The sequence below is a fragment of the Globicephala melas genome, chromosome 18, assembly GCF_963455315.2.
Source record: "Globicephala melas chromosome 18, mGloMel1.2, whole genome shotgun sequence".
Lineage (NCBI taxonomy): Eukaryota > Metazoa > Chordata > Mammalia > Artiodactyla > Delphinidae > Globicephala > Globicephala melas.
In genome coordinates this window covers 19,037,114-19,109,202 of record NC_083331.1, presented here as the reverse complement: position 1 = coordinate 19,109,202, position 72,089 = coordinate 19,037,114, and the positions used below count along the sequence as shown (strand labels likewise).

The following is a 72,089-nucleotide window of genomic DNA, read 5'->3' as shown; positions in this document are numbered from 1 at the left end:
AGTAAATCATCACTCAAACCAGTATTTCCATTTCTTCCTTATCTGCCCGCACAGGCTTATACATCTGGTGTCAAATATTACAGCTTATTTTTCCTCTAGTAGAATCTGAATCATCAGAAAGAGGAAAGTTAAATTTTTCACAAATAAACAGTGATGACTTTGATAGCTAAATGACTGAAGGGGAAACTCCTTCGCCTGTGATAACTTGTGCCATGGTTTCAACATTCTCCAACCGCAAGTAAAAGTTAAATAAAGAGGGTGTCTGTAAATGCTAGTTTCATGTACACCCAAGAACACACAGGAAGTTGGTATATAATAAAGATGGTATTCTAAAATTGGTGGGAAATGGATGAAAGAGTAAACAAATTGTGTTTGTGAAGTTGGCCAGCCATTTAGGGGGAATAAATATATGCATTCATAATTCAAGTTCAGACCATATGCCAAAATAAATTAAGCCTTTCAAAATATGTCACCAGAAACCAGAAACCACAAAGACTGTACCTTTGATTATATTAAAAAATTACATATGAGAAAAATACTATATGATTCCACTTATATGAGGTATCTAAAATAGTCAAACTCACAGAAACAGAGTAGAATGGTGGTTTTCCAGGGGCCGGGGAAGGGGGAAATGAGGAGCTGCTATTCAATGGGTATAAAGCTTCAGTTATACAAGATGCACAAGTTCTAGAGATCTGCTGAACAGCACTGTGCCTACAGCTAACAATACTGTAGGTGCACTTAAAAATTTGTTGAGAGGGTAGATTTCCCGTTAAGTGCTCTCACCACGATAAAAAACTACAAATGATAAAACATATGTAGTATAACAAATGGTTAATCTCAAATACGCAAAAAGTTCTTAAATATCAAAGAATAAACGGTCATTGGGAAAATAGTCAAAGAGCGTGGAATGGAAGTCATACACATACACTCCTCCACAAAGGACTAGTAAACAGATGAAAGCCCAGTCAACATTCAACAGGAAGAACATGGTTTTTGCCCATTTGGAATTAGTGACGCGCTGTTGCCAAAGGTTTGGAAAAACCATTATGCACTGCAAATGGGAGAGTAACCAGTACAGATTTTCTGCAAAGCAGCTCAGCAACTGCCATGAAAATATTACATACAGTTATGATTCTACACAGCTATTCCACCTACAGGTTTTTATCTGAAGGAGAAATTAACCACGTGATAAACATAGGCACCAGGGCATTCACCTCTGTTATTTATAATGCTAAAAATGTAGAAACTAAATGTCAATAATGCAAGACTGGGTTGTGTAAGATGATAGTACATGCATTCTCTTGTGTGTGTGTGGCCATTGAAAAAGATGCAGACCTATATCGGACACCATGGAAAGTTACCTAAGTGTTTACTGAAGAAAAGCAAATTGTAAAACATTATATATAATTTGATCCCATTTGTGTAAAAGTATATTCGTATGTCTGTGCACATATGTTCATATGTAGAGAAGACCAGAAGTATGTTTACCAAACTGTTAACAAGTTATCTCTGGGATCTGGCATTGCAGTTGATTTTTACTTGTCTTGCACTTTCTGTATTGTTGGGGGGTTTTGTTTTTACAATGAGTGTATATCATTCTCACTAAAACAAAGGTCTCTTTTTGTAAGACGATGCTAGTTTCATCAAACACATATATCAAAACCAGAATAAAAATATGCTTTCTGTATTTGGAACTCATCAGAGGAATAATCACGCACTATTCAAGGTTTGTCTCTAGTTTCCTTCTTATGAAATGTCCATCCCATTACCCTGGAACATGTTGCCTGAACATGCAAGATCTCAACTGGTGGTCAGATAACTCCTACCAAAGACATTGATAATGTTAGTATTCAGTTAGCATCATACAAACCAGACATGAAACTCAGGCCACCCCTGGCTTTCACTGCATCTCCCTCTAATTCACTAAACTGATCGATTTCTATATCAGAGTCAAGTAGACTCTAGAGCACACAGAAGTCACGTGGCTTTTTTGATGAATGGTAATTTCTTCAGAGATTTACAAAGCTGCAAGTACCATAATGTTCACTAGAGACTATTCAATGGTGAGCCTCTCAACCCTAGATGTTCGTTTACATCCTACTTCCAATTCGTGTGTTTACATCCTCACAAATCGGTGTGACAGAGTCTTCCTTGGTCCTACTCCAAATGTGATATGTGTAAACTGATGCTGATCCACGGACAGTTCGCAAATCTCGAAGACATAAGAAGATATTTAAGAGTAATTAGAAACTCTCATAGCAGTTTGAAAGAGCAATTTTATGCTGTTGAATCCAAACTAAATAAAAGAATCAGGGCTTATCATTTGTATGCTTTTTAAATTTTTATTTCTTTAGGAGTAGTTTTTATTGTGTGTTATAAAAGAATCAGTCCATGACAGATGAGAAATGTTTAAATTGCTAACTTTTAAAGAAAGCCCCTTCACCTCAGTTTCAGGGGTGAAACTAATTTCCAGCAGTATGGATATGTTAGCATATTAAGTTTCCCATTGCTGTCGTAACAAGTTACCACCAATTTTAGCATCTTAAAACAACACAAATTTATTATCTCCCGCTTCTGTGGGTCAGAAGTCCCGGTGGGCTTGTCTGGTTTCTCTGCTCAGTCTCACAAAACCAAAATCAAGGTGTCAGCCAGCTACACTTTCATCAGGAGGCTCTGGGAAGAATCCACTACTGAATGCATTCCAACTGTTAGCAAAATCCAATTCCTTTCAGCTGTGGGACTGAGGTCACCCTTCCCTTGCTGACTGTCAGCTGAGGGCCATCTTCAGCTAAAGGCCTCTCTCTGGTCCTTGCACGTGGATCCTCCTTGTCAGAAGCAGCAATGATGCACTGAATTCTCATGCTTGGAATCGCTCAACTTCCCCTTCAGCAGCATCGCTCTTGCTTCCAGCTGGCGACTGTATTCTGCTTGTAAGGGCTCGTGTGATTTAGATTGGGCCTTGCTACAGACTATCTGTGTCCCCCAAAATTCATGTTGAAACTTAACGCCCAGTGTGATAGTATTAGGAAGTGGGGCCTTTGGGAGGTGCTCAGATTATGAGTGGGGAGCCCCCATGAACGGAATTAGTGCTCTTATAAAAGGGACCCCAGAGAGCTCCCTCACCCTTTCTACCACGTGAGGACACAGTGAGAAGGCGTCATCTATGAACCAGGAAGCGGGCTCTCGCCAGACAATGAATCTACCAATATCTTGATCTTAGACTTCCCAGCCTCCAGAGCTGTGAGAAACACACTTCTGTTGTTTATAAACCACCCAGTCTATGGTATTTTGTTATAGAAGCCCAAACAGACTAAAAATTGGCCTACAGGGATAATCCAGGATAACCTTCCTATTTTAAGGGCCACAGCCTTAATCACACCTACAAAGTCCTTTGCCACGTAATGTAACATAGGCACAGGTTGCAGGGATAGGAACCACAGGGTGTGGACATCTGTGAAGGGGGCATTATTCTGCCAACCACAGACAGGGCAAGGTGAAGTCCAGGAGTCCTCACATACTTGTTCTTCCGGTGGGGAACCTAAAGGCTAAATGAAAGGAATGAACAATAATGATGGAATGACAAACAGTGGAAGTGACCGTGGAGGACACATCCAACTCCCACAGGAAGCTGACCGACCTGACCCTGGCAAGGCAGGCCCTTCCAGTCTCATTTTTCCAGGATGGCTGCTTACTGAGTAGAGTTCGCTGCTGACTGCACCATCAGTGGGATTGCCAAGGGAAGGAAGACAAGTGGCGGTGGCTCCCCCTGACTAAAGCTGAAGGGGAGGCAATACACAGGAAAACAGCAAAGTACACACACAATTGAAGGAAACGAGAAATGGAAAGAAGCTGGTTATGTGTGAAGAAACAAAACGTTGTCCACGATCTTACCTCCTTATGAGGCAAAGTTATGAATAACAAAGCCCTTCAATTTCTTCAGAGCAGAAAAAGATGCTGACAAAGCCGGCTTTTTGAAAAGAACAAAGACTGCCAAAGCCTCGATCCGAGAACATTCAGACAGTAGGTCAAATCCTGGCACTCAAGGACAGTCAGCTCTATCTCCAGTCTCTTCTGCATCATCACAGACAGGCCTTCATTGCTCAGTTTTCTCCTCACCAGGCTGTCGCTTAGACACCAACTTTCACATCATTATTATTTTATCCCTTCACCGCTTCATTTTAAATCAAACTGTAAACAAAAATTGATTTACCGACCTCTTATCTTTCATTTTAGATTGCAAACCTCTAAATCTCATTTCAGGTTATCACCACACGATAAATTACATAAATCTGAAAATTGATTTTTCCACAGGTTTTTCTCACCCTTTACATTTCAACATGACCAAAGAGCATGATTCTAATTACAGCCCTGCACACCTGACCCACAGCCTGCTAACATTTACACCCATGATCTTTTAACTTCTCTAAGTAGAAATCTTTGCCAGGCAGAAACAACTCACTAAAATGTAAATAGCTTCAATGTCCTGCTGGGGTTGTGAGTGTCGTTTCTCTTTTTCGGTTTTTGCTTGTTTTCTCCCTTAACATGTGTCGGTTTTTTAATCCCATCTGCTACAAAGCACCAGTATCTATTGGGCTTACTGTCCTAGGTTCTGTAGCTATAAAGTTGATATAATAGTCAAAGTTGGTTATATTCTATGTAGAAACTGGAGACGTTTATATGGATCTACTCAACTGTAACTTAGAGAATTTAAGTGTTGAAGTAGGTTTCTCCCCATGAAGCAGGTAGAGCTGTAGGGAAGGAAGCATCAAGACGGTATAAAGAATATTCATGGGTATACAAGCACACTGCGTTTTACTACACTTGACTTTATTGTGCTTCACAGATGCTGTTTTTTACAAGTTGAAAGTTTGTGGCATCCCTGCCTACCGGTGCCATTTTTCCAACTGCATTTGCTAACTTAGTGTCTCTGTGTCACATTTTGGAATTCTTGCAATATTTCAAACTTCTTCATTTTTATTTGATTTGTTATGGTGATCTGTTGTGATCAGTGATCTCTGATGTCACTAATATGACTCACTGAAGGCTCAGAAGATGGTTTGCATTTTTTAGCAATAAAGACATGTTAACGAAGGTATGTATGCTGTTTTTTTAGATACAATGCCATTGCACACTTAATAGACGACAGTATAGGATGAGCATAACTTTTATACGCACTGGGAAACCAAAACGTTTGTGCCTCCCTTTATTGGATATTTGCTTTACTGCAGTCTTCTAGAACCAAACCCACGATATGGCTGAGGTGTGTCTCTATGCGTGCTTGGGGGGATGAGGTAGAAGGGTGTATAAGTAGCCACCAGCCGTTGTTTCAACTCTCCCTTCTCCACAGAACGGACTTCCTCCCCCACCATTACATTATAATCATTCTTACCAAGATTAGTTGTAGCCTGTTTCAATTCCACTAGATAGTTTTTGTCCTGTTACCTGACTTCTCAGCAGTAATTGATACTACCAATCGCTCCGGGTCCACCAGTTAAAGCAGGGTTTGAACATCAGCAGCCACGGCCCTCTCCCTCTCAGTGGTCTGAGCATCAGAACTCTTCCAAGCTCCTAGATTCTCATTACTACCTCAGTCCTAGCAGCTACTAATCTCTGAGTGAACTCATCATGCACTGTTTGCTTTCAGCACCCAGCAGGAGTTGTGATCGTTCTAAAATATGTCAATAAACGCCCTGATACTTCCCCCTTCAAGAATGGAGCTGGGAGGAGCTTCAAGATGGCAGAAGAATAAGACGTGGAGATCACGTTCCTCCCCATAAATACATCAGAAATACATCCACATGTGGAACAACCCCTACAGAACACCTACTGAACGCTGGCAGAAGACCTCAGACCTCCCAAAAGGCAAGAAACTCCCCACGTACCTGGGTAGGGCAAAAGAAAAAAGAAAATACAGAGACAAAAGAATAGGGACGGTACGTGCACCAGTGGGAGGGAGCTGTGGAGGAGGAAAGGTTCCCACACACTAGGAAGCCCCTTCGAGGGCGGAGACTGCGGGTGGCGGAGGGGGAAGCTTCGGAGCCGCGGAGGAGAGCGTAGCAACAGGGGTGCGGAGGGCAAAGCGGCGAGATTCCCACACAGAGGATCGGTGCCAACCAGCACTCACCAGCCCGAGAGGCTTGTCTGCTCACCGGCCGGGGCGGGCGGGGCTGGGAGCTGAGGCTCGGGCTTCGGTCGGAGCGCGGCGAGAGGACTGGGGTTGGCGACGTGAACACAGCCTTAAGGGGGCTAGTGCGCCACGGCTAGCCGGGAGGGAGTCCGGGAAAAGGTCGAGCTGCCGAAGAGGCAAGATACTTTTTCTTCCCTCTTTGTTTCCTGGTGCGTGAGGAGAGGGGATTAAAAGCGCCGCTTAAAGGAGCTCCAGAGACGGGCGCGAGCCGCGGCTATCAGCGCGGACCCCAGAGACGGACATGAGACGCTAAGGCTGCTGCTGCAGCCACCAAGAAGCCTGTGTGCGAGCACAGGTCACTCACTGTCCACACCTCCCCTCCCGGGAGCCTGTGCACCCGCCACTGACACGGTCCCATGATCCAGGGACAACTTACCCGGGAGAACACACGGCACACCTCAGGCTGGTGCAACGTCACACCGCCTCTGCCGCCTCAGGCTCGCCCCGCATCCGTACCCCTCCCTCCCCCCAGGCCTAAGTGAGCCAGAGCCCCCGAATCAGCTGCTCCTTTAACCCCGTCCTGTCTGAGCGAAGAACAGATGCCCTCCGGCGACCTACATGCAGAGGCGGGGCCAAATCCAAAGCTGAACCCCAGGAGCTGTGGGAACAGAGAAAGGGAAATCCCTCCCACCAGCCTCAGAAGCAGCGGATTAAAGCTCCACAATCAACTGGATGTACCTGCATCTGTGGAATACACGAATAGACAATGAGTCATCCCAAATTGAGGAGGTGGACTTTAGGAGCAACGATATATATATATTTTTTCCTTTTTCTCTTTTTGCGTGTATGTGTATGCTTCTGTGTGGGGTTTGTCTGTATAGCTTTGCTTTTACCATTTTCCTAGGGTTCTATTTTTTTTCTTTTAGTATACTTTTTAGTGCTTGTTATCATTGGTGGATTTGTTTTTAGGTGTGGTTGCCCTCTTCTTTTTTTTATTACTTAAAAATTTTTTTTATTCTTAATAATAATTATTTATTATTTTATTTTATTTTTTCTCCCTTTTATTCTGAGCCGTGTGGATGACAAGGTCTTGGTGCTCCGGCCAGGCATCAGGCCTGTGCCTCTGAGGTGGGAGAGCTGAGTTCAGGACATTGGTCCACCAGAGAGCTCGCAGCTCCACGTAGTATCAAACAGCAAAACTCTCCCAGAGATCTCCATCTCAACGCCAAGACCCAGCTCCACTCAACAAGCACCAAGCTACAGTGCTGGATGCCCTATGCCAAACTAGCAAGACAGGAACACAACCCCACCCATTGGCAGAGAGGCTGCCTAAAATCATAATAAGTCCACAGACACCCCAAAACACACCACCAGACGCGGTCCTGCCCACCAGAAAGACAAGATCCAGCTTCATCCGCCAGAACAAAGGCACTAGTCCCCTCCACCAGGAAGCCTACACAACCCACTGAACCAATCTTAGCCACTGGGGGCAGACACCAGACACTACGAACCTGCAGCCTGCGCAAAGCAGACCCCAAACACAGTAAGTTAAGCAAAATGAGAAGACAGAGAAACACACAACAGATGAAGGAGCAAGGTAAACATCCACAAGATCAAACAAATGAAGAGGAAATACGCAGTCTACCTGAAAAAGAATTCAGAATAATGATAGTAAAGATGATCAAAAATCTTGGAAACAGAACAGAGAAAATACAAGAAATGTTTAACAAGGACTTAGAAGAACTAAAGAGAAAACAATGATAAACAACACAATAAATGAAATGAAAAATTCTCTAGGAGGAATCAATAGCAGAATAACTGAGGCAGAGGAATGGAGAAGTGACCTGGAAGTTAAAGTAGTGGAAATATCTACCACAGAGCAGAATAAAGAAACAACAATGAAAAGACTTGACAGTCTCAGAGACCACTGGGACAACATTAAATGCACCAACATTTGAATTATAGGGGTCCCAGATGAAGAAGAGGCAAAGACAGGGACTGAGAAAATACTTGAAGAGATTATAGTTGAAAACTTCCCTAATATGGGAAAGGAAATAGTCAATCACCTCCAGGAAGCGCAGAGTCCCATATGGGATAAATCCAAGGAGAAACACGCCAAGACACATATTAATCAAACTATCAAAAATTAAATACAGAGAAAAAATATTACAAGCATCAAGGAAAAAAACAACAAATAACATACAAGGGAATCCCCATAAGGTAAACAGCTGATTTTTCAGCAGAAACTCTGCAAGCCAGAAGTGAGTGGCAGGACATATTTAAAGTGATGAAACGGAAAAACCTACAACCAAGATTACTCTACCTGGGCTTCCCTGGTGGCGCAGTGGTTGAGAGTCTGCCTGCCGATGCAGGGGACACGGGTTCGTGCCCTGGTCCGGGAAGATCCCACATGTCGCGGAGCGGCTGGGCCCGTGAGACATGGCCGCTGAGCCTGCACGTCTGGAGCCTGTGCTCCGCAACGGGAGAGACCACAACAGTGAGAGGCCCGCATACCGCAAAAAAAAAAAAAAAAAAGATTACTCTACCCAGCAATGATCTCATTCAGATTCGATGGAGAAATTAAAACCTTTACAGACAAGCAAAAGCTAAGAGAATTCAGCACCACCAAACCAGCTTTACAACAAATGCTAAAGGAACTCCTCTAGCAGGAAACACAAGAGAAGGGAAACACCTACAATAACAAACCCAAAACAATTAAGAAAATGGTAACAGGAACATCCATATCGATAATTACCTTAAATATAAATGTATTAAATACTCCAACCAAAAGACACAGACTGGCTGAATGGATACAAAAAAATGACCCGTACATATGCTGTCTACAAGAGACCCACTTGAGACATAGGGACACATACAGACTGAAAGTGAGGGGACAGAAGAAGATATTCCATGCAAATGGAAATCAAAAGAAAGCTGGAGTAGCAATTCTCGTATCAGACAAAACAGACTTTAAAACAAAGACTATTACAAGAGACAAAGAAGGACACTACATAATGATCAAGGGATCAATCCAACAGGAAGATATAACAATTGTAAATATTTATGCACCCAACATAAGAGCACCTCAATACATAAGGCAAATGCTAACAGCCATAAAGGGGGAAATCGACAGTAACACAATAATAGTAGGGGACTTTAACACCCCACTTTCACCAATGGACAGATCATGCAAAATGAAAATAGATAAGGAAACACAAGCTTTAAATGATATATTAAACAAGATTGACTTAATTGATATTTATAGGACAGTCCATCCAAAACCAGCAGAATACACTTTCTTCTCAAGTGCTCATGGAACATTCTCCAGGATAGATCATATCTTGGGTCACAAATCAAGCCTTGATACATTTAAAAAAACTGAAATCGTATCAAGTATCTTTTCCAACCACAGCGCTATGAGACTAGACTTCAATTACAGGAAAACGTCTGTAAAAACTACAAACACATGGAAGCTAAACAATACACTACTTAATAACCAAGAGATCACTGGAGAAATCAAAGACGAAATCAAAAAATACCTAGAAACAAATAACAATGAAAACACGATGACCAAAAACCTATGGGGGGGGGTGGGGAGGGGGAAGGGTGAGCTGTGACAGGGCGAGAGAGAGTCATGGGCATATACACACTAACAAACGTAGTAAGGTAGATAGCTAGTGGGAAGAAGCCGCATGGCACAGGGATATTGGCTCGGTGCTTTGTGACAGCCTGGAGGGGTGGGATAGGGAGGGTGGGAGGGAGGGAGACGCAAGAGGGAAGACATATGGGAACATATGTTTATGTATGACTGATTCACTTTGTTATAAAGCAGAAACTAACACACCATTGTAAAGCAATTATACCCCAATAAAGATGTTAAAAAAAAAAAAACCTATGGGATGCAGCAAGTGCAGTTCTAAGAGGGAAGTTTACAGCAATACAATCCTACCTTAAGAAACAAGAAACATCTCAAATAAACAACCTAACCTTACACCTAAAGCAATTAGAGAAAGAAGAACAAAAAAACCCCAAAGTTAGCAGAAGGAAAGAAATCATAAAGATCAGATCAGAAATAAATAAGAAAGAAATGAAGGAAACAATTGCAAAGATCAATAAAACTAAAAGCTGGTTCGTTGAGAAGATAAACTAAATTGATAAACCATTAGCCAGACTCATCAAGAAAAAAAGGGAGAAGACTTAAATCAAGAGAACTAGAAATGAAAAAGGAGAAGTAACAACTGACACTGCAGGAATACAAAGGATCATGAGAGATTACTACAAGCAACCATATGCCAATAAAATGGACAACCTGGAAGAAATGGACACATTGTTAGAAAAGTACAACCTTCCAAAACTGAACCAGGAAGAAACAAAATATAAACAGACCAATCACAAGCACTGAAATTGAAACTGTGATTTAAAAACTTCCAACAAACAAAAGCCCAGGACCAGATGGATTCACAGGTGAATTCTATCAAACATTTAGAGAAGAGCTAACACCTATCCTTCTCAAACTCTTCCAAAATATAGCAGAGGGAGGAACACTCCCAAACTCATTCTACGAGGCCACCGTCACCCTGATGCCAAAACCAGACTAAGATGTCACAAAGAAAGAAAACGACAGGCCAATATCACTGATGAACATAGATGCAAAAATCCTCAACAAAATACTAGCAAACAGAATCCAACAGCACATTAAAAGGATCATACACCATGATCAAGTGGGGTTTATCCCAGGAATGCAAGGATTCTTCAATATACGCAAATCAATCAATGTGATACACCATACTAACAAACTGAAGAATAAAAACCATATGATCTCAATAGATGCAGAAAAAGCTTTCGACAAAATTCAACACCCATTTATGATAAAAACCCTCCAGAAAGTAGGCATAGAGGGAACTTATCTCAACATAATAAAGGCCATATACAACAAACCCACAGCCAACATCATCCTCAATGGTGAAAAACTGAAACCACTTCCTCTAAGATCAGGAACAAGACAAGGTTGCCCACTCTCACCACTATTATTAAACACTGTTTTGGAAGTTTTAGCCACAGCGATCAGAGAAGAAAAAGAAATAAAAGGAATCCAAATCGGAAAAGAAGTAGTAAAGCTGTCACTGTTTGTAGATGACATGATACTATACATAGAGAATCCTAAAGATGCTACCAGAAAACTACTAGAGCTAAACGATGAATTTGGTAAAGTAGCAGAATACAACATTAATGCACAGAAATCTCTTGCATTCCTATATACTAATGATGAATAATGTGAAAGTGAAATTAAGGAAACCCTTCCATTTACCACTGCAAGAAAAAGAATAAAATACCTAGGAATAAACCTACCTAAGGATACAAAAGACCTGTATGCAGAGAACTATAAGACACTGATGAAAGAAATTAAAGGTGATACAAATAGATGGAGAGATACACCATGTTCTTGGATTAGAAGAATCAACATTGTGAAAATGACTATACTACCCAAGCAATCTACAGATTCAATGCAATCTCTATCAAATTACCAATGGCATTTTTCACAGAACTAAAACAAAAAATTTTACAATTTGTATGGAAACACAGAAGACCCCGAATAGCCAAAGCAATCTTGAGAAAGAAAAGTGGAGCTGGAGGAATCAGGCTCCCTGACTTCAGCCTATACTACAAAGCTACAGTAATCAAGACAGTATGGTACTGGCACAGAAAAAGAAATATTGATCAATGGAACAGGATAGAAAGCCCAGAGATAAACACACAGACACACACACACACACACACACACACACGGTCACCTTATCTTTGATAAAGGAGGCAAGAATATACAATGGAGAAAAGACAGCCTCTTTAATAAATGTTGCTGGGAAAACTGGACAGCTACATTTAAAAGAATGAAATTAGAACACTCCCTAATAACATACACAGAAATAAACTTGAAATGGATTAAAGATCTAAATGTAAGGCCAAACACTATAAAACGCTTAGAGGAAAACATAGGCAGAACAGTCCATGACATAAATCACAGCAAGATCGTTTTTGACCCACCTCCTACAGCAATGGAAATAAAAACAAAAATAAACGAATGGGACTTAATGAAACTTAAAAGTTTTTGCACAGCAAAGGAAAACATAAACAAGATGAAAAGACAACCCTCAGAATGGGAGATAATATTTTCAAATGAAGCAACTGACAAAGGATTAATCTCCAAAAGTTACAAGCAGCTCGTGCAGCTCAATATCAAAAAAAACAAACAACCCAATCCAAAAATGGGCAGAAGACCTAAAGAGACATTTCTCCAAAGAAGATATAGATTGCCAACACACACATGAAAGGATGCTCAACATCACTGTCATTAGAGAAATGCAAATCAAATCTACAATATCACCTCACACTATTCAGAATGGCCATCATCAAAAAATCTACAAATAATAAATGCTGGAGAGGGTGTAAAGAAAAGGGAACCCTCTTGCACTGTTGCTGGGAATGTAAATTGATACAGCCACTATGGAGAACAGTATGGAGGTTGCTTAAAAATATATACTGGGCATATACCCTGAGAAAACCATAATTCAGAAAGAGTCACGTATCGCAATGTTCACTGCAGCTCTATTTACAATAGCTAGGACATGGAAGCAACCTAAGTGTCCATCGACAGATGAATGGATAAAGAAGATGTGGCCCGTGTATACAGTGGAATATTACACAGCCATAAAAAGAAACGTAATTGAGTTATTTGTAGTGAGGTGGATGGACCTAGAGTCTGTCATACAGAGTAAGTCAGAAAAACAAATACCGTATGCTAACACATATATATGGAATCTAAAAAAAAAGAAAAATGGTCATGAAGAACCTAGAGACAGGATGGGAAAAAAGACACGGATCTACTAGAGAATGGACTTGAGGACACGGGGAGGGGGACGGGTAAGCTGGGACAAAGTGAGAGAGTGGCATGGACATATATACACTACCAAATGTAAAAGCGATAGCTAGCGGGAAGCATCCGCATAGCACAGGGAGATCAGCTTGGTGCTTTGTGACCACCTAGAGGGGTGTGATAGGGAGGGTGGATGGGAGGGAGACCCATGAGGGAAGACATATGGGGATATATGTATATCTATAGCTGATTCACCCTGTTATAAAGCAGAAACTAACACACCATTGTAAAGCAATTATATTCCAATAAAGATATTAAAAAAAAAAAGAATGGAGCTGAACTCCCCTCTTCTTGGGGCCTGGACTTAGTGATTCATTTCTAATAGAGTTTGGCAGAAATGAGAACGAGAGGAGAACACAAGTATCTGAGATTAGAACACAGAAGGAATTGTAGCTTCCTTCTTGTTCCCTTGGATCACTTGCTCTGGAGGGAGCCAACTGCCCTATCACAAGGACACTCAATCAGCCCCGAGGACAGGCGGGCACAAGGAGAAACTGAGGTTAACAGCCACGTGTGGGGGCCATCTTGGGAGTAGTACTCAAACTTGTAAATAACTGCATCACCAGAACTACCACCCAGCTGAACTGCTTCCATTTTTCTGACACATAGAAATGATGAGATTAAAATTTTGTTGTTTGAAAATCACTAAATTTGGGGATAATGTATTATGCAAGAATAGATAACTAGAACACTGGCATTACATCCTCTCTGAAATACCAAGCATTGTCTTTAATTCCTGACTAGACCCAACCAATACAAATGCCAATATCTTCTGAGCTAATCATTGGCTGGCATTCTTTAGAATGATTTTTTTTTAATTAAAAGGTAAAGACTTGGACTTTTAATTATAACTTTATCACAATTTTAAATGGTTTAATGGCTCTTAGTCTTTTAATGTATAGGCAGGGAAGACAGACCAATATATAAACATATGATATACATATAGTTGGTTTCAATATATATATATTTCATGTGTTCTCTATATAATTTCCCTCCCTCTCTCTGCCTCTGTCTCCCTCTCCCCTCTAAATAATTCTAGTGAAGATGAGAAAGGAGCTTGACGAAACTGAGGTACAGTGAAATTTAGAAACTTGCCCAACTTATATAGCTAGTAAGTAGTGGAGCCAAGATTCAAACCAGATTCACTTTCAAATTCTGCGCTCATAATCAATTATGCTATGCGGCCTCTCACTCTGTGTGTGTGTGTGTGTGTGTGTGTGCGTGTGTGTGTGTGTGTGAGAGAGAGAGAGAGAGAGAGAGAGAGAGAGAGAGAGGGAGAGAGAGAGAGATCACGTTTTAAGAAATAGGTGTAAGTTCTCAAATTCACCAGTATGTTTACATACATAGTCTACTGCTTGGCTGGTATTTCCTTCCATGGTACTTACACTGTTATTATCACATGGTCTGAACATTGTTAATAGTTAAATATCAACTGTTCTATGCAATGAAGAAAAGATGGGCATGCACATATATACATACACACACACACACATACACAAATTGGGACACAAAAGACAATGTGGACTTTTTCGAGAAGGTACCAGATGGCACACACATAAACAGTAGAATTCAACTGAAATATCTGTAGATCGCTTTATAATATGTAATATCATGCCCCAGTACATGATTTACAAATCAGTTCCTGAGAGGTGTTTAGTGCAATGATAAACACATCACCTTCACTGTGTTTACTTAAGAAAGAAAAAAAAACATTAATGCAAATCACATTGGGAGATTTTTTATTAATTTAAATTGACATTGTTAATTTTGTCTGCCAAGGTCCTTAGTAAATATATCCTTACATGATACAAACCTACAGGTTCTTCTCAATACCACAAGATCATGAGGACTTGCAGATATCAATGTTCTGTAATGATTAAAACAATGCTCAAATAATTCACAAGTTACTTTCCTGAAATACTTAAAAGAATATTCTGAGGAGTGTTTGAAAGGTCTGTTTATAAATAGTGACTGATATATTTAGTTAGGTATTTGGTGTTGAAGATAAACACTTCTTATATAAACATTGTTTTAATACACTGCTCTACTAATGAAACTAGTTATTAGATATAATACATTTCTGACACTAAAGAATAAAGCTTTGTCTTCATATTTATTTCATTCATAAGACTCTTATCAATGAAGAATGCTGTACCCAACAATAAACTGGCATATTGCAAGTGACATTCTGTAAAACTGAGAAAGAAAGCTACAACAAAACAAACTAGATAACTGCATTACACATACTTTATACAAACAGCCCATTCTGTACAGAATTAAACGCAGATCAAATGCTTTTAAAAGTTTTTGTGCCTAGACGGTAATTACAATCTTCACACACTAAAGAGAAAAGGAACAATAATAATACAGAACTCAGTATTTTTAACAATTATAACACATTTAACATCTTCAGCCAACCACTGGGTTCTCAAATCAGATTGGCAACTGAAATTTCACATCCACCTGGGCTTGCTTGGCTAAGGTCACTATCTCAGAGAGCTTTACAACCTGAAAGGAAAAAAACAAGCTTTGTCTCTATTTTCATAAAAACACAGAATCAGAACGATTGGTCAATGTAAAATTAATTGCATGTTCAGTCTTTTTCATTTAAAATATCTGGGCTATTCTGACATTGTTATAAATCACTTCACAGTCTTACAAGCATTTGCCACTCTTGAAGGATAGTCAAATCTAACACTGTTCACAACCCACACCATAACCCACACTGGATTTTATTCATATATATAATATCAGAAGGTATTAAATAAATACATATCTGATATATGTATATATCTCTTCATCATTGCCTAAATTTTATCCATATTTTTTTCCTTTTTTTAAAATTATAGTTGATTTACAAGTTGTGTTAGTTTCAGGTGTACAGCAAAGTGATTCTGTATCCCTTATAGATATTGAATATAGTTCCCTGTGCTATACAGTAGGTCCTTGTTGGTTATTTTTTTATATATAGTAGTTTGTATCTGTTAATCCCAAACTCCTAATTTATCCCTCCCCAACTCCCTTTCCCCTTTGGTAACCCTAAGTTTGTTTTCTATGTCTGTGAGTCTGTTTCTGTTTTGTAAATAAGTTCATTTGTGTCATATTTTAGATTCCACATATAAGTGATATCATATGGTATTTGTCTTTCTCTTTCTGACTTACTTCACTTAGAATGATGATCTCTAGGTCCATCCATGTTGTTGCAAATGGCATTATTTCATTCTTTTTTATGGCTCAGTAGTATTCAATTGCATATATATACTACATCTTCTTTATCCACTCTTGATGGACATTTAGGCTGCTTTCATGTCTTGGCTATTGTAAATAACGCTGCTATGACCATAGGGGTGCATGTATCTTTTCCAATTACGGTTTTCTCCGGATATGTGCCCAGGAGTGGGATTGCTGGATCATATGGTAGTTCTGTTTTTAGTTTTTTGAGGAACCTCCATACTGTTCTCCATAGTGGCTGCACCAATTTACATTCCCACCAACAGTGTAGGAGGGTTCCCTTCTCTCCACACCCTCTCCAGCATTTGTTATTTGTAGACTAAAATACAGACTGGCCATTCTGTCCAGTGTGAGGTGATAACTCACTGTAGTTTTTATTTGCATTTCTCTAATAATTAGTGATGTTGAGCATTTTTTCATGTGCCTGTTGGCCATCTGTATGTCTTCTTTGGAGAAATGTCTATTTAGATCTTCTGCCTTTATCTTTAAAGATAGAAACAGTGACTGTCTTAGCTGGATACTACAGAACGCAAAGCACATCTAAATAAAAGCGATTCTCTAGTGGTCCAGTGGTTAGGACTCGGCGCTTTCACTGCCGGGCCCCAGTTTAACCTCTAGTCGGGGAGCTAAAATCCCGCAAGCCTCGCAGTGCGGCCATAAATAAATATATAAATCTTTTAAGAAATGTAAATAATCTTAACTTACAATGTTGCGATAGGAGCTTGGGTTTAGGAGTTAGTATTTTACTTTCTGTCAGTAAGTTAACAATTATCAAGCTGAATTCCAATGCTCTCTCTATAATCTGTCTGGGAATATCCAGCTGGTACCATACAACATATACAAATTATACATATCTAAAACCAAACAACAGATTTAGCTTCTCTCCTCCCCAGCAGCGTAGTTAAGAGAAGGTTTTAAAGTTAGACACCTTGAGTTCAGATCCCACTCTGATGCTTATGATACATGATCCTGAATAAGTTAATTTATCTAGCCTCTGTTTCTTCATCTATAAAAATGGAGATTATTTCACCAACTTGTATTAAATAAGATAATACGTGAAGAAAAAAAAAGGCTTAGCATTGCATGCACAATAAATTATAAATGGTAGCAGTTGCTAATATTCATATTATTAACATTGTCATGACTTCCATAACCTCCTACTCAGTAGAGAAGGACTACAGACACAACGAAAATCAACTGTTCACTTTTATTTTTCATGGTCTAATTGATCAAGCTCCTATTGATTCTTCTCCTTTCTCTCCATGTCCACAAAGCTTTTCTTAATTTAGGCTCTCATTGCAAACAAGCATATTTTCAGAGAAAAGTTCTAACCTATCCATTACCTTCACCTCACATCTATTTATTACACTAGCCAGATTCCTACTGTCCCTCACTCTTCCCTTCAACAATTGACTCCACATCTCAAAGTCAAAACAGGCTTTCTGAAACACTTTCTCATTCCCTTGCTCAAAATCTTAATTTAAACTCAGGACTGAGTGTAAATTCCTCTGTCTCTAAACTGCAGTTGAATTTTATTTACTAGCTAAGTTTTTTCCCAAATTATGTCCTAAAGAAGGAAATAAGACCTTTATTATTCTTATGAAAAGTTATCACATTAACAAAGCAAATCTCAAAAGCCTAGTTACTGATTAAACCACATAGCCCCAAAGAGTATTCTGTGAAATGTCTATAAGCACAGGCGGGAAAGAATCAGAAGTTCTCATTTAAAAACATCTCTGTATCTACTAGGGAGTGTGCACCAAGATATAGTGTTAAGTAAAAGAAATGAGGTAAAATACATGTTACCATCATATAATATGGGAAAGTGGAGACATATATGTATACATACATCTATATGTATACACATACATTATTTGCTTGTTTTTTAAAAAGTGAAAAGACGAACAAAAAAATCCTAAGAAAACAAAAAAACTGGTTACCTATGGGGAAGGAACAAACAAGAGTAGGTATAAAGGCTAGATTCTCTAAGTACACCTTGTTTTACAGTTTGAATTTGGAAATATTATAACAAAAAAATTTTTAAGCAATTCCTTTAAAATAAATAAATGAAGCTAACCGTGCATCAAAGGTGGGATAAAACAGAGAACCGTTTCATGTGAATTTTAAAATCCAGTAAATTATGGGAAATACTTCAAAGGACAAAAAGAACTGCACATACAAGTCTTGAACTACTTTCAGTAGTCATATTGTTGGTATTATTATTCTAAAACTGTCATGTCTGTATTGAGGGACAAAGCAAAGGAATATTTATGTTACTACAGAATGGGAAAAAAGAGAAACAGATATCAGATAAGAAAAAAAAACTGTACCTTGGATTTGCATTGGAAATATTGGAAGTTATGTACTCATGTATTTATCTCTTTAAAAAATACATATTTTCCTAGATTTGCCACTTAAAAATATCTAGAAACAATGAACAACCCAATAGTTGTAAGCACCCTTAAAGCTTAAATTGTGCTGTCTAAACACCATCTGGCTGATTCCAGGTCTGCAGCAAGAAATGTAAAGATGAGCCTGAAAAATCTCATCATATCAGAAAGCATATCACAGGGCATGTAGGAAGGACTCAGGAGTCAACCTGAAGAGGTTCCCACTGACCAAAGATGAGATAATCTACGCATCAATAAAAATAACTAAAATGGACTGAACCACATCAAATATATTTAAATCCATGAGTTCAAAATAGCATGTGCATACATGCGTGCATGCAACACACACACCTAAAAACAAAAACTAAGAAACAAAAAAGCCTGGGTCACTTTAGTAGGCCATAATGGAACAAACCCATTATTTTGAAAACTGATCAATAAAACCAAAGAATTAAGTAAGTATCCTGCTTTTTCTATGAAAAATGTACTTCATGCCAACAAACAGTTGATACAAGAAAGTTTCGCTTCTTATAAGTATGCCATATAATAAATAATCACAGAGTTACAAAATCACCACTTTGCATAAATAAAATATTGGATCTAAGTTATGAATGTCAATGACTGCTAGTATTACAAAAAGAGAAGTTATCTGACATTTATATACCTCCTTATGGAATTACACAAAATTAACCATAAAATATTCTTGCTCCCCACTCCTCAAAATCAAATACATATATGATCAAACCTATTGATTGAACTACCAGTTTACAGGAAATACAGGAGCAGAGGAACATGTTAAATGACACCCCATGAATACAATAATTAAAATCCAGACTACAGGAAACACTACAAGACCATCAGCCTGGTTTTTTCAACAAATAAAGTTAAGAATAAAAAAAGAGGCAAGGGAGAATCTATAAAAAGAAATTTAGTGATATATTAACCAACTGCAAGCATAGACTTTTGATCCTAATTCTAACAAAGAACCTAGGCAAAAAATATTTAAGAGAATCAGGGAAATTTCAACACTGACTCAATTCTTTCTTTTATAAAACATAATACCACTATCCCATCTGAAACAAGTAATAATAATCCCTTTATATCATCAATACCTTTATCTTTTACAGATAAATGATGAGAAGTATGAAATAATATAATGTCTGGGATTTGCTTCAAAATAATCATGGGCAAGGAAGGAAGTAGGTAAGAATAAGATGAGACACGACTGAGCATGAACTGGTAATTGTTTAAGATGGGTGATAGGTATATGGGGTTCAATACTCCTAGTGTTTAGCTGAAACACTCATTATTAGCAATATTAGCTGGTTCATTTTAGAATCTAAATGTTTATAAATCTTTCATACACTGCAAATTTATCCTCAGATCAACATAACCTGTTTACCATTTTAGCAGCTTCATCCAAGTCATCACAAGCAAGAATTTTAAGTCCACTGTCCGCTATCAGTGCCTTAGCATCATCAACTCGTGTACCTGGAAATGATTTATGCAAATATAGACATTTTAAATACCTACACAAAACCATTTAAAATGTTTGTCACAATATACATTTACAAATATGAAATTTCAACTAACTTTGGTCATTTAATACAAATGCTTCTAAACCAAATACTATAAAAACCTGGAGTTGCCTTGTGAAATACTTTGCCGTACCACATTAATGGTAATTCAGACAAGTCAAAATTCAAGATACGTACAATAAATAAATAATGTATCAACTTATAGTAAGCAAAACTATGAACAATTTTGCTCCAATGTTAGAATTTTTTAACCCACGTTTTAAAAACTCCCTACTATACTCTCATTTTAAAAATACAGCTATTGGGACAAAGTGAGAGGGTGGCATGGACATATATACATTACCAAATGTATAAAAGATAGCTAGTGGGAAGCAGCCACATAGCACAGGGAGATCAGCTCGGTGCTTTGTGACCACCTAGAGGGGTGGGATAGGGAGGGTGGGAGGGAGATGCAAGAAGGAGGGGATATGGGGATATATGTATTCGTATAGATGATTCACTTCGTGACAGAGCAGAAACTAACACACCACTGTAAAGCAGTTATACTCCAATAAAGATGTTAAAAAAATATACAGCTATTTAAAACTAAATTTAAAACTAAATGAACCAAACCCCTTGGAATTATGAACTTTTAAGCAATTAGAGTTCACAGAACAACTGCAAGATCCTTTTACACTTACCTTGTAACCGTACCACAATAGGTATTTTAATTTCCAAATCCTTTACTGCCATGACTATACCCTGTGCAATAACATCACACCGCATGATTCCTCCGAAGATGTTGACCAGAATAGACAGTACCTGCCAATAAAATGTTTTAGATTAAAATTTTAAAGGAATGACTGTTTTTCCTTCCTTCCCAAGAAAACACTAGTATCTGTGCCTTATGATAAAAGTTAACTTCATGGAAACATTTTCAGACCAAACAGCCATACTCTCTGCATGCAGCTCTCATCACTGAAGTGTGTGCAGTCCACCACCTAGCAAAACTTATTTCCCCTCCTTGGGTAATTTCAACACCTGGCTCACAGTCTCTTCTCTCCTGTCACATATTAACAAGACCTCTTGATTCCATTTTCTTGTTTCCTATTAAGCATAGTCATTACCAACATTACTAACCCAGACCATGTTGTAAGACAACATCATATGCAAGAGCTCCAATTTAGTCCTCATTAACTATCATCTCTTCATTTTTCCCCATCAACTCTACTAACTCTTCACACAAACCAGGCCCTCAAAATTACTCAACATCTGTATGGATGGACACTCCTGGCTACACATCACATCCAAACCTCAGGGCCTATTTGGGTTGGCATTCTTTCATCATCACGCCAGTAGTCTGAATCGCTGTTCTTCTATCCTTTAGAAAAAAACCTTATTTGTTTTTTAAAAAGAGGCTTAGTTTATTCAGCTACACTAGAACTTCTCAACCAGTGAGATAGAAATGGGTTATAGACACACCAAGATATTGTTCCCCTCACCCCTTAGAGCAGGGGTCCCCAAGCCCTGGGCCACGGACCGGTAGTGGTCCATGGCCTCTTAGGAACTGGGCCACACAGCAAGAGGTGAGCAGTGGGTGAGGGAGCGAAGCTTCATCTGCCGCTCCCCATTGCTCCCCATTGCTCCCCACCGCTCCCCACCGCTCCCCACCACTCCCCATCGCTTCCCACCACTCCCCATCGCTCGCATTACCGCCTGAACCATCCCCCACCCCCACCCCATCCGTGGAAGAACTGTCTTCCACGAAACCGGTCCCTGGTGCCAAAAAGATTGGGGACCGCTGCCTTAGAGCAATTAGGAAGGTTCTGGGACAGCTGGCACCTTAAGCCAGTGGCCTCTGACAACAAGCAACCTTCCCCATGTACCTCCCATGCCCCACTGAAATGTTACTTTCTGTGAATGCCATGACAGGAAAAAAGTTGAGACACACTGAGTTATACTAAGCATTCCTTATCTTTACCACTATTATTTCTATACTTCAAGAAATAAAGGTCTAGAATTCATAATGGAACAGAATTCACAGTGGACTCTGGCACCCTCCCATCTCACCCCCTCCTGCCGCATGTGGGATAGCTACAGTACGCACCACAGGCATCATCTAGCACTTGAGCCTCAAGTGACTGGAGCTCTACCATGTCACTTTTACCTCCAGTCCATATCAACTGATTACTACCAAGGACAAATCCTTGACCTGGCCAGAATGAATGTCTCTACAATATCAAATGTCTAAATCCCACTCTTGCTCAACCTCCTCTCCTTTCACTTAACGCCTTTCATCTCTAACTCTAACAAATCCAATCTTTTAAAGTCTCTAGTCCCTCAACCCCTTCCTAATCAACCAGTCTATCAGCTCTCCCCCAATCTGGCGTGCTTCACTATAGAGCCTAGAAGCCACAGCTGAGCAAACCAATGACACTGTCGTGGGCACACTCAGCTTCCTCATAGCCACTCCTCTCTCATACCCAGTCTACCTGCGTCCCCATTCAAATAATACATGATTCCAGCCTATTAGTTTATCCGTTCCAACTTCAAGAAAAGTAAAAGAGTGGGAAAAAACAAAACCAAACACCAAACCTGTGAAACACGAGCATAACCTGAAGAGCAGTATAATAATGATTCATCAGCAATAGTCTGACTCATACCTTTCAACCTTCTTCATGAGCCTCCTATCCCACTTCAAACTCTCTAACTTCTAGCATATGATCTTCCTTTTCCAGTAATACCTTAAGGAGTAACCTCCTCTCCAAAACTAACCTCATCACTAATTACTGTACTGTGTCTCCTCCAGGTCTCCATTCCTTTAGCTATATTCACTCTCTTCTTTATCTTCAAATCTCTTCTCCAGCTAGAAACAACCCATCTTCTTGGTCTTCTACACAAACACGCATACACTGCACAGCTCTTCTCAAGCCGACCTCCACTCAACTGCGAGCACTACGTCCTCCTGTGCCTCCTCAGACCCCACCACCGAAAGAGTAACTCTCCTGTATGACTCCACACCCTCAATTCCCAATCACAACTCAACCCACTGCAGCCTGGCCTCTGTCCCCCTCTCCTCTCTTTCAGCATCTAACACTACTGCCCATTCCCTTACTTCCCAGAACTCTTCACCCTGGCCTTTGATGTCACCACTCTCTCCTGATCTGCAACCATCTCTGTCAGTTTGTTCTCTCCCTCTTTTATTGGGTCTTCCTTCTTTATTCAGTCCTTCAGCACTGGGTGGGAGGAGCCAGGTTCCATTCTTGGTTTCCTCAAATCACTTGCATGAGTCATATCACCAACGCCTAACACTTCAACTTTTCTCAATATACTGAGGACTCTCAAATACACATCTGACCATTATAGGAAGAATATCTTTACAACTATCTACCAGGTATAATCACCACAGGGCAAACTTAACACATTCATTCAAAAATACCAAATTTCTTTACTTTGCTTCTGACAGCACAAAAGATATCACCAATGATTCTCTGCAGCCAGAAGTCCTAACCAATCCCTCCCCATGCCACGCCCAAAAAGGAAAAAAATGAACTTAAGGATTCTATCTCAGCAGTGTAGGTTTCATTGCTTTATTCTTACTGACACTGCCTTTGTTATGGACCTCTTCATCCTTCCCAACAAGCAGGTATAATAACCAAATTGATATCTTCTGCCAGTGTCTCCCTATTCCCCATTTCACACTTTACTAGCAGAATTAACTTCTTTTTTAAAAATAAAAAAACAAAAAGGTAAGGAGTTGATATATATATTTGTAAATGTGCTGGGGTAGAAGTATTAAATTCAAAACTCCTTAGCTATAGATACAGGGATCTTCACAACTTGGATCTCAATTTGCCAACATTACTCCTTATCATTCATCCCAATAATGCTATATCTTTATGCATAAGCATCTTACCAATCCATGAACACAGTGGCCCTCTCTGGACCCCATGCCTCTGCACATTTCCTTCCCCTTGCCCAACTCATTCAATTCTCAACACAGTTCAAGGTATCTTGATCCCTACCAATGACAAATTCTCAGTCTAAATTCAGTAAGACTAGTTACATGAAGGCCATTATCTTATTTCCATAAGCCTTAAAAAAACCCACATTGGGGCTTCCCTGGTGGTGCAGTGGTTGAGGGTCCGCCTGCCGATGCAGGGGACGCAGGTTCACGTCCCGGTCCGGGAGGATCCCACATGCCGTGGAGTGGCTGGGCCCGTGAGCCGTGGCTACTGGGCCTGCGCGTCCGGAGCCTGTGCTCCGCGGCGGGAGGGGCCCCAGCGGTGAGAGGCCCGCGTATCGCAAAAAAGAAAAACAAACAAAAACCCACATTGGTCACACAGTAGATATATTCCTTAAAAAAATATCTGATGAATGATAATATGTCTGTTTCTTGGATCACAATGCTTCACATCTCTTGTATTCTGATAATTATTTATAAATTCGTAACTATAAATTATGGCATATCTATATATAACAGATTATGCAAACATTACAATGAGTGTTTTAGAATAATACTTTACACAAAAAGTGCTCAAGATATGTTAGCAAAAAAAGACTCAAAATGTGTGTATTGAAAGATATATATATGAATGGGTGAAATATATGGCATGTGAATTATATCTTTTTTTTTTTTTGGAAGCCAGGTTTTTGGGGGTTTTTTTGGTTTATTTTTATTTATTTTAGGCTGCACTGGGTCTTCGTTGCTGCGTGTGGGCTTTCTCTAGTTGCGGTGAGCGGGGGCTACTCTTCCTTGTGGTGCACAGCCTTCTCCTTGCAGTGGCTTCTCTTGTTGCAAAGCATGGGCTCTAGGTGCACAGGCTTCAGTAGTTGTGGCACACGGGCTCAGTAGTTGTGGTGTGCGGGCTCTAGAGTGCAGGCTCAGTAGTTGTGGCACACAGGCTTGGTTGCTCCGCAGCATGTGGGATCTTCCCGGATAAGGGCTTGAACCCGTGTCCCCTGCATTGGCAGGCAGATCCTTAACCACTGCGCCACCAGGGAAGCCCCATGAATTATATCTTAATAAAGCTGTTTCTAGAATGATACATATGCAATGTGTATGAGTGTATGTGTGAAATATATAAGCATTAACAAGTCTTAAAGAAAATAAATCAAATCAATAGTAACAAAAGCTATGCCTGGATAGAATTAAAGATGATTTTTATTTTCTTTTTAGCTTTACAGACTTTCCAGATTTCTGGCTTTTTTAGTCAACTAACAGCTCCAAAATTTTTTCTATAGTAATGGGTTCTCATGCCAAATCACTACCGTTTATAGTATTATCTAATACCATCCAGTATTTCTTCACCTTGTTTTCTAAATCACAATGGGAAAGTTTATCTTTCTTTCTTGCTAACTTTTATTTTATTGATTTCAGCAAACTTTTCCAAACTATTGAGGACTTTTGAACTTTAACACTCAACTACTATAACGACCACATTTACTAATTAATCAAGTTACTTCTCTCCATTCAAATTCTAAAACATAAGTTCTGCCCCTACCTTTTTATCTGAAGTGATAAGTTTAAATGCTTCTGTTACTTGATGGACTGTGGCACCACCACCAACATCAAGAAAGTTGGCTGGAGTCCCTCCATGAAGCTTTATTATATCCATTGTGGCCATTGCCAAACCAGCACCATTTACTATCAAGAAGGGAAAATGATTTGTATAAGCAACAAACAAAGAAAATAAATTAAGCTTAGCCAATCCAACTCGTAACATAAAAACAGGTGGTACCTAGACAGCCTATATTTCCATCTAGGCCAATGTAGTTGAGATCTGCCTTAGCTGCATCTTTGTCCCTTTCATCTTCCTGGGTCCAGTCCTGTAGGTCAAAGATTTTCTTCTGGCGATAAGCTGAATTAGAATCAAAATTGATCTTTGCATCCATACATAGCACTTTGAAGGAAAAAAATAAAGTGATGTTAATTTCAAGATAGACACAATAAACTATACAGTAATCAAATATTTTTGACTTCAGAAGAAAAACACATTTTGTTACTTACTAAAGTATTTCAATTTATCTTCACAATTAATTCAAACTGTTTCTTGAAAAAGAATATGTGAAAATTAAAACTGCCCCATCAAAGTTACTGGTTCTACACCTATCCTAAGCAACAGATAAAGAAGGGAAAAAAAAACCCTCAAAAGCATTTAATTTTCTTTTTAATTACCAAGAATTAACCGTCCATGCTCCTAGCTAACTCCTTTGCTTGGGCCCAGGGTCTCAACTCAAGGGGATTGTTCCGCTAATTCTGTCTTTCTTGCACTGTAAATTCCACCCCACTCCACTTTTCTATTGGCTAAATCAAACTGACTTGTAAAAATGCTGTTCTTTCCCCCACCTCAATAAAAAGAAAGAAAAAACTCTTTACTCACTACCTCCCCCCACCCCCTTACTCTCCTCTTTCTATACAACATAACTCACGGAAAGAGCTGTCTCTTTAAACCTGGGGTCAGCAAACTATGGCCTATGGGCCAGATTCAGCCTGTGCTGGTTTTTTTATGGCCTGTGAGCCTACAAAGGGTTTTATATTTTTAATATGTTATGAAGAAGAAAGAAGAAAGAAAGGGTAAAGGAAGAAGGAGAAGAACAAGTAGAGAAATAGCAGTAACTGAGACTACATCTGCCAAGCCCTGCTTAAAAAACTCCCTATACCAGTACAAGTTTTTCTCCTGCCATTCTCTCTTAAATCCACTCTAATCAGGCTTTTACCTCCAGCACTCTACCAAAATGGCCCTTATGAAGGTTAATTCTCTGACTTTAGCTTTCAATATGTATTCTATCCCTTCCTTGCTCCAATGTAACTACAACTTTCTCCTTATTCCTGAACAGATAGAGGCTAAAAGAACTGAGCAGTTTCAGCTGTTGCACAAAACAAGAGACAAAGTTTAGAGTCAGCCAAATTAACTATTAACAACAAAAACCAACATTCTTTCAGAGGAAGCTGACAGAATTCAGTCTCCCAAAATGTCTAGTATACAACTAGAAATTATTAGATCTGTGAAGAAACAGGAAAATGTAACCAAAAATAAAGAGACAAAGCAGTCAAAAGAAACCAAACTCAAGATGACTCAAATTTTAAAGTATCAGAGGACTGTGAAATAGTTATTTTAAACATGTTTAATGATTTAAGGGAAAATATGGTCATAATAAAGCACCACATAAGTAATCTCAGCAGAAAATAAAACTATGAAAGGAACCATATTGAAAATTTGGAACTAAAAAGTACAATATCTGAAATCACTGGTGAATGATAATATGTATGTTTCTTGGATTGTGATCCTTCAGATCCCTTGTATTTTGATAATCATTTATAAATTTATAGTTATAAATTGTGGCATATCTATATATGACAAATTTTACAAATATTAAAATAAGTGTTTTAGAAGAATGCTTTAGTAAATGCAAAAAGTGCTCAAGATATGTTAGCAAAAAAATCTGCATATAACTTTACAGTTGGCCCTCCATACCTGCAGTTTTGCATCCAAAGATTCAACCAACCACAGATTATGTAGTACTGTAGTACATACTTATTGAAAAAAAAATCTGCTTATAAGTGGACCCTCATGGTTCAAATTAGTGTTGTTCAAGAGTCAACCATATATCTATTAAATTAATAAAATTAACATGCCATTCAAAAAACAATGAGGAACACATAGTAAAGGCATTAATCCTTAGTAGGCCTCTAAAGTATATAGACTCAAGAAGATAAAGACAGGTTCACTCAGGTGATGGTGATTCTCCAATAAAAACATACTTGGGGTGAAATACCTAGGAAGCGTATTTCCTAGACCTGAGCCCTGCAACAGTCAGTAGAACCAGCCACTGACAATTCTGCTAACAGCAAGGGTATGTGTAATATCAGTAAACAGAGCCCATACTCAATTCCTAGTGTTCAAAAGAGGAAAAACTTTTAAGAAATGTACATTTTGGGTTTCTTCCCCCCAGAAGTCACAAATGCACCAGGCCAAAATTAATTCCTTACTTGGAGATTTCTCTCAACTGATTTCAGGTCCATAGGTAAGATAATCAAGACAACTGGCATCCTGGGGAGTCTAATATCAGTCCATTCTCTTTCATTCAGCTTTCACTGAGTTTCTGCCATGATCTTTGATAAAACGAAGTACATGGTTCTGAGAATATTATTGTGCCTGGCAGTGGGATCACTGTCCTGGCAGTGGGAATGGCTTGAGTTTGGGGGGAGGGGTTTCTCCAAATTTGGTAATTGAGGGTCAAAGCTGTGATAAACTTATATGTATTATTAACCTTTTGTACACTTTTAGAATTCAGGCACATAAGAGATCTGAAATTCAAATAATATAACTTCTGAAATCACAAAGAAACTCTACCCATTCCTGTGACAGACAGTCCAAACTGCCATAGCTAAAAGAATTTTAAAACTATCTAGAATTCATAACCTCTCATTCAATCAAAATATTTACAAAATTAGAAAGAACATTAATTTCTTTGAACTTCTAACTCAGATAAGAGAATGTGACTTGGGACTTCAGTTCTCTAGGTCCTCTGGACTTTTATCACATTTGGACTTTAAATCCAGCTGTGTCTTTATGTAATCTACTATTAGAGTATTTCAGAGTATTTTAATGCCATAATCTAATCTCACTGATAAACTTTTGAAATTCCGATAGACAACCTGACTGGACATAATGTGGTGTCAGAAACAGAAAAGAATAAATTTTCAGAATTGAGCATAACACTTTCTTAAAGCTGATACTGGTGTACTATTTTGACCCATTTTAGAAATTTCTGGGGGTAAAAATCCAAACTACCTATAGATGCTCCCATATAATAGCCAGAGGAACAATGGCTGGGATTGGAAAGGCAGCCTCAAAGTCAGAACAAGATTACCCAAACAGACAGCTAACCTCTCCTCCCTCAAGAGCTCCACATCCACCCTGATAGATCACAGGCTTGATGGTTGAGCTCAGTGGGTAAAGAAAATACTAAGGAATGTTTGGGGGGGAGGCGGCGGGATCAAATCTTCCCCACTCCTGATGCTTCCTTTCACATTCACTTAGTATAAGATCTGTCTCTCACTGTCTCTACTTAATTCTTCCCAGAGGAAAGGACACAAATTATCTGTCTAGTTAATCTAGATATTATAAAACTAGGCATGCATAATTCTGCTCAATCCTTCTTCCTCTTGGGAGTAAGCTTCCCACAGCGAGCAACCATTTCCAACTGCTATTCCCAAGGCACAGTCTATCCCTGACAGGCCTGCCCTGTTAAAGCCTCATATTTGAATAGATTTATTAAGTCTGTCTAATGGTGTAATTTAGTTGTCAGATCCATTTTAGTTAGAACTCTGTCAGGGAAGATCAGTAATCACTGGAAGATCTCTCAGAAACCCCAATGATGGCAATGGTATGATAAGCTATTTAAGCAATTGTATTCAAATATATACATATATATATATATTATATTACCCTATGTTTTCAGAGCATTACTAGGAAAATAAGTCTAGAGTCTATATGCTTTCCTCTTACAATTATTCAAACAAGTAAATCGGTACAAATTAAGAGGTATACTTCATTCTATGCAGCATATATGTTCCAAAAAAACTGTGCACAAAGGAAATAACTCCAAATTTAGTCATTCAAAATATCCTTAAACTACTATTTTAAGGAATACTATGATAATTTTCCCAAATGTATATTCTATCTTGTCATATGGTAACTTGGTACCAAAAGGAGACAAATATCTATATTTTCTATTTTTAAAAATATTACTTTTGAAACTCAATATGAACCTTATAAATAAAACGTATCAATCTGCATATGTTTATAACTACATAGTCTGCATTGGTCTAAAGTCTCCATTCAAAATATATAAAGAAAGTACTGTGAGAAATGTAGATCTGCTAACAGAGCCTGAGCTTGAACTCATCTGTAAAATAAAGCCTTCTCCTTTCCATTCCCACTGCCTTTGTTACCTCCTGCTTGGACTACTGCTACAGCTTCCTAACCTAAAAGATATACCTTATTGCTAATCTCTTCCTACTCCAATAATGCTGATATACTACTCTCTACCCAAAATATCCCTGTCATACAACTGTGTCATATGTAAGAGCACAAATTCTGCAGCTGACTGTTTAGATTCACCGCCCAGTTCTACCACTAGCCATGTGTCCCTGGGCAAGTCACTTAACCTCTTGGTAACTCAGTTTCCTAACCTATAAAATAAGGATAGTAATAGTATCCACCTCACAGAACTGCTATAAACATTTAATGAACTATAGGGGTCCATATCTGAAAAGTTCTTACAATAGTGCCTAGCATATGGTATTTGCTATGTTTTCGTTAAATAGAGGAAACCTACTATTTCCTACTATAGGAAACCAAAGTATACTTAGAATACTTAGAAAACAAATACAACAATAGAATTAAAATCTTCAAATGAAGAACAAAATCAACAGTCTCTGTATACCGCAATAAACGGTAAGAAAATACAATGGCAGAAAAGATCCCAATCAAAATAGCAACAAAAAAATACTTCTACAAATAAATCTAAAAAGAAATATAATACCTACCCAAAGAAAACAAGTCTTACTTAAAAAAGTATAAATCAAGACTTACATAAATGGAAAAATAGGTATTTCTAGTTGGAAAAACTGATTACTAGGAAGATGTTAATTTTTCCCCAACAATTTATAGGATGAATACAATTCCAATAAAATTCCAGTATGGGGCTTCCCTGGTGGCGCAGTGGTTGAGAGTCCACCTGCTGATGCAGGGGACACGGGTTCATGCCCTGGTCTGGGAAGATCCCACATGCTGCGGAGAGGCTGGGCCCGTGAGCCATGGCCGCTGAGCCTGCGCGTCCGGAGCCTGTGCTCCGCAGGGGGAGAGGCCACAACAGTGAGAGGCCCGCGTACAGCAAAAAAAAAAAAAAAAAAATTCCAGAATGATCGGTTTTGAAACCTGACAAAAGGATTCTAAAGGTTGCCTAGCAATAGGAGTTAGTAATTGGACATCCAAGTACCAAATGCAGGACCAAAGGCTTCAAGGAGTTTGAGAACCCCTAAACTGCATGAAAAACAGTGCATGTGCACATGCACACATGGAAACACTGGTGCAGACTCCTTGGTGAGGGTTACTCGCTTTCATGCAATTTTCACTGCATTTCTTAAAATTTGTCCTTGACCCACAAAGGATTAAGTAATGCCAATCTAAAAGAATAAATAGGTAAGAACTGCCTCCCTTAAAAAAAAATATTGGTTTCATACAGATAATTCTCCTTCACTGGACATTTCATTTTTAAAATGTGCATCAGCCCTCACTCTTTAAAAAAATTTAATTATTTTTAGTTTTATAAACTACCTCTACAATCACAAGAAAACTTACTCATTTTTCTTTATACAACCATATAAATGACCAGCTAAAAATTGACTTCTATAATAATGAATATAACTAATTAGAAGTATAAAAGTGAAAGAGATCTACAAATGCTTAAGAAGATTAGAAATGTCCAAAGAGACTTGAAACAAAATCAAACAAATTATAGCAACAGAAGCAATTAATGTAAAATATCAAGAAAAATTTAGGCTACAATAAAGCAACTTATAGTTTTAGAAAAACTATACATGGAAGGCATGATAATTCAAAACCTGATTTACCTTTTAAACATACGTAAAAGAAAAGCTGTCAAAGTGACAAGCTAATCTTACTTCCCTAATATTAAATGACTCTAGCATCAGAATACACACTTTGTACAATAACCATCATGGTGTCTCTAAAGTTTGAAACCTGGGGAGACTAAAATGGCTAATTCCCCAAAACTACAACTATTTATTCACTACTGTAGTGGATACTCTAATCCATCACTGCCCAACAAAAATTTCTGCAAAGATGAAATTGTTCTTTATGTGTGCTGTCCAATACAGAGCTGTCCAATACATGGGGCTACAGAGCACTTGAAATGTAACTAGTGCAACTGAGAAATATTTTAATCTTATATTATTTCAATTAATTTTAACTGCCACATGTGACTGGTAGCTGCCATACAGTGCAGCTTTAACCCCTCTGTGTGTACATAAATATATATTTAAGGTGTTTGTTTTAAAGGGTCTCTTTAATATTTGTTCACATTCACTCTTTTCATTATAAAATAAGCTTCTACATAGAAATGAGTTCACTTCCTTATGAGTTCAACTTCCTCAGTGAAGAATATGATAAGTGGATAAACAGACAATCAATGTTTGATAAAAGATACTTTACCAGCTCCATCTGAATCCTCTACCATTGGATTTATTTCTACCATGGTTGCATCATATTTCAGAAAAAGGTTGTAAAGCTTAATCATGTTTTCTGCTGCAGAATCCACAATATTGGCTGGAAATCCCATCTTCTGTGCAAGCTGAAATTAATTTGTCTCTTTATTATAGGAATGCTGTATACATCCAATCAACATTAAATTATTACAAATAAAAAACCTTGTAGTTTATCATTTAAATAATAAACATGACTCATTTATGGTTAAACATTAATCACTAAAATAGCATCTACTATCACTAAATGGTTAAACAAAAGTATTTATTCAAAATCCTCACAAAGCAGGTAGTATGCCCATTTTACAAAGAAAGAGATTCAGGGCTTCCCTGGTGGTGCAGTGGCTGAGAGTCTGCCTGCCGATGCAGGGGACACGGGTTCGTGCCCCGGTCCGGGAAGATCCCACATGCAGCAAAGCGGCTGGGCCCGTGAGCCATGGCCGCTGAGCCTGCGCGTCCAGAGCCTGTGCTCCGCAGCGGGAGAGGCCACAACAGTGAGGGGCCCACGTACCGCAAAAAAAAAAAAAAAAAGATTCAGAGAGGTCAAATGACTTGTCATTCGCCTCAATTCCTGTTCCTCCTGTGTTATTCCATAGCCTCCATACTACCACTAAGCCTTATGGCCAACCTAAACTGAAAATAGAGACTTATATTTTATTAAAACTACATATAAAAGGCAGACTGATAATCCAAATGGTCCAATGGCCAAAATATTAATTCACCCTATTTTACCTTTTAGGTAATTTATGAAGAGTGTCTACCAAGCAATGAAGACACATCCAGTCAAACAAGTATTATCCCATTCATTCAAAAATCTACTGAACACCTAATATATGCTAGATTCAAAAGATATACAGGTACTTAAGCTTCTAATCTAGTAGAAAAGTTTACAGTCTTGAGCAGAGATTCCTCCCTAAATATACCTGAAGAGCTTTTTTTTCTTTCAATTTTTATTTATTTATTTATTTATTTTTGGCTGTGTTGGGTCTCCGTTGCTGCACATGGGCTTTCTCTAGTTGTGGCGAGCAGGGGCTACTCTTCATTGCGGTGCACGGGCTTCTCATTGCAGTGGCTTCTCTTGTTGCGGAGCACGGGCTCTAGGCACACGGGCTTTAGTAGTTGTGGCGCGTGGGCTTAGTTGTTCTGCGGCATGTGGGATCTTCCCGGGCCAGGGATCGAAACTGTATCCCCTGCATTGGCAGGCAGATTCTTATCCACTGTGCTCTTCAGGGCAGCCCGGAAGAGCTTTTTTAAAAATGCATACACCAAGGTCTCAACCCAGAAGTTGTGGTTCACAAGTTCTATAGTGGACCAAAACTCCATAATATTTTAAAGTTGTATAAGCAATTCTGAACCACTGGTATAGAAGCCACATGTCTCTTTTTTTATCCTAACTGTTGCAGCTGATCAGGAAACCTATGGAGTAGCTTTTTCCTCTCTTCCAATTGCTATCTAAGGCTACAATACATCTGACTTTCAATAACAGAAAATATTAAATTCTTTGAAAGTGAATGTGATTCTTGCAAGAAGACAAATGCAAATAATCAAATGAAAATAAAGTGGATGATCAAACTAAGAAATGTAATTTTGGGTTAAAACATTTCAAAACAAAGAATGATGAGAAATAAAGTACCATTTCATTTAGAAAGATTTTCACTAGGTTACAATCTACTGTTTTAAATGTAAACACCTGAGAATTACAAAAGAATTCTGATCAGCCCAGTATGAAATTAGTTTGTCTAGCACTGTGCTGGGAACTATTTCTGTTCATCCATCACTCAAAAAGGTACAATCTTAGTAGATTATTCCTTCAAGTATTCTTGTAAATCAAGTGTTTTCTTTCTCATTTAAATTTAAGTCTCCAGTCATCACTCTCACATAACTACCTAATGAATCAAATCTCTGTCCCCTTTAAACATTTATACCATTCACTTGCCTAAATGACTTTCTTCATGCTTTAGCAGGGAAATCTTTGTATCAGTCAAAGTTCCTGCTCTACTGTACTTCGATACCATAAGCTTCTTTTGACAGTTTCCTAATAAGAGATGTTAATTTCATTCAAACTTTAATATTCAAACTTCTTTTTAAGATGGGTCACTCATTTTTTATATATAAGCTAAACAATTTAATAGCAGTATTACAAACATTAACAAGCAACTCTCACAGGCCATAATACTAAACTTCATGGTTAAGTTTTTCTTTTGGGGGGCTTTTTTTGGGTGGGGTGGGAATCGAATGGGAGGAAGAGGCACACAAGAAGGATGGTACAGAAAACTATTGAAACTGTAGGCAAAATTTACCGAGTATGTACATACACTGAGAGAAAGTCCACAGCTTTAAACAGATTCTTAAAAGCGTCCATAAAACCCCCCAAAAATAAAATCACTGATCTATCGTAGGGATATATGAGACAGTGTCCCTACCATTCCATACAACTTACAGGAAATAAAGGGGGGATAGGACATGTTAAATGCCACCATGGGGATGTAAAATCCAGACTGTGAAAAACAATAAAGTATAATTAACCCAGGTTCTTCAACAAAATGAAAGAAAATGGATGAAGAAAGTGAGGGAAAGGAAACCTATAAACTAGAAGAAGACCTATGAGACCTATTAACCAACCACAATGAAAAAACTTAGTGGATCCCAACTCAAACTGTAAAAGAAAAAAAAAATTGAGACAATTAGGGAATTTGAATGACTGGGTAAGTGATGATATTAAGAAGTTATTGTTAGTTTTACTAGTGATGGAATGGTATAGTGGCTATTTTAAAAGAATCCTTATCTTTTAAAGATACATAGTAAAATATTTATGAAGGATATGAAGAAAAACGCTTTAGATACTTCTAAAAAGTTGCAATTTCAAACTACATATTAACATGCCTTGACACAAAAAAATTTTTTAAGAAGTTTTGTCAATCACTTCACTTACACAGTTAATTCTCTTTAAGGGTTGTAATTATCCAATCAAAAGCTAGAAATGTTTCAGAGTACAACATACCCGAACAGCTTGTTCCTTTTTGATGCCTTCTACAATATCAATAGGTTCTTTAACTATGGCCTCAGGAGTCTCAGCAGCAACATCTTCAATGTTGACACCACCTTGAGAACTTCCTATCAATACAGGACCCTAGCAGGAGGGGAAACAGCCAAAATATCTAGATTTTATTTTGGAACCGTCAATAAAATCTTAAAATCTATTTGTGTACACTATCAGACTTATACATCTATCACTCCCCACTATTCTTAAATTCCCTTGAGAATTTATCCTTGCATCACCTGCACAATGCCCCCGCTAAGTGTTCAATTGAAATAATGGAAAAGAAGTGAAAAGGAAGAGGAAGACAATGGCTCACCTGTGAGGGAAAAAGATTAAAAACAGATACAAATGTATACCAAACAACTTAATATAATCATATACATATGTGAAATATAACCTATGCATTTTTCACAAGAACTGAAGGGACATTAAAGTATTGTTTAAAGAACATTAAAAAAATCATAAAACAGTTTACTGATATTTAATAGGGAAAGCCTAATGAACAAAAGGTCCTGATTTTATAAGCTCTAGCCCTACTAGAAGTCAGTAAAAAAGAAAGCTACCTACCTTGAAAGAATAGCTCTGGCTATTATCATGAGCAATATAAGAAGGTAAGATGATAAATACCAAACAATTAAATTAACTTTTAAGTCTTCTAAAATCAATGAAGAAAAAAACAAAGTAAAATTATCTAATAGATTTGCTAATTTATGCACAAAACCAGAAATAATCTTAACATGCAAAAACAAGGAAATGGTAAAACCATGCTACTAAAGATTATTTAATGCATCTGGAAAGGAAAATGATCTCAGCAGTGTAATCTGGGAAAAAATGATACAAAACCTTAGATTCTATTCTCAACTGTGTTTTTTTTAACATAAAGTGTGCTTAAATATGTACCCTCCCACTATTCACACAAGCAGAAAAAAGATAAGAAATAAAACATTAAATCATAAGACTTTTGTTATTTTATGTGTCACTATTTTAAAAAAAATTTCTACAGTGAATATATTATTCTTAATCCAGGAAAAAAAAACCTCAAAAGACTAATTTCACTTTTCTATCCCAGTACCTAAGTGTTTCAGTAACAAATTCATTTCAAGGTATAATGTAAAGGAATAATATTATATTCATTACTGTTTGGAGAACAATACAGTCCTTCAAATCCTCAAAATATGGCAATAGCCAAAGGGACCAGGGTGGGGGAGGCGTGGCGGCGGCGGTGGCGGCGGCGGCGGAATTTATTATTTTTTAAAGAGAGTTAACTGTTATTTAGGCAAAAAAAGATTTAAGTATCAGCCCTCCAGGAGAAAAACTGGGTGGTTGAGGAACAAGGATGGGTGGAAGATTTGTATTTCCCTGTACATCTTTGTACCTTTTAAATTTTATACTGCCTGACTAGATTTCAATATACATGTGTAATAAAGAATTTGGCTGGCCTTTGTCCCCAGTGCATGGGAGGCAACTTCTAAACCCTCCCCTACATCTGAGAGTTTATGTTAATGAGGTGACTCACAATGGACCCCTAGATAATACAAAGGAGATGACTCAGGTGGGCACTGACCAGGTCAGAAAGACTAATGATGTGATTAGAAGGTTGGAGCTTTGAGCCACATGATATCAGCCTACACTTCCAAGAGGGAAGGAGGCCTGGAGATTAAGTTTAACTTAGTGGGCAATGATTCAGTCAATCATTCCTACTTCATAACCCCTGCACACCCCCACTGCCACTACCCAAAAATACTCTGGACATCAGGGTCAGCAAGATGGTGGAAAAGAAAGCCCCAGATTTTGCTCTCCCACAGAAACACTAACTTAACAACAACAATATATGACCCCAAATGCCTATTAGAGAAAACCAGAAAACAGTTAAGAAGTTGCAGTACTCCAAGCAAGTTCAACTGCAAGGAAATGGGTAAGAAAAGTCATTTTATTTCATCTAAGTGAGCCCCTCCCCCAAGCCAACACAGCTCAATATCTGAGAAATAGCCCAATGTGGGGCTTCCCCCTTGGGAGGGAAAGAGAAGAGTGAAATGTGCATCTAACATTTCTGCTTTTCAGGGGTCTGTCCAAGGAACTGGTTTCTGTCTCACCTGACTTGGAGGGCTAACAGGGAACCTGCAAACTCTGAATGTCTTGTGGGGGAGAGGCACTGAGAACAAAATAAAGCTCAGCAGCTTGTGACAGCACCAGAGAACTTGTAATACTATAGACAGAAGCCAACACAGCTCACCAAAGTTGAAGGAAAGCACCCAACTCATGGCTTTCTTTTTAACAACTCAAGGAAGTAGAAAAAGAAGAACAAACTGAACCCAATGTTAGCAAAAGGAAGGAAATAATAAAGATTAAAGCAGAAACATATGAAATAGAAAATTTTTTAAAAAACAGAAAAAAATTAGCAAAACTAAGAGTTGGTTTGTTAAAAAGATCAACAAAATTGACTAACCATCAGCTAGACTAAGAAAAATAGAAAAGATTCAAACAACAAAAATCAGTAGTGAAAGAGGAGACATTACAACTGATGCCACAGAAGTGAAAAGGACCATAAGAGACTACTATGAACAATCAAACACCAACAAATTGGGTAACCTAGAAGAAATAAATCCCTAGAAACATACAATCTAGCAAGACTGAGCCATGGAGAAATAAAAAATCTGAACAGAGCTATAACAAGGAGATTGAATGAGTAATCAAAAACCTCCCGACAAAGAAAAGCCCAGGACGAGATGGCTTCACTGAAGAATTCCCCCAATCTTTCTCAAACTATTCCAAAAAAAAAGAAAACTGAAGAGGAGGGAACACTGCCAAACTCATTCCATGAGGCTAGCATTACCCTGTTACAACATCAGACAAAGATACTACAGGAAAACTACTGACCAATACCCCTGATGAATATTGATGCAAAAACTCTTAACAAAATACTAGCCTACCAAATTCAATAACACATTACAAGGATTATATATCATGATCAAAGGGGGTTTATTCCTGGAATGCAAGGATGGTTCAACATAGGAAAATCAATCAGTGTACCACACCACATTAATAGAATCAAGGTCAAAAAAACCACATGACCATCCCAATTGCTGCAGAAAAAGCATTTGAAAAAATTCAACACCTTTTCATAAAAACACTCAACAAACTAGGAAGAGAAGGACTACATCAACATAATAAAGGCCACAGATGAAAAGCCTACAACCAACATCATATTCAATGGTGAACAACTAAAAGCTTGCCTTCTAAGATTAGGAAAAAGGCAAGGATGCCCATTCTCACCATTTTATCCAATATAGTATTGGAAGTCCTAGCTAGAGCAACCAGACAAGAGAAAGAAACAGAAAGCACCCAAATAGGAAAGGAAGAAATAAAAGTACCTCTGTTCACAGATGATATGATCATGCATATACAAAACTCTCAAGAATCCCCCCCAAAACTGGCTAAGAATAAATGAGTTCAGCAAAGTTACAGCACAAAATCAACACACAAATATGCCTTGCATCCCTATACACTGACAATGAACAATCTAAAAAGGAAATTAAGACAATGATCCAATTTATTGATACAAGAGTCAAAAAGAATAAAATAGTTAGGAATAACCTTAACCAAGGAGACAAAAGACTTGTACACTAAAAACTACAAAACAATGCTGAATGAAACTGAAGAAGACACAAATAAGTAAACATCCTGTGTTCATGGATTGGAAGACTTAATATTATTAGAATGTTCAATACTACGCAAAGCAATCTACAGATTCCATGCAATCCCTATTAAAATCCTAATGGTATTTTTTCCCCAATACAATCTTTTTTCCACTGTCCATTTTTTTGCAAAAATAGGGGAAAAAATTCCTAAAATTCACATGGAATCTCATAGGACCCTGAATAACCAAAATATCTTGAGAAAGAAAAACAAAGCTGGAGGCCTCTTACTTCCTGATTTCAAAACATATTACAAAGCTATAGTAATCAAAACAGTATGGTTCTGACAATAAAGACAGACCTCAATGGAACAGAATAGAGAACCCAGAAATAAATCCTCATATATATGGTCAAATGGTCTTCCAAAGGTACCAAGGCTACACAATGGGGAAAGGACAGGCTCTTCAACAAATGGTATTAGGGAAACTAGATACCACATGCATAATAATGAAGTTAGACCCTTACCTTATACATATACAAAAATTATCTCAAAATGGATGAAAGACCTAAATGTAAGACCTGAAACTGTAAAACTCCTAGAAAACACAGGGGAAAAGATTCATGACATGGGATTTAGCAATAATTTCTTGAATAAGAGAAAATCACAGGCAACAAAAGCAAACTATACAAATGGGACTATATCAAACTTAAAAACTTCTACACAGCAGAAGAAACAATCAACAAAAAGGCAACCTAGAGAGTGGGAGAAAATATATGCAAACTGTATGTGAGAGATTAATATTCAGAATATATAAAGAACTACAACTCAACCAGAAAATGAAACAACCCAATTTAAAAATCGGCAAAAGACTTGAATAGACATTTCTCCAAAGGAAATACACATCTTAGCTTAGGATGCTATAACAAAATACCACACTGGGTGGCTTAAACAACAGACATTTATTTCTCACAATTCATGGTTCATACCCATACTAATCTCCTTATCAAATGGTTCTTCAGCCACACCCTTCATAATTATCTTCCAAATAGCTTTCTAGTTTTTTGCAATATAGGCAGGGTGAGAATTTTCCAAATGTTTAAATTCTGATTCCTTTTTGCTTAATAATTCCTTCTTCAATTCATTTCTCTCTTCTCAAGTTTTACTATAAGCAGTAAGGAGAAATGAAGCCACCCCTTCAATACTCTGCTTAGAAATCTCCTCAGCTGGGACTTCCCTTGTGGCACAGTGGTTAAGAATCCACCTGCCAATGCAGGGGATATGGGTTTGAGCCCTGGTCCGGGAAGATCCCACGTGCCGCGGCGCAACTAAGCCCACACTCCAGACCCCGCGAGCCACAACTACTGAGCCTGCACACCACAACTACTGAAGTCTGCGCCCCTAGAGCCAGTGCTCTGCAACAAGAGGAGCCACCGCAATGAGAAGCCTGTGCACCGCAATGAAGAGTAGCCCCCACTCGCTGCAACTAGAGAAAGCCCATGCACAGCAACGAAGACCGAAAGCAGCCAAAAATTTAAAAATTAATAAATTTGTTAAAAAAATCTCCTCAGCTAAATATTTAATATCATCACTCCCAAGTTCTACCTTCCACAAAACACTGGAACATGAATACAATTCAGTCAAATTCTTTGCCACTTTACAACAAGGATCATCTTTTTTGCATCATCTGAAGACATGTTCTTCATTTCTGAGACCTCACCAGAATGGTCTTTACCATCCATACTTCTACCAACATTCTGTTCATGATTATTTATATAATCTCGAAGAAGATGGAAGCTTTCTCTGTATCTCTACTTTTTTCTTTCTGAGTCCTCACCAGAATCAACTTTAAAAGTCCTTTCATGGCAATCTCAGCTTTTTCTAGCATGCACCTCAAAACTCTTCCAGTTACACAGTTCCATGACATTGGCAGTTAGGGCTTCAATATATGAATTCTGGGGGAGACATAAACATTCAGTCCATAACAACATACAAATGGCCAACAAGCATGTGAAAGGGTACTCAATATTATTAATCATTGGGGAAATGCATATCAAAACCACAATATAACCTCATACCCATCAGGATAATTTCTGTCAATAATAATAATAGTCTTTGTGAGAAAGTGGAGAAAATGGAACTCTTGTACCCTGTTGGTAGAAATGTAAAATAGTAGACTCACTGTAGAGAACAGTATGGAGGTTCCTCAAAAACTTCAATATATGATCCAGCAATCCTACTTCTGGGTATATATCCAAAAAAACTGAAAACAGAACCTCAAATAGATACTTCCATGCCCATGTTAACTGCAACATTATTCATAATAGCCAAGAGGCAGAAGAAACCTGGATGTCCACCAACAGATGAAAGATAAAGAAAATAATGTACATACATACAGTGGAATATTATTCAGCCTTTAAAAGTAAAGAAATCTTGACATATGCTACAACATAGATGAACCTTGAGGACATTATGATAAGCAAAATAAACCAATCGCAAAAAGACAAATACTGCATGATTCCACTGATATGAGGTATCTAAAATAATCAAAATCTTACAAACAGAAAGAATGGTGGTTGCCAGGAGTTGAAGGAAGGGATAAAGGGGAAGGTGTTTTTCAATGGATACAGAGTTTCAGGTTCACAAGATGGAAAATGTCCTTGATCTGTTGTACAACAATATGCACAAAGTTAACATTATTGTACTGTACACATAAAAGCTGTTAAAGATAGTAAATTTCATATTCTATGTTTTGACCACAATTTAAAAAATAAAAACAACTCGACTAGAAACTCAGTGGGCTTTTGTGGTTGCCAATATTCTGTGTATTGTCACATATCAATATGTCAGGAGGGTGACACACCCCTGAAGCAAATGGAAACTTTATGCTTGGGACTCTCCCAGACCTTGCCCTATGCATCATCTGTCCATTTTGCTGGTTCTGATTTGTATCCTTTGGCAATAGTAAAACTGTAATCACAAGTGTAGTATTTTCCTAAGTTCTGTGAGTCATTCTAGCAAATTATGAAACCTGAGGGGTACTAGGAATTCCCAAACTTGTTGCCAGCTCGTCAGAAGTGAGGGTGACCTGGGGACCCCCAAACTTGAGGCTGACGTCTGAAGTGAGGGCAGTTATGTGGAGGACTGTGCCCTTAACCTGTGAAGTCTGGCTCAATTCTGGTTACTTGGTGTCAGAGCTCACTGCAACAAACACAAAAAATATTTAATAGAAGAATTCATTGTGCATTTCTGAGACTAAAGAAGAGAACAATGGCAAGCTTAAGTCAAGGGAAATGTTTGAAATTAAAGTCTAATTTTTACTTTCTCTATAAACTTCAAATGAAAAGGTATTCTTCATTTTCCCCTAGAAAGGCAATTCAAAATTATAAGCTTTTAAAGAGATCTAAAGAGAGAGGAAAACACTCAGATTTAAAAAGAATCTATCAACTAGTATCATGCTATTAAAGTAAAATATAGATAAATGAATCTACTGTCATGCTACTGAAGTAAAATATAAGTAAATTAATCTACAGATAACCCCCAAATACAATTTTATTCAACTGAAAAGGTAGAATCAACAAACTTTTAAAGTATTTGAACATTTTATTCTAGTTTTACTGTCCTTTTCTTTTCATATCTACTGATAAGAGAAGTGAAGAGCCACATAAAAGGCAGCACTACTGGGGGAAAAACGTTTCTCACTAAAGTAATGATTAGATCTCCAAGAGTTCGCTATAAGTTAGAGAAAAGTCTAAAAAAAAAATACATATGAAATAATAAATATATAAAAGAAAGTGAACAAATTCTCTTTGTACTAATTCCCTGACTAACTAGAAAGAAACCCCAAAATTTATAGCCAATTAGTCAGAAGAAAGCTTACATAGGTAAATAAAATAGAGATCAGTTAAAACAATGACTGTAGTTTTGCATATGATCATGACTGCTGAATGAACTGGTGCTTCTGTTTAAATGATTTGGTTTTAACTTTTAAATCTTAGTAATAAGCTTTCAGAACAATTTAAGTTCTAGCAAAGAACTGTAATTTCAAATAAATTAATAATGCTATTTTCACCTTCTTAACCTAAATTCCTCTTTTCTTGTTGGTCTTACAAAAGGTTTTGCCTTAAAATGGATTTGAATTTAAAATCATATGACAAAGAGGCCACTTAAAATAAGTATCTCTTTTTAAGAAAAGTATGGAAAATAAAATTTGGAATTCTCACGGCACATTTTATATTTAATCCAAGCAAAGTAAAAAACTGACACAGTTAAACGTACCATTCATTTACAGCAGACTGCAATGTTTTACTAGGAAAATAAAGCAGCAAATGTGATTTGTTAAATCAGATTTGTCTCAGTCCAGAAGTTCCCAACAGGCACTGGGAAAATGTTAAGAAATCTGATTTTTTAAAAGTACCAAAACACAGAATAGGAATTTAAATTGATTTTTTTTTTTTGGCATGTCAACCCCATGGTACATATCTGCCCAGGCTTCCTGATGCAATACATACAAAGAATACCAGTAGAGTTTATGATTCATCTTCTGAAAACAGATAAGCAACAAAAGCAATTTTTAAAGATCAGTTAAGTCCTCGACTTCCCTGGTGGCGCAGCTGTTAAGAATCCGCCTGCCAATTCAGGGGACACGGGTTCGAGCCCTGGTCCGGGAAGATCCCACATGCCACAGAGCAACTAAGCCCATGCGCCACAACTACTGAGCCCGCGTACCATACGTGCTCTTCAACAAGAGAAGCCACCGCAATGAGAAGCCCACACACGGCAACAAAGAGTAGCCCCCGCTCACTGCAACTAGAGAAAGCCTGCACACAGCAACCAAGACCCAACGCAGCCAAAAATAAATAGGTTTTTTTTTTAAGCCCACATATTAAAATAAAAAAAGATCAGTTAAGTCCTAAGCATATGACTTTAATTCAATCAAAATGGGCTTTTCTTTTTAAATAGCCGACTTATTTTTTGTCGTTTAATAGGAACCTGTCCAGAGGGAATCCCAAAATAGTTCTTTTTACCCCAAAAGTAACACCAACAACTCCACATTGGCCTAATATGATAGCATCAAAGCACATTATAATGTCTTTGGCCAGATAGTTCAACTAGTACTACTGAATTTTTAGCATGAATTATTACAACTATATATTACTGGTGCAAATGAAATAAAAACATTTTTCCTTAATAAGACTCAGAGTTCTCCAATAATTCAAGTTCTTAAAATCAAATTTGACCATTTTTCATAATGCTTTAACATATCTTTAATACAATATATTCACTGTGTTATATTCATATCTTTAATAACACATATTCAGTTTGCTACATTTATTCTAATCAAGATGAGCTACTCTATCCAATATTACAGGACTCATATCTCAAACTGTCCAGGCACATACACCTTGTTCTTGGCTATAACAGAAAGTAAAAACATTAACAACTAACAAAATGATAGATGTTGATATATAACATCAATGAAAAGGAAAAGAAAATGTAGTGAAACTAAATGAATTTGTAAAAACATAATTTTTGCAAATATTTGTAATATATAAGGTTATTGTCATGGGATTTCTAAAGTAACTTACAAAACTAAATTCTATCACATAAAGAAACCTACAGAGGTAAAGACATCACTTACAAACAAAACAATGTTCTTTAATCTTATATTCTGAGTGGGTTTTTACTACCATCTAGTGTTATACCTTAAAAAATACTTTCTTATAAAAATTCAAAGTTACAAAAGATATTTTATAATATCACTCAAACATTACAAGAAAACTTAATGAACTGTAAAAAAAATCACAATATGGAAAATAGCTATTTTTAAAAAAGCTATTTTATATAAGAAAACATTTTCATGACCCCTTAAAATTTTTGTTACATTACTAATTACGTAATTAGTGATGTTCTACATCAAATCCTGACTAGGGCTACCAAATATGTACCCAGCCTGCTTCAAAAGACAAGCTAGTTACTACACAGATTCAGCTCATAAAAGTTAACCAATGCACTCAAAAAGCCAGATAATTACACCATAAAATCACTGTCAATGCCCTTTCCAAGCCCTAGGTCTACGAAGGAATTTTCTCTTCATGTGATGCCTTAAGTTCATTGCTAGCATTCTAAGTTCCATAAAGAGAGCAGAGCAGAATAAGGTTATGCTCCTTAGAAGCATACTGTTTCCTATTGAATGCCATCCTTGAACTTACCAAGTATCAAATCCTCTTGTGAAACAAACCGCAAACTATCAAAAATACGAAGAGGTTGAAAAAGAAAAAGATGAAGCCAGGGACACACATTCTCTTAGTGGTTCCAGAGACTTTCTCTTTGGTTAGAATATCTTACTGTGCTAGAAATTATTTTCTCAGTCTATGGAATCTAAAGGTGAATCAGAAATGATTTAAGCTGCTCTTAGCAAATTAACAATTTGGAAATTCTGTGGGTTTTATTTCAGCATGGTTTTGCCTACAGTTTTTATTACCACAATATTATAGTATTAAGTCTGATGGCATTAATCATGTTGGTTTTTAAAAATGACATAAAAATATTGTTCCCATGACATATACAAATAGATTATGGACCATACCTTTTTAACCCTTCCCATACAAATAGAAATAATAATCAACTTTTGAACTTGAATGTAATAAGATCATCCTAAATGTATCATGTCTACAATTACTCACTTGAAATGACCTTTCCATTGTAATAGCAAAGTAGTATTCTCTCCTGGGATATCTTCGCTCACAAACCAATACTTGATTGCATATTCTGCCCTTTTCTCCTGTTTGCTTGGTAAACAACTTTCTCCCAATCATCTGTGAGGAAACAGCTTTTGCTTCTTCTGGACTAAAATAAGAAAAAGAACTCAAACTCTTTTCTCCTCCAACTGAGAAAAATAAAAGCACATGACAGCCAAAATCTTACCTCATCTAATATTTAAATCTCAGTATTTATATCAATTCAATAATAAGGGGCATCTTTTACAAATATACATTGTTTTCTTTAATAATGGTGTCTATATGTGTAAAACATAACTTACGAGAAAACTATCTTCACTCCCCCTTTGAGGCCACTTTCAAATGTTCCTTTTCCTCTACCACCAGCTAAAACTTGTGCCTTTATCACAACATCTTTTGAACCTAGAAGAAAAACACTTCTATTAGATACAAAGCATGGAGCAGCATGCAACACACAATATTTTGTTATTAAAAATACGTATTAAGCAGTGTTATTAAATGTAGTAAAGTCTCATTTACCCACAATGTCAAAAAAGGAGGCATTCCATGTATATATATTTTCTAGATTAGAACACTAAAACATTCACCACCTAAAGACCCACAAACTTAAAAAAATGAGCCACTCATATTAAGCCATTTCTTAAAGCATACTGAAAATAATTTTACCTTTCCCTGATACTTTAAATATCTAGTACTTTGCAAGGTACTAAAAGTACAAAATTGAGGGTCAAATGTCTTCCTAACAATTTCTTCCCTCTACTGATACGTAAACTTACTACACTATGACAATTTGAGTTATAAATGCTGCTTTGAGTAGAAATGTACCATGACTTTCAGGGAAAGTGCCACTATTGATACCAATTCACATTGTCTCACTAACAGAAAGTCCTGTTAATATACATTCTTGAGCTGTACTGTTGTGAGAGGACTATCAGGAGTTAAGGTATGTTTATCAAAAGATTCTAGAATGTTACACTTCTAAGTCTTTAAAACATTTTTTAAGAAATACTCTGAATTTTTCTTCTTTAACAGGTAAACTGGTCTCTCTCTTTTCTTCCCCTTTCTAACATGCTGAAGAAAATTACCAAACTAGCTGTTTAAGCCTAGGTACTACTCTTCATGACCCAGAGCAATACATCTTAGAGGGGCATTCTGTCTCCCAAGACAGGCAGAATTTCAAAGCCTCCTCATGTCGCTTCTCATGGTATTTTGCCCATACTAGCAGTGTAACACCAATATTACATTATGAAAAACAATTAAACTTTGAGGTCAGGGTTAAGGACATTGTCTTATTCGTTGTATCCCTAGCACGAAGCAGTTCCTGGGATATAACCACCACTCCATAAATGTGTATCTGAATAGGCTAAAGATGGGAATTCTACTACTGGGGAAAGGCCACTCTCTAATGCACATATACCAAGCTGAACGAGAGCTGATCAAGGAGGTAACAAATAGTTTGTGATCAAACAAATAAGAAATGACCAAAAGTTAACACTTAAACAATTACTACAAAACGTTTAGAAAATTAATGATATAAATGTGTCCACACTGGAAATGTACCCTTAAGTCAGAAGACAGCCCTATGAATCAGTCCAGGCAGTTTCTTTTAAAAAAAAAACCCCTCTTTCTCATACTCCACATCCATTCAGTCACGAAATCATAGTGGTTCCACCTTCAGAATGTATCTAGAATCTTGACCACTCTTCATCACCTCCATTTTAGGCCCTGGTCCCAGCCACCATTACATCTCACCTAGATTACCCTTGTCCCCAAAAGAATATTCTCAAAGCAGCAGCCAAAGTACGCATATAACTCCTCTACTTAAAACCTTGCACTGAATGCCCACTTCACTCAGAGTTAAAGCCACAGTCCCTACAATGGCCTCAAGGCCCTGTGTAATCCCCCAGCACCCTTGCCCTTTGTATCATGACCTCTTCATTGTTCACCCCACACCAGCAACTCTAATCTTCCTGTTCCTGGGCATGTCCCTCCCTTCCTTTAGGACTTGGCACTGATGTTCCCTCTCTCTCTGAATACTCTTCATCCAGGTATCTGTTTGGGAAAGGTCCTCATTCCCTTCCAGTTTTTCTTTAAGTCTAAATTGTCCATGAGACTTACCCTGATCACCCTACTTAACACTACCAACTGCCCACCCATGACCAATCCCCCTTAGCCCGCTCATTTTTTTCCACAGAGGTCACCACCTTCGAATCATAACATATAATCTTCCCATGTTTATCATTTTTGTTTTGCTCCCCCACTAAAATATAGACTCCAGGAGGGCAGAATCTTTGTTATGTTCATTGATGTTTGCAAGGTCCTGGGAGGGTTCCTAGCACATAATATTTTCTGAATGATAAATAAAAGAACATTTAGAAATCAAGAGAATTCTTATGAATCTAGATCTTCCACTGCTCTTGAGAAACACAGAACTGGAAATCCTGGGCCCTGCAACTGGAACTGACCGCAAGTGCCTTGTTACACAAGACATCATTTCAATTTGCCATAGTCCCCACCATTCCCAAGTGCCACAACTAATATCAGATGAAGATTAGAGAAAGTTTAGAAATTTCCTTAAAAGTAACAATAATTTTCTTACTGAGAAGACAACAAGTAGTCTCAGGGACTATGGCAAATTAGAGAGTTCATGCCCGAACTAAAAGGAGCAGCCACTAGTCATTCTACCTGTTTCTGGTTACCTGTCAAGTCAGTTTTCTAGTACTTCAGCAATATTCATTTATCTCCAAAAAGGATACCTATAATCCAAACAGTGTAAATGTAATGTAAAAATGGACAACAGTTAAACTGGTGCTCTGCTGGGCTAAATTCAAACATTCCTATTAATTAAGCTAGGAACTTAACATACTGAGCTATTAAGTAAGAGTAATGAAGCTCTATTTTTTCAAAAACATTTTATAAGAAGAAGGCTCTTCCCTAAAGTGTCAATTTTCTTTTTTTAAGAAAATAAACTCCGTTAAGGGCACAGATGATTCTTCAAAAATTCCTTCTAAAAAAGCCCTTCACGGGGACTTCCCTGGTGGTCCACCCTGGCCAGGGAACCAGATCCCGCATGCATGCCGCAACTAAGAGTTCACATGCCATAACTAAGAAGTCCATGTGCTTCAACTAAGACCTGACACAGCCTAAATAAATAAATAAATAAATATTTTTAAAATAAAATAAAAAAGACCTTCACAACAAAAGAAAAACAAAAAAAAGTAATGACATACAATCTCATCAACTATCAAGACAGGGAGAAGAATTAGAAGATAAATCTGAGGACAACTGACTAAAACAAAGATTTTATTCAATTCCATTAATTCAGTCAACAGTTACATCTACATACCAGACACTGCACTGGAGTTGTAGATACAACGATGAGCAAATCAGTCTTGCTAGATTTCGCCCTTTGCTCTAGCCAGACAAGATCATTTATGGATCCCAAGATTGTCTTTAAAATATATTCACCATCCCTCCTAGCTTTAGTCATTCACAAATGTTGTAAGTATTCCTCATTTACAGTCATCTAATAAAACACTGGAAAAAGGAAAAAGAAGGCAAAGTCCTACTGCATGCCATTAGAAATCTCCCTCTGGGCTGACATTCATTAATCGACACCCTCTGCATGTTTATTCACCCAGAGAGAAATTCTATGTTAACTATAGTAGAATCCAAACTATATTTCCACAGTCAATAGGGAAATCATAAGAACTCTGCCAAATGCCTTACTGAAATCATATTTTCTTGTAACTACAAGAAGGAGGTGGGAATCTGCTCTTAGAACTGACCCCAAATTATAACTACTTCATTTCTCTGTGCTTAACAACCATCCCTTTGATAATCCATTCCAGAAACGTCTCCATGATCTTCCAGCTCATCAACCTTCATTTGTGGACTCATACAGTCTTTTAAAATATTGGAATTAGATTTCTTTCTAACCATTCTTCCATCCCTAACTTCAGTTATTCACAGCAGGTAAAACTTGCCTCCAGGACAGTGTTTTCCAACTTTTGTCACGTTATGACACACACAGAAAATGACAGAATTTGTAGGGAATCCTGGGGAAAGAGGTCAGAGCTATTTTGGGAGGAATTACCAGCTATAGGGCTCAGTGGCCCCAGTCTCCATGTTAACTCAGCTTCTCTTGCCACCCACAACGACAAGCAATAGTTTGTCACACCTGTAATGCATTTATGCCCTAGTATATTGCTTGATGAGATAAGACTTTTTAAATAAATGGGAATTAACATTTTATGAATTTTGCAGTAACTGAGAAGCAAAAATTAGCCAAAGTCAGCACTGGGAATTGCTAGCTAGATGGAAAAAACCAGGTATATTTCTAGGGCACCTCATATCACACCCTGTGCAATTATATCCCATAATCAATATCTTCTGATATTAATGACTCACCACAAAAAAAAAACCAACTGGCTCAACATCCTCAAAGTAGCTAGGAAATACAGCTTTTAAAAAGTAGTATTTCTGCTCCTCTAGATTTAAAGGTCCTTAATTAGTCACTAATCCCACTCCCATACTACAATCATCATTTGCAGCCTTCTTTGACAAAGACACACTTTCTAGATAAACAAGATACATTCTGTTCCAAGGAGCTGAAAATCAGAGCTGCCTATCTGCTCCTTACTACTTGTAAGTCCTGGTTCCAGAGAACTTGCCAGAAATACTCACAGTTACAGTATATCCTATATATATTAACTATTCCTTTTTCTACAGCTAAAAATCATTAAAGATTTTTACAATGAGTAAAGAAATCAAGAAACTGGCATCTGAATAAATCCTACTCATTTTATGAAAAAGTTTGTACACAAATTATTTTTTTCTGACAAAATAGTGAAATTTGACTAAATGAGAAAACATGGAAAACTAATTAAGAAAACCAATTATAATAATTTGGAAATAAAAAAAGAAATACTAGCTTTCACTGACTTCATTAAATCAGGCCCTTTAATCAGTGGTATGAAAAACAGTTTATGCCTTCAGCATTATTAAGAAGGAAAGAACTCGTAAACAAAATATGCATCACTCAAGAGATTAAACTAACAAAATAAAAGAACAAAGTCAAGGGTCTGAAATTCATCCTTAAGGATAGAAGAGTAGGATAAGAAAACCTTATACTTTCTCAATTACATTTCCAAATTTTCCTTCTTATTTAGCTGGGTCTTCTTTAGAAATTAACATTTAGGTCATATGTATAAGATTGAATCTCAAGAAGGTGGTTAATAAAGTGCCTTTGCAAGAAATACTACAGAAATACAATCATGAGTTTTCTTAAAGTCTTGACCCTTAAGAGCCTCTAACATAGATAGAATTTTAAAGGTTAAAATGAGGTACATCTTTTACCATGGACAAGTTCAAACTACAAGACACCATTAATTAACAAAAATTTCAGCAAAAGTAGTATGAATTTACATAAGGCTTTTGCTGAATAAAAAGAAGCTTGCTTGTAATCTGAATAAAAAGAATTGTTTTCCTAAGCTTTTGACAAAATTCAACACCCATTTATGAAAAAAACCCTCCAGAAAGTAGGCATAGAGGGAACTTACCTCAACATAGTAAAGGCCATATATGACAAACCCACAGCCAACATCATTCTCAATGGTGAAAAACTGTAACCATTTCCTCTAACATCAGGAACAAGACAAGGTTGTCCACTCCCACCACTATTGTTCAACATAGCTTTGGAAGTTTTAGCCACAGCAGAGAAGAAAAACAAATAAAAGGAATACAAATCGGAAAAGGAGAAGTAAAGCTGTCACTGTGTGCAGATGACATGGTACTATACATAGAGAACCCTAAAGATGCTACCAGAAAACTACTAGAGCTAATCAATGAATTTGGTAAAGTAGTAGGATACAAAATTAATGCCCAGAAATCTCTTGCATTCCTATACACTAATGATGAATAATGTGAAAGTGAAATTAAGGAACACTCCCATTTACCACTGCAACAAAAAGAATAAAATACCAAGGAATAAACCTACCTAAGGAGACAAAAGACCTGTATGCAGAGAACTATAAGACACTGATGAAAGAAATTAAAGATGATACAAATAGATGGAGAGATATACCATGTTCTTGGACTGGAAGAATCAACATTGTGAAAATGACTATACTACCCAAGCAATCTACAGATTCAATGCAATCCCTATCAAACCACCAATGGCATTTTTCACAGAACTAGAACAAAAAATTTCACAATTTGTATGGAAACACAAAAGACCCCGAATAGCCAAAGCAATCTTGAGAAAGAAAAACAGAGCTGCAGGAATCAGGCTCCCAGACTTCAGACTATACTACAAAGCTACAGTAATCAAGACAGTATGGTACTGGCACAAAAACAGAAATATAGATCAATGGAACAGGATAGAAAGCCCAGAGATACCCCACCCACACACACACACACACACACACACACACACACACACACACGGTCACCTTATCTTTGATAAAGGAGACAAGAATATACAATGGAGAAAAGACAGCCTCTTCAATACGTGGTGCTGGGAAAACTGGACAGCTACGAGTAAAAGAATGAAATTAGAACACTCCCTAACACCATACACAAAAATAAACTAAAAATGGATTAAAGACCTAAATGTAAGGCCAGATACTATAAAACTCTTTGAGGAAAACATAGGCAGAACACTCTATGACATAAATCACAGCAAGATCGTTTTGACCCACCTCCTAGAGGAATGGAAATAAAAACAAAAACAAATGGGACATAATGAAACTTAAAAGCTTTTACACAGCAAAGGAAAACATAAACAAGATGAAAAGACAACCCTCAAAATGGGAGAAAATATTTGCAAATGAATCAACTGACAAAGGATTAATCTCCAAAATTTACAAGAAGCTCATGCAGCTCAATATCAAAAAAACAAACAACCCAATCCAAAAATGGGCAGAAGACCTAAATAGACATTTCTCCAAAGAAGATATACAGATTGCCAACAAACACATGAAAGGATGCTCAACATCACTAATCACTAGAGAAATGCAAATCGAAACTACAATGAGGTATCAACTCACACCGGTCAGAATGGTCATCATCAAAAAATCTACAAACAATAAATGCTGGCGAGGGTGTGGAGAAAATGGAACCCTCTTGCACTGTTGGTGCGAATGTAAATTGATACAGCCACTATGGAGAACAGTATGGAGGTTCCTTATAAAAGTAAAAACAGAACTACCATACGACCCAGCAATCCCACTACTGGGCATATACCCTGAGAAAACCATAATTCAAAATGAGTCATGTACCACAATGTTCATTGCAGTACTACTTAAACAGCCAGGACATGGAAGCAACCTAAGTGTCCATCGACAGATGAATGGATAAAGAAGATGTAGCACATATATACAATGGAATACTACTCAGCCATAAAAAGAAACGAAACTGAGTTATTTGTAGTGAGGTGGATGGACCTAGAGACTGTCATACCGAGTGAATTACGTCAGAAAGAGAAAAACAAATCCCATATGCTAACACATATATATGGCATCTTAAAAAAAAAATGGTTCTGAAGAACCTAGGGGCAGGACAGGAATAAAGATATAGACAATGGACTTGAGGACACGGGGAGGGGGAAGGGTAAGCTGGGACGAAGTGAGATAGTGGCATGGACATATATACACTACCAAATGTAAAACAGACAGGTAGTGGGAAGTGGCCATATAGCACAGGGGGATCAGCTCGGTGCTTTGTGACCACCTACAGGGGTGGGATAGGGAGAATGGGAGGGAGACACAAGAGGGAGGAGATATGGGGATATATGTATATGTATAGCTGATTCACTTTGTTATAAAGCAGAAACTAACATACCATTGTAAAGCAATTATACTCCAATAAAGATGTTAAATAAATTAAGTAAGTAAGTAAGTATGTATACGCCCTTCAAGCCAGCAGTTTCACTCCTGGGATTCTGTACTAAATAAATAAAACCATCAGTCCTTAAAAAAAAAAAATTGTTTCTCTGATTAACAATAAACAAAACTGTAAATTAAAAATCATGCTTCCTTGACATATTTACACTACCAAATGTAAAACAGATAGCTAGTGGGAAGCAGCTGCATCACACAGGGAGAACAGCTCAGTGCTTTGTGACCACCTAGAGTGGTGGGATAGGGAGGGTGGGAGGGAGACGCAAGAGGGAGAGGATATGGGGATATATGTATACATATAGCTGATTCACTTTGTTATACAGCAGAAACTAACACAACATTGTAAAGCAATTATACTCCAGTAAAGATGTTTAAAAAAAAAAATCATGCTTCCAAGTCAAGGAAATCAAGGCTACCTCATTCAAAAACATATCATATAATATATGACAACTTTCTGATCTTCTACATGCTCTCACTTTTGAAAGAAAAACCCATTGTAGAAACAAGTAAGTACAAATAGAGATGAAGACTTTTACAATTTTAAACAGTTTAAAATGTTCCACATCTTTCTTGAAAAACTAATAAAAGTCTCCACCAAAGCACATTTAAAACCATATTAATCAAATGTACATACAAAAGAGATTAATTTTGGTAATCTACATAAAATTGGTGGGATTTTAAATACTACTACGAAGAAAATGCAGTGTATAGCTATTACATTACTCATTATCATGTTCTCTTATTAAATCCTTAAAAATATAAAGTGAAGCATACTTTCCAAACTCAAAATTTATTTTTTAATTAAAAGATTAATATAAATTCAAATTAACAAAACCTATTGTTTCTGTTATCAATAAAATAATCTAATAAACATAGGCAACTATTTAATTCATTTAACGATATTAACATTTATTGATTACCTAAGCGTCAGGCCCTCTTCTAAGAGGTTGGGATATATCAGTGAACAAAATAAGACAAACAAACCCTGCTCTTATAGAGCTTACATTCTAATGCTCAACTTCTTTTTTCGCCCTTCTGGCTCTCTATTTTTCATGTCCAAAAAAAAAGACGGGAGAAATACTGGACCTCTCTTTACAATCGCATATACAGGTAAGATTTTCTGTCACCATTTCCCTGAAGAATCATCACAGCCAGAATTTTCTTCCCCATAGTTGTAACTAAAAACAGGACTTCATAAGTCAGAAAGAGAAAGACAAATACCGTATGCTAACACACATATATGGAATTTAAGAAAAAAAAAATGTCATGAAGAACCTAGGGGTAAGACAGGAATAAAGACACAGATCTACTAGAGAATGGACTTGAGGATATGGGGAGGGGGAAGGGTAAGCTGTGACAAAGCGAGAGAGAGGCATGGACATATATACACTACCAAACGTAAGGTAGATAGCTAGTGGGAAGCAGCCGCATAGCGGAGATCAGCTCGGTGCTTTGTGACCGCCTGGAGGGGTGGGATAGGGAGGGTGGGAGGGAGGGAGACACAAGAGGGAAGAGATATGGGAACATATGTATATGTATAACTGATTCACTTTGTTATAAAGCAGAAACTAACACACCATTGTAAAGCAATTATACTCCAATAAAGATGTAAAAAAAAAAACAGGACTTCAGCTTCCTGAAGCTTTGATTCTTAAGTTATCAGCACTACGGGGCGCAGAATAATCTCATAATAATTTTAGAATGCCAAAAATCATAAGTTCCACCTTCTCTTTTACGTTAATAAAACTTATTTTTTAAATATAAAATAAAAGCCAAAAGTTGTTATTAAACCAAAAGTAAAGTTCATATCTTATCAAATATCCCATGTCGAGATGGCATAAGTTTTTCTTAATTTAGTACCTAATTTTTTGGCAATTGCATAAGCCTCATCTGGTGACTTAGCCACGTGTCCTTTGGGAATGGAGACGCCAGCTTCTTGCAACAATTCCATACTCAGGTATTCATGTAGTGAGAGATTCCTTTGCTGTTGCTGCTGTATTTGGAGTCCATGGTTGTTAAATAATCCAGAACTTCCCAGAACCTAGAGAAATTGGGGACATATTTATACAGAGAGTGATTTAGCAGTAATTCTTGTTAAAAACACCTTCTCAAAATACTTTAGAGTACTCCGTTCTTCAAAACTATAACAAAATTGTTATATTAAGACATCAAAATATAATATTCAGAGTAAATTACAACATAAAACTAAGAGCTAATCTACTAGCTAATATCAGATGTTACCCTTGTAGTTTTAACTATTTCCTCATCACCTCTAGTCCTTATCTTTTATGTGAGCTTTACTACCGCATCTCTAATGATCTACAGAGCATTTCTACCTCAACGCCAAATTTCGCAGATCTAAAACCAATCTCCTATTTCCACCAAATCAAAAATCCTTCCCATCTTTCTTCTCTCCACCCTTCCTCCGGCACCTAACAAATTGCCTGACACCAGAGATAACTGAATGATTTGGTAGCATTAAGCTTTCATGCATTCAAAGCTCAAACCCCTACTTCATCTGTAGTGCACATTGTGGTGTGCTGCCCAGATCCTCCCTTGGGACCAAGGCATTCATAGCCCAGCTGCTGGGAGTGTTGGCAGCTGACAGGTCTCAGCTGAGTCCCCTCACTGGAGCCTCCCTGACTTAAGTCATACCTCCTTTCCCACTGTCAGCCTGCAGCCAATGACTGGCCAATGAGGGTTAAGGGAAGGATGTAAAGACCTGGCACCTCACCCCAATTTGGGACAATTCAGGACCATCCTAGCTGCAGACCTTCCACAGGAAGAGCAGAGGTCCCCAATGCACTGCACCACAGTTCTATGACTCCCTCTATTCAGTCCTCCTTCCTTCACTCTCCCGCAGTTGTTGATCCAGAGATCACTTTCTAGTAAACTTCCTCCATGAAACTCTCCATCTAACAGTCTGCAAATTACAGCTCAGAGAACCAATGTGCAACATCATCTTTAATGCATTCCTTCTAAATGATTCCTTTAACTGGTGTCTCCTTTACAAACCCAGTTCAGGTGTATGTCCTTCACAACTGGACTGCGAAAGCTTCCAAGAAAGAAATGCCCTACAAACTTCCCTTTTTCAATCTACGTAGAACATTCATTCATTCAAAAACTTACTGAGCACCTAGACACTGGAAATATTGAGGTGAACCCAACGAAACCCTTGCACCTAAAGCTTACAATCTAGTGTGTATTTGTGTGTCGGGGGGAGGAGGAGGCAGAGACAATAAACAAAATACATCAAACAGTAGTAGTAAGAGTAAGGAGATAGAAAATAAAAAAATAAGAAGTGCTATTTCATACAGCTGGAGGAGTTTTCTCCACTAAAATATCCCTCAGTAGAGCTGAGTAAGAATTATTTTTTCAAAAAGAAATAAGTAGGAAACAAATAAGGTGTCCCTCTACCAGCTGAATAAGTCACTGATGAAAGACAAATGAGTATGAGAGCTGTCAGCCACCGGTGGCAAGGCCACAACAATGAGAACTATTGAAGGAAGGATGCAATCAGGAAGATCTCTAGCATCTACGGTCGCAAAGCTCCACTAAGTCAGAGCCTAGTCTTAGCCCATCATTAACAACACACAGAAACACCTCCCTCCCTTTTTTCAAACTCCTCAATCCTATCAACTTTATATGGCAATATGTAGAACAAATTAAGTGCTATGAAAGCCTTGGAAAACTGCACTGGAATCACACATTTAAGTGTTATCCACCCATACATTCCCATTATCTCCACACAGAATACAGAATACTGAAACGTTGTACATACGAAACAGTATCATAAAAACTGAATTCAAAGAAATCTTATACAAAACAGTCTGATTCTTAAAGAGAAAAGTCTGCATCAAAATTACCTGGGAATGCCTCTAAAAATGCAGATTCCAGGGTCCCCCTTTCATCTACAAAATCAGAGCCTCTGGACTGGGCCACAAGAAATCTGCACTTGTAAACAGTTATTCAGCTGCTTCTTAAGCACGCTACCGTTTGAGAACCACTAGTCTAACAAATCTATCACATAGAATAGCAAGCTATTTCTGATTCATCTGGTAAGCTAAAATCCTGGATAACATTTCTCTTGGGTAGCTCAATTCCCTGATTTAGTTTCATTTTAATATTAAAAACCAACAACTTCCCAAACTTCAGTATACATCTACCTTGTGAAATCTCATTCCTGGGTATATACTCAACAGAAATGAGTGCTTAGTCTACCAAAAGGCATATATAAGAATGCTCATAGCAGGCTTATTCATATAGACAAAAAAATGGAAATGACTCAATTGCCCATCAATAGAAGAATGGGTAAACTGTAGTATATTAATATAATAGAATACTACAGAGCAAAAAAGAAAAAACCTACTGCTCACAAAACAATGGATTAATCTCACAAATATAATTTTAAGGGAAAGAAGACAGACACAAGAATACATACATATATGATTTCTTTTTATATAGTTCGGACCCAGTCAGAATTAACATACAATGATGGAAGTCAGAATAAGTGGTTACCTTCTGTTGGTGAGTATTGGTAAAGAGAGTGCCTTCTGAGGGCTAAAAACACTGTATGTATATCTTGATCTGAATGGTGGCTACACCATCATGTACATGGACACCTACGTAAAAATTAATCTAGCTATCCACTGAAGTTGTACATAAATTATGCACTTTGCTGTACATAAACTATACCTCAAAATAATGAAAATAAGGGGGAAAGGGGGAGTACCTAGCATAAGCTTGACAAAAATAGTCATACACTGAAACATTTTTGAATGCCTATATACCAGACACTACCAGGAACACATAAAGAATGAGGCCAACCACAGAGTTCACAGATGTATAAATAAACAGCTGCAACACATATAAGAGCAATCACAGTCACTAAGTGGCACCTAATTAGCTGGACAGACCAGAAAAAAATACCATAGAGGCCTGATCCTAGTTAAAAAAAAAAAAAAAAATCTAACATTTATAGAGGACACTTTAGGGACAACTGGGGAAATGTGAATCTGACTTATACACTAGATATAAGTATTTCAGCAATTTTAAATTTCCTAAGTATGATAACTATATTGTGGTTATTTAGGAAAATGTCCTTATTCTTAAGAGACATACACTGAAACATCTAAGGGTGAAGAAGTGCCATGATACCTGCAACTTACTCTCAAACGGTTCAGCAAAAATAAATGAATATAATTTATACATACATACATATGTATATAAATTATATGACTGCATATCATATAATTTTTTTTAAAGATAAAGCAAATGTGGCATAAAGTTAAATGTAGGTGAAGGCAATATGGGTGTTCAATGTACTGGCTGGAACATACCTATCAGTTTGAAATTTTTCCAAAAAAGGCTGAGGATAAATCCATGATGCAAAACTCTAAGTATAGGGCTTCCCAGGTGGTGCAGTGGTTGAGAGTCTGCCTGCCGATGCAGGGGACACGGGTTCGTGCCCCGGTCCGGGAAGATCCCACATGCCACGGAGCTGCTGGGCCCTTGAGCCATGGCCGCTGAGCCTGCACGTCCGGAGCCTGTGCTCCGCAACGGGAGAGGCCACGACAGTGAGAGGCCCGCGTACCGCAAAAAAAAAAAAAAAAGAAAAAACTCTAAGTATATTTTTATGGTTTCTTTCAGATATCTATATGTATTTTCAAATATCTTTATTTACAAAGAATTAGTAGTACTCATAAGGTATTGCTGATAGCTTTTTATACCACTTTAAAGTTTTTTTTAAATATCTGAAATATTTTGATAATCCTTTCCTTGCACCACTAGAAGTGGTAACTTGAAATATCATCAGCTGTGAATTATGTTGGTAATACAAATCACTGCATAATCACAAAGATTCCCACATTTAAGTATTTTTCTTTCCTGATATTATCACTTAGAAGACTCCTACTGCCAAAAGGCCACAAATTCCTGGCCAAATTCCTACCCCACCACCTATCCAATCACATACCTAGTTTAAATAATACTTAGTCAAAAGTGGAAAAATGTAGTTACTGGGGAGTATGATTCACAACAAACAAGAAGATACCTTAAATTATTTAACCTGAACTATTTTTACCAAATATACACTGGAAAAAAGATACAGAGAAACTAGAAAAGGGTCAGAGAACTAAACAAAACGTTTAAGAGAATTTGCTAAACTCAGTCGGTGACCTTGAACAAGATTCCTTAGGCCCTGCATCTCTATGTCCCCATGTACAAAAGCAAGAGGTTAGACCCAATTTTCACTGCAGCACCATTTACAATAGCCAAGACGTGGAAGCAACCTAAATGTCCATTGAAAGACGAATGGATAAAGAAGATGTGGTACACATATACAATGAAATACTACTCAGCCATAAAAAAGAATGAAATAATGCCATTTGCAGCAACATGGATGGACCTAAAGATTATCATACTAAGTGAAGTCTGTCAGACAGAGAGAGACAAATACCATATCATATCACTTACATGCGGAATCTAAAAAACAAAAAAATTGATACAAATGAACTTATTTACAAAACAGAAACAGACTCACAGACACAGAAAACAAACTTATGGTTACCAAAGGCGAAACGTTGGGGGGGAGGTGGAGCGATAAATTAGGAGATTGGGATTGACATATACACACTACTATATATAAAATAGATAATCAATAAGGACCTACTGTATAGCACAGGGAACTCTACTCAATATTCTGTAATAACCTGTATGGGAAGAGAGTTTGAAAAAGAATGGATATATGTATAACTGAATCACTTAGCTGTACACCTGAATCTAACACAACACTGTAAATTAACTATACTCCAATATAAGACAAAAATTAAATTTAAAAAAAAGCAAGGGGTTAGACTAAGGTGATTCCAAACTCTAAAGCTATATTACTTAATGTGAGGGTGGAAGAGAAGGTGTTTAAGACAATATATTAGGCATCTCTATATGGAGAGATAAAGACTTTTAAAGGTAAATTTCCAAAAGTATAAAAACAATGTTAAGAATGGAAACATATTTGTTCACCAAAGTCTCATTTTCTAAAAACTAGACAGCCCCCTTTAAGACCCATAAGAGGGAAGTTCAAGGCCAAAAAAAGTATCACTTCTCCTATTAGGAAGCAAACTCACAGAATTCACTAGGTTGAAAGTATGAATAGCTTTAAAAAGAAAAAAAAAAGTCTAAATCAATTCATTTATGACATGTCTGAGGTTACTTCAGAACACAACCTAAAATTCTGGAATTGACTTAGGAAGTTAATCATGCCCTTCCACAAGTTTATCAGTGTCAATGTTGGAAAGAATTAATTCTTATGCTCTAGGAAAAACCGTAGCGCAGATTCAAGCACACAGGTTTTAGAGCCAGACACTTCTGGAATTAAGCCTCAGCTATGACCTCACCTGCTTGGTGACCTAGACCAAATTACTCGTTCTCTTAGCCAAGGTTTCTCCATCAATGATGTGGAAATTAATGACTGACTTACAGTGTTGCTGAAAAGCCTACTGAGAGATTACATGTAAAATGCTTGGCACAGTCCCTGGCCTACAATAAATGCTCCAACTGAGCCCTCCTACAACCAAGTTCCCTTACTGAACTTATGATTAATCTCTCTACCCAAAAGCTTATTCCCTTTCTTGTCCCCTCCAACTTCAATTCTGTGCTAACTGAACACTAATCAACCAGAGTCATATGACTAAAATTGCTGTGTTGATAACATCATTAATGCACTAAAACTGCTATTGCAGATACCATCATTAAAGTACAAACTCAGGTTGTTTCTCCAGGGCAAGATGAGCTAATAGGCCCCCAAGCCATGGACCATTTGGCCAGAGAACCATAAACAGGAGGCAATCTGACCCTCTGAAACCAGAATTAAGAAATGTCACAGAAGTTACACAAGCCAATGATTAATCCCAGCTTCTTTGTTCTTCCCCTTTAAAAACAACTCCTAACTCAAAGACCAAGTTGTAGTGGATTTGTGTCTTGTCTCACACTCCCTTGCTTGGCGCGCTGCAAATAAACGCTTACTTTGCTGCAAACAACCCCTGACAGTTTGGCTTTCTGTGCCACGGGCACACAAGCCCTTGCTCCGTTACTTACACACTTACACACACACACACACCCTGCGTCTATCATAAACACACACACACACATCCTGCGTCTATTATACACACACACACGCACACACCCTGCGTCTATTATACTATATTCCATGCAAAAATGAAGTGCTCCAAAAGACTATCTTATTTCCCCAGTTGGTAAGCTAGTAAACATCATGTCATTACCGCTATTAAACAGAACAGTACACCACTACTTGGCGGAGATGGGAAACTTCCCGGCCTCGTCCCAGAAAAGGCCAGTCAGCAAGCACGGCTGGTTCTGTGAAGCCACTCCTACGTGAGACAGCTTCCAAGAGACACAAAAGTACATCTGAAGGGCATTTTCCCCCTCCCCAAAGAGGAGCCGCGGAAACCTCGGCCCACCGCGCCGGACGCCGGAGCAGCAGGAGAAAGCGTCCGGCCGCCACCTCTCCACACGGAGCCCACCCTGGCTCCCCGCCGCCCCCTCAATAACTGGGTGAGCAGACCTCGCCAGAATGCTGGAGCTCCTCGCAAACTTAAGCCTGGAACAGAAAAGCGCAAACAAGAGCCCGCTCGCAGTCCTGGCGGGCAGCACTCCCGGGCAAGCCGCCCGCCGGCCCGGCGGGGCACCCCCTGATACCCAATGTCACCGACTGCGGAGTGACCCCGAGCCGGGCCCCGGACCCCCTCACACCTCGCCCACAGGAGCCAGTCCCCCACCTCGCCCTTTCTCCTGCCGACCCCCAAAGCGAGGGCGGGCTGGGCCGCAATACCTGGGCAGCGGCCCGCAGCGCCGTCCGGGACCGGTGGCTCCTAAGGGTGGCGGCAGCCAAGAGCCGGCTGTAGAACATGGAGGCCGCCATTTCTGAGTCCGACCCAGGCTCCTGGGCGCCGCGCGCAGGCGCAGAAGCTCTAGGCGGCTGTCGACGCAGCGGCTCCCGACACGCGGACCGCCCCTGGCCCCGCCCATGGGGCGGAGTCTAGGGTTAACTGCTGCGGCGGCTCGCCCCAGGCAGGCAAAGCAGGAATTGCTCCTGAGAAGCTGGGCTTGGCGGCGTAGAGCAAACTTTGACCTTTGTAACTGTTCACCGCAGCCTCAATAAACGACCTTCGGCCATCGCTCAGCAACCTAAAGTTTTCCTAGCGAAATGTAATAGGGAGACGACTAGCGCCACCACCTGTGTGATCTTAAGTTCTCTGAGCCTCAGGTGCCTCATCTCTTTAAGATTCAGAAAATAAGAACTGCGTGTCGGTTTTGTGCCAAACACTGCAGTTGAGCTTTCGGATACAGCAGTGAGTAAAACAGAGCGGTTCTGTCCTCTAAGAGAAGATGCTCAGCCACTGGTTACTGAGAACTGTTGCCGGGAGACACCTTTCAGCTCTGAGGAACTGCTCCAAAAATGTAAGGGAGGAGCCAGGTTGTACAGGAGTTTTTTGGTGGGGAAAAAAAAACATGTAGTCGAACGTAAAAGGATCACTGCTAATCACAAAGAGCAGACATCTCAAGTTAATGATTTTAGTGCCTTTCTAGGTATGGGAAGATGCAAGGATCTGGGTTCGTTGAAATTATTCCTCAGAAATGCATCTTAACTAACTAGGCCAGTATCCAGAGCACAGAATGCTTCCTGTTTTTCTCCATCCTGAATTCCCCTCGGGGCACACCCAGGAGAGGAGGTGGTGTGTCTGGGGCTCCGGTGGCTGATGATGGCTTGATCCTTGAGTAAGTGGAATGGGGGGCAACATTCGCTATCCACATTACCAACCCAGAGGATGTATCAGAATCACCTGGGAAGCTTTTTTAAAAAATACTTTCACCAGAACCCATCTAAGGAGTGGAGTCAGGGCATCTGTATTTCTTAGAGTTCTGCAGGTGAATCACATGCACACATTGTGCATGGAAAACCCTGAGATGACATGTGCCCCACCAAAGAGTTGACCACTGGACAAATGACTGGGTGCCTATTCTGCTCTGAACAGTGAGCTTTAAAATGTGTCAAAGCGATTTCTGTGGGCAAGATCTTAACCTAAGAGTAAGTGGGCGTTGCTGACAGACATTAGCCAGGCTCTGGCACCTACCTCTGATGCACAGTGACCCGATCCACAAAACAGCACTGTGCAAAGAAAAAGTGAATCTAAAACAAGCAGCCTATTGAATTAGGGAATGGAAAGGAGCTTTTTGCATCCCCCCTTCCCCCCTCCCACCCAAATCTCTTAGGTTCTTAAAGGTAGGACTTTCTTAAAGACTTTATTGTTTCATTGACACTCATGCGGGGACTGACCTCAAGGCTCCTTTCATCGCTAATTGATATTTTGTGCAGTTTGAAACAGGAAGAGGGGAAACAGACATTAGCAGTTCATATGTCTCTTACTCCACCTTTCTACTGCCCAATCTAACCAATCAAATAAAATCTGGATAATGTCCCAAAACCCAGCATTGAGACCTACCGGTTTCTGTTAGGAACAGCTATCCCATCAGATACGAATAGAGCTTATACTTATTTTCAAGCCAGCTCTTTTTAATTGACAGTAGATACAGTAGTTGATCTACCAAGTACCACCAACCATCTGAGTCCAAGGCCAGCTATTTAAAGGACACGTGGGTAAACCCAGAGTAAGTCAGCATACTAAAATAAGATGTAATGCTATAGCCCGGCTAGGATCCTGACTGGGTTAACTTGGCTTCACAAGCTTCAAGTCGGTCATAGGTGATTCATTAAAGAAAACATCTCCACTGCCATGCCCTCTGCAATACTAGCTCAAAAACGAGAACAGCAACAGCAGAAGTAGGGAATAGGAGCAGGAGTGAGAGAGAGCACATGCAGGTCCCATGGGCCCCAGCTCCTTTGGAAGTGTAGGCAAGGAGGTGGGAGCAAACTCGTCCCACAGCATTTCTTGGCTGTGCTCAGAGCTCTGTACCTCTAGATAGGTAGGTAAAATGATGATGGCGTCATACCTGCTAAGTGCTTCACCACTACACAACGAGCCTTAAAAAATGAAATCATTTTATCAAGAAACTACTTTTTGCACAGCAAAAACTTGTGCAGTCCTTATCTACAAGGATCTTAGAAACTAGTAATGAGCAGTAAAGGATAGCAGAGTGTGATTAAGGAAAATAGACGCTGAGGTCTTGGTTTGCTTTTTTTTTTTAAGTTGGGAGAGGTAGGAGGGAGAATCCTTGAGGAAGAGGGGAGAGGAAGAATTGTTCTTCAGGTACAATGGCATTCCTATCCTTAACCTTTAGTCTCCCACTTTGTCTGTCTCTTCCTTTTACTAGGTGATTAATGGTAGGATGGTATGCAGGAAGAAAGGCAAAAGAAATTTCCTGAGGGAAATTTAATTTTTAAATTAAAATTTTCACAGTTTTTTAAAAACATTAAAGGTTTACACCCTCTACATTTCAATGCCCAGAGCAAAGCCTTAGCTAAACTGTCCTATTGTTAACTATAGAATTAATACAATTACAAAGTGCTGTAGAAACAACTTGCAACATTTCTGCTTACCCCAAACTTCTGAGGGCTAAGATGAATAACAGCCATCTACTGAACACTTAGTTTCTAGTGCCAGATTCTTACATCCATTTTCTTTCTTTTTTCTTTTTTTCCCCATCCTTTATTTTGCCGTGAGACATTTTCAGAATTCTCTGGTTTTCATCTTACTCCATTTTACACATCCAACCTCTGCAAGAGAAAGAAACTAACCAGATATATACAGTCTCTTGAACTAAAGTTTGGGGGTGAAGGAAGATCAGTAACACAACATGGGACAGCTGGATGTTTACACAAGATTTCTCTTAGTTCTCTTGAAGTCTCAGTAATGGTAGAAGGAGAAACCTCATCTAGCCCACCCTTGAATGGCAGTGGCAACAGAGAGAGAAACATACATTTGCATATTAATCCTCACAACAAATCCTGCATTTTACATAAAGAAAAACTGGGGCTCAGAAACAGTAAGTAACTTGCCCAGTGTCACAGCTTTTACTTGGCTGTTGCAGCACAATAGTTGAACCCAATTCTGGGTGGCAGGATGAGAATTTGAGATAACAACTGAGATTCAAATCTTCTTCTTTAATCCTTTACCTTTCACACCATTTAGATAAAAGTATTCATCACCTAAAGAAAAAAATGATAGTGCAGACCAGCAGAGGACAGGTTTTGAATTGCAAGTTTAAGAGCCTTGAATTGCAAGAGACTGAACTTTAAGTCAAAGTCCAGTAGGACTCAAGGAAGGTTTATGCCTCAGAAATAGAATTGGAATTACCTTGCCCCTCGAGACAATGGGCAGGAGAGTAGAAGGGAAGCAAGACACTGTCTGGTGGTTCCTTGAGGAAGGTCCCCTTGCTGTGTACTTGCCAATGCCACTGTCTCCAGGACAAAAGGCAATTCCACCCCCAAAGAGATTCTGGAATCTAAAACAAGGAGCACTGGAGGGAGATTCAAAATCCCTTGAGTACAGGGATGGCACAGGGGTGGAAACCTCTGGCAGGCTGGTGCACTCCTACAGATGGAGCTGAATAATATTCTCAGGATTTGCGAAAGTCTACAAGGGCTTTCTGAACCCTTGAGAGTTATGTCGACAAGCATGGAGAGCCAGCAGGCCAGAACAAGAAAGGATAGACCTGTAAGGAGAAATGACCCAGAGCATACAAGAAGAGGGTGTATCAGTGTATGCCAGCTTAGTTAAGTATATGCCAAGGACTAGATGTTCCCTGCTGATCTGTCCTGCACGTATCTCCTGGATCTAAAGAGGAGGGAGAGAGAGAGATCCTAATTTAACAAAGGGTAAGTTTCTGGCACTTGATGCAATAACAGTTAATAATAGAATTCAAATTCAAATGTAGAAAAATATACAAATATTTTCATAAACATGAATATATGGAATGAACTTGGAATCACTGCACCGCTGGTTCTCAACCTTGGCTGCCCCTAGCATCACGTGGAGAGCTTTTAAAAATACCTTTACTTGGGCCCCACCACCAAAGAGTCTAATTCAGTTGTCCAGGGTGGGTCCTAGAGTGGTATTTTGTAAAAGTTCCCCTAATGTCTCTGATAAGCACCCAAAGGTGACAACCACTTCTGTCTTGCTCTTTCTATGATCCTCTCTGTCTCACTGAGGGAAGGAGCTCAGTAAGGGAGGAGGCATCCGCGGATGAGCATTGGATTTAAAGTCAATAGACCTGGATTTGAATTCCAGTTTGGCCACCTGCTAGCAGTATGGTCTTAAACAAGTTTTTTACTCTCCCTGAGTTTCAGGTTCTACATTTGTAAACGTGGGTGTATTCACTTCCAATAGCTGCTGTAACACATTGCCACAAACTTGGTGGCTTTAAAACAACAGACATTAATCCTCAGTTCTGAAACCAGAAGTCCAAAATCCTTATCATTGGGCCAAATTGAAGGTGTCAGCAGGGACATGCTCCGTCTGGAAGATTTAGGGGAAAATCTGTTCCTTGACTTTTCCAGCTTCTGGTGGATACTGGCACTTCTTAGCCTGTAGCCACGTTACTTCAACCTCTGCCTCCTTCTCTTCTATCTGTGTCAAATCTCCTTCTGCTTTTCTCTTATAAGGATACATGTACATTTAGGGCCAACCGTAATCCGGAATGATCTCCTCATCTCAAAATCTTAGTTTAATCTATAAATGATAGTTACATGAATTGTGTATCAACAGTTATAATTGGAGATGGCAAGAAGTAAGGGTGCTTGGTAAGTAACAATTGGTTGGGGTCCAAAATAGTGGCATAGTTACAAGGGAAGACCTCGAGACCATAAGTTTGCAGCTGGCAGGCGTTATTCTGAATACAGCTGGTGGTGTCCTTAGGTCTGGTACAGTTCAAAGAAAGTTCAGGTTTTCCGTGATGCAGAGATGTATCTGAGACCAGATTCTCAATGGCCGCCCGACTCTATTTTTGTCTACCTGAACTGTGATTACTCCATGATAATTTCAATTTGTCATCAGAACATGCACCTTTTGTGAGTGCACTAATCACACACATGTGATACAATGAAAAGGACACAATTATGCATGCATCTAGCATGTGGATAATAGTGTGGAATATAGAGCTAGACTGCCTGGACACAAATCCTGGCTTTACCACTTTATGACTTTGGGAAAGTTTCTTCAACTTTTCATGCCTCAGTTTCTCTACCTTTAAAATAGATGTACAGGGACTACTCTGGCGGTCCAGTGGTTAAGACTCCACATTTCCAATGCAGGGGGCGCAGTTTCAATCCTTGGTCTGGGAACTAAGATCCCACATGCCTTGTGGCCAAAAATACACACACACACACACATACACAATAGTGAAAAAAAATAAGTGTACATCAATACCAGCCCTAAAGTCATCATGTAAATGAAATGAGTTAAATTGGGTAAAAGTACTTGAAATAGTGGCTGGAGTAAGTGCTCAACAAATGTTAGCCCAAATTGTGAAGGAACATGAAAAAAATACAAAGTTAATAGTTCTGGAATCCAGATCTATTTCTGGTAGGATGGTCTCTATTGAAAAATGGATTATATTTTATTTTTCTCCCCCCAAATAGGAGAAGAGTGGTACCAGGGTACTACAAGATTAAACAATGCTATGTTTTTCTGTGTTTAGTTATTAAGTAGAGCCGCCTGTTATAAATAACTCTACTCCCATTGTCTTCAGTGCTCTTTGCCCTTCCCCTAGGCAGTATTAAGGGCAAGTTAACTTGAGGTTTCTAGTAAAACCAGAAATGTGAGTTAGTGGGAAAGAGCATACAATACAAAAAATGCCCAAGAAGATAAAAAGGGAATCCAGTCTCCCTCCTCTCCAGCCCCTGCCCAACACACACACACACACACACACACACACACACACACACACATACATACAGGGTAAATGGCAGAAGTCACAGCAAGAACAGTATTTGTCTTTCCTCCATCCCCCACCCTGATACAATGAGGGTGTGATGTTAGGAAGAGGCTGAAACTAGAACAGTGTGCAGTGATGTTTTGGGAGAAGAATTTCCTTGTGAGCTGAATGTCTGTCAAAAATGTACACTTTTGAGGGCTTCCCTGGTGGCCCAGTGGTTGAGAGTCCGCCTGCCGATGCAGGGGACGCGGGTTCGTGCCCCAGTCCGGGAAGATCCCACATGCCACGGAGCGGCTGGGCCGGTGAGCCATGGCCGCTGAGCCTGTGCGTCCAGAGCCTGTGCTCCGCAACGGGAGAGGCCACAACAGTGAGAGGCCCGCGTACTGCAAAAAAAAAAAAAAAAAAAAGTACACGTTTGAAACCAGCTTAGCTCACCAGAATGGCTGTTTCTCATGTGGTTCTTTGAGTGTAGGAAAATAAAATCTTCCAAGGGAGTATCTGCCATAGTGATCTTTGTCTTCTGTTAAGTTGTCCTAGGACTCCAAAGAGCAAAAAGTAATTTTTTAAGATGCAGGGGAGGGGAGGATCTGGCAATGGTAACAGATTTTTCCCATTACCTAGCAATGTAAACTTGGGGCAGTCAAGTAACCACCTCATGCTTCAGATTCTTATGTGTAACATGAGAGAATGGACTAGGTATCCTCTGGGTTCCCTTCTGGGTACTAAAGTGCTCCCATTCTGTAAACCATCATAAATTATCCCTTATTCCCCCAACAACCAACACAGGACAAACTAAAGTTGTTTCCTCAAATCCAAGGCTTTCCAAACCCTTGCTAGCTCTCCTTTGTTTCTTTAACAAATTCGGAAAAGCTCCACCAAAGTATTACATGTTACAAATGATCATTCTTTTTCCTGACCAGCCTGCCCTGTGATCTGGCAGAGAAAACAATGCCCCACTCCTGAGAGACATTGTCCAAGGAGAACGGCACACCTAGGTGGAGATAGGTATTGAATATAGAAAATGAGTTCTCTTTCCTGTGCAAACATGACAGTGCCAACTGAAAGTAGAGCATACTGTCCATCCTCTGGCCATGATGCTAGTCGCTACAACAGGCCTGAGGCCCTTATTAGTTGAGGTATGCATTTGCAAGATTGCTGGCCAGGTTTAGGTATGCAATTCTTGGCTATGTACCAGGGCTAAACTAGATACTCATTCATTCATTTATTCATTCATTTAGTGCCCATCCAAGCAGAGCAATGTCGTAGTGAAGAGCATGGACTACAAAGCCAGACAACCTGGGCTACAATTTCAGCTCTACCATTAAAATCCATGTGATGCCAATTAAGATGTTAAAAAAGAAATCCATGTGATGCTGGACATTAACTTCTCTGTGCCTCAGTGTCTTCATTGACAAGCTGAGGATGACTGCTGAGTACCTACTTCAGTGGATTGTCATGAGGGCCAAATAAATTCATAAATATTTAGCATTTACAACAGTGCTTGGCACATAGCTCTCAAAATATATTACTTATTATTGTTGTCATTATTATTATTATTATTATTTTTGGCCACACCATGCAGTATGCGGGATCTTAATTCCCTCACCAGGGATCGAACCCATGCCCCCTGCAGTGGGAGCTCGGAGTCTTAACCACTGGACCACCAGGGAAATCCCTGTTATCATTACTCTTATTTGTAGGTCCTAAGTTTCCAAATAAATAAACCACTTAGGAATTACATGATTATGCTTAGAATATAGAACATAAGCAGGAGGGTTTTGTCTTTTTCATTACCATAGGATGTTTATGAGTCAATTACATATTTTGGACACTCAATAAATGTTCACTGAATAAGTCAATGACCTAATTAATGAAATTAATCTAAAATTAGACAGCAGGTTAGCCAGGCACATGGATAATTTTCAGATTGTTGATTTGAATGTAAATATCAATTTTTAGTTTAAGAATTTTATCTTGAAATTAACTGGTAAAGGAAACTTGTCATTTTAATTTCTTGTCTTTTTATTATCTGAGCAAGAATTTTATAAAGCTTACTCTGATAAATAGTAGAACATTTCATCATGGCATTGCAAGGCCTTGGGTAAGTGCATTATAACCAAAGTGTTTCAAAGTGTGATCCAAGCATTGGGAAAAATTGTTAAGAAATGGTTTGCAGCCATCCTATCTATTGGTCAGGAATTGTTCATAGAATTTATGCATCAAGTGAAACAGAAGTATCATTTCTATGATATTCTATCAAATCTATAGAAGCTAGTATATACCTGAATTAATTGTTGCATCTTCTGCGTTACCTTTCTGAGGTTGTATCTAACTTTGATAAATGAAATAATACTCATCAGTTGATGTAAGCAGGCATTTGAAAATAAATTCCTTCAGACCTTAAATTTAATTTTAATTATTGTAGATTGACCTGTAGCACTCTAACACATTTGTATAATTAGTGCACTAAAAGGAAAAAGAAGACAAACAACCCCATTGAAAAACGGACAAAAGAGGCTTACTTAATCCTCACTGGAGTGTGGGGTATCAAAATTGTACCTACATCCTATTCTAAATGAGCCTTGAAATAATTTCTTTGTTTAGGAAAGCTTATCTAAAATCGCTCCATAAGACAGTTCCAGCTGGTTTTAAAAGGTGAAATCCATCTCATTAACATGAAGAATGGCTTCCCTTTGGCTACTGGCCATGGTCAAGGGCTGTTGTACTCTTCGGCCCATTGCACCCTAAGTGAAGGATACAGAAGTGAAGGGAAAGCCTCCAATGTCTACTCCATCTTCTATGAATAGTAACAATGCCAGCTGGTGTGAGTCGTAACTCCTTGGCTCCGGTCCTGATAAGGATCAAGATTTCCAAAGGAGGTAAGTTTATAATCATTGTAAGAATCTAGGCTAGCTATGCAAAGCAGACTAAACCAGCAATTCTCAAACTTTTTGATCTCAGAATGCTTTTACACCCTTAAAGTTGGTGAGGATCCCAAAGAGTCTTTGTTGATGTGGTTATATCTATCAACGTTTACCATCTTAATTTTGATTTAACTGAGAAAATTTAGATTTACTTTAAAAATAACTATAATGACCTATTGCATGTTAACATAAATAGTGTACTTTTTTGTGAAAAATAACTGTTTCCAAAACAGAAAACATTAGTGAGAAGAGTGGCATTTACATTTTTTGCAAATCTCTTTAATGGCTGGCTTCATAGAAGACATGAAACAGCAAGATTCTCATATCTGTTTCTGCATTCCGTCTGCTGCAATATGTGTTTTGGTTGAAGTGTATGAAGAAAATATGTACAGCTATGTAGTTGGGTAAGAGGGGAGTATTCTACTAGCCTTTTCAGATAATTATGGA

At 38.4% G+C, this 72,089-nt stretch overlaps 1 protein-coding gene across 2 annotated transcripts; it reads right to left on the bottom strand.

Annotated features, from left to right (window-relative positions):
- Positions 1–14,783: 14,783 nt before the first annotated feature.
- SUCLA2 (succinate-CoA ligase ADP-forming subunit beta) lies at positions 14,784–62,803 on the bottom strand. Of its 2 annotated transcripts, none has more exons than XM_030882276.2 (11): positions 62,657–62,803; positions 55,669–55,849; positions 46,210–46,309; positions 45,854–46,016; positions 35,496–35,624; positions 32,445–32,583; positions 25,941–26,102; positions 25,704–25,846; positions 20,901–21,021; positions 20,085–20,173; positions 14,784–15,569 (listed from the first exon to the last, which is right to left on the bottom strand). In XM_030882276.2, the coding sequence occupies exons 1-11, from the start codon at positions 62,744–62,746 to the stop codon at positions 15,495–15,497; spliced, it is 1,392 nt and encodes a 463-aa protein (XP_030738136.1). In that variant the 5' UTR covers positions 62,747–62,803; the 3' UTR covers positions 14,784–15,494. The 2 variants fall into 2 exon arrangements, with proteins under 2 accessions (XP_030738136.1, XP_030738139.1); XM_030882279.2 differs by lacking the exon at positions 62,657–62,803 and adding an exon at positions 59,148–59,289.
- Positions 62,804–72,089: the final 9,286 nt, after the last annotated feature.

Excerpts from the sequence above, each read along its gene's own strand:
- SUCLA2 (XM_030882276.2), bottom strand. The coding sequence starts at position 62,746 with ATGGCGGCCTCCATGTTCTACAGCCGGCTCTTGGCTGCCGCCACCCTT. Across the intron at positions 55,850-62,656 it reads CGCTGCGGGCCGCTGCCCAG|GTTCTGGGAAGTTCTGGATT; the intron begins GTATTGCGGCCC and ends CAATTTCTCTAG. Across the intron at positions 35,625-45,853 it reads CAATGGAAAGGTCATTTCAA|GGTCCTGTATTGATAGGAAG; the intron begins GTGAGTAATTGT and ends CCCTCCTGCTAG.